This window comes from Equus przewalskii, chromosome 14, assembly GCF_037783145.1.
Source record: "Equus przewalskii isolate Varuska chromosome 14, EquPr2, whole genome shotgun sequence".
Lineage (NCBI taxonomy): Eukaryota > Metazoa > Chordata > Mammalia > Perissodactyla > Equidae > Equus > Equus przewalskii.
In genome coordinates, this window is record NC_091844.1 from 79,309,130 (window position 1) to 79,381,218 (window position 72,089).

The following is a 72,089-nucleotide window of genomic DNA, read 5'->3' on the forward strand; positions in this document are numbered from 1 at the left end:
GAACTTCAAGACCTCTGAGAACTTGTCCTTGGACTTCTTTTTATAAAAACAATCCTAAAATAACTATGATAGAGAGCCATTTCTCGCCCTACATAGTTTTATCCTCCTTCGGTTTGACTTTGGAGGGGGCAGCAAATAAGATCTGGGGGCTGGACATCAGGTACTCCTGTGAGAAGCTAGATCAGGATGACATGGGTGGACATGTGCCATGAAGTCTTAGCATCTGGGTAGCCAACAGAATCAAGTGGAACAAACCCTGAAGCAAAACTGTGTGTGGTGGCCCTATGTTTTCCTGAAAATAGCCTTTGGGATGCTATGCAAAAGCCAACGTTCTCCCAAAGGATAACACCTGGCATCATTTATAATTAGGGAGGTAGTATATCCTAGTCCATAAGAGCTCTATGTTTAGAGCTACACGACCTTGCTTACCTTGGATAAGCATCAGATTGCTCTGCTGTAAAATGGAAATAATAGTAGCAGTTACTTGATAAGACTGCAGTGAGGAATTAAATGGAATAAAGCAGGGAAAGTGCTTGACACAGCACCCAGGACAGAGCAAGTGTTCCGTAAATTGAGCCATTATTTGCATTAATACAAAATTCTGTGTTTTGATATAGGCATTGGAAAGGATGACTCTGGAACAATAATTCTCAAACTTTTCTGCTGAGTAGCTACAAGAAGTAACGATGCCTGGGTCCCGTCCCCAGGGATTCTCGGGTGTGTGGTTTAGCTAGGGCATTGGGATTTTAAAAAGTTCCTAGGCAGTTCTAATATGCAGCCAAGATTGAGAATCAACTTTTGCTCTAGAAGAGCTCACAGTAGTTGGAGGCTGGTGCCATGAATACTGGAGATTTGGATCCTTATCCCAATCTGCTGGTTGATCATTGGTGTCCTTGGGCAAGTCACCTTCCCATTCAGTTTCCCATTTATATACAATGAAGGCCAAATTTCACATAAGCCTCACAGATTTCAAATGCTATGGTCTACTGGCTAGAGCTGTGAAAAAACTTCAGTCTCCCAGGTTCTAGCTCTGTCTTCAAGCTGGTTTGAAAAAAAATTCAAATCAATGAAACAGTTTTTAAACTGTTCACTTCAAATGCAACAAACATAAAAAAATGCATTTCTCTTTTTTACTGGTTAATATTTATGAACACACCAAGAAGGTTAGTATTTGAGACACAAAACCCAGAATTTGAACTACATAGCAGCAGAAAGGTGGAAGGGTGTATTTTACTGGCATTTACCATCAGTCAGTTTCCTTCTACCACTTAACTAAGAAAACTGAGGGCTTGAGACTCTTGTCCACAGCACCCCTGCCTCCTGATACATACTGGCAGGAAGGTCTCTGTGTATTTTATGGGCAGGAAGTTTTGAAATAGGGCAGGTTGAAGGTCACATTTGCATTGGCATTTAATCCCAGTGTCAGCCCCAAATTTGTGAGGATACACCCCAGTTTCTTGGTTATCCATTCGCAACCAATTCTTAGCAACTATGTTTAGAAAGAAGTAGAGTGAAGGAAAACATCGATAAACATTATGTGATCTGCAAGTAGCATAATAATGGTCACGGCCCTGACAATTTGTGGTTTACAAAACACTTTCGTGTACATTACTTCTTGGTGTTCACAGTAAGACTGTGAATGCGATATTTTTATCTGAATTTTACAAAGAGAAACCTGACGCATAGAGAGATAAGGTGATCCACTCAATGGTATCCATCTAGTAAGTGGCTGAGCAAGCACTCCATCTCCCGTGGCGAATTCCACGTACCTGCACTGTACCAGGCTCACATCTGGAGTGAGAACTGTGAGTCCTACAGAACTGGGATGTCTTGTCATCTTCTACTGTCTGCTCTAAGAATATCTGAATTTCTAAGATCCATCCTTTCTCTTCTCTAATTTCTTCTTCCTCTCCCTCTTTCCTCCACTTTTTCATATTCTTCCTTTGGCTTTCTTTATATCCTACTCTCTCTTTCCCTCTTTTTGTAACAAATCTGGTAACTTCACCCAGGAGAGCCTCTTTTTCCCTCCTGAGTGCATCTGTAATTCTCCTTGAGCACCAACATATTTTTCCCAAGGGAAGACTTGCCTTGTCTCCGTTGAGGTAAGAATTTTATTCTGGTCCCTGTGCTGCTTGACTAGAGCCCAAACACCGTTCTGAGTTCATGCAGCCTTCTCCCGAAGCACCAGATCTGGATCCCCAGCCACCACTGAACTGGCGGGAAAGAGGAAACAGTTCACAATCTTAAGCCTCTCCTCATTTTCTACAGTTTTCTTTTGGCGCTTAGGTTCTCATGCGGCCAGGTACTGCCTACTAGAACATTGCTCTTGATTATCATTTGAATTTATGCTGGAAGATTTCATCTACTTTGCACACTCTGCTTTGGACTTCCTGCCAACCAAAGGTTGCCACTGTCTCTGGCTCCCAACACCCAGATCCCTGTTGCTGAGGCACAAACCTTTCCAAGGAAGCATTCGCTTTCCCTCCTCCTCAGGAATTCTGTATCCTAATCAAGGAAGCTTTCCTGAGGAATGGAAAATACCCAACTTCTTTTAAGGATTAGTTTTAAAATCTGGGGTACTTTAACTCATGCAACAAGTTTAATTATTTTAAGATTGAGGATTTTTTTATTGAAATGTTATGAAATTATGCTATCGATCTCACCTTTTAGATTAAGAAAGTAACTACTGTGTTTTTTACAGAAATCTCAATTTCATGCTAAATTTTATTTAGAGAAAATGGATTTCCAGATGGTAAGACTGTGATAATAATCATTTGAATTAGACCAGAATTTAATTCTGATATTATCTGCATAGAGGATCATTTTAGCTTCTGAATAATTTAAACCAATTTTTGGTTTGCTGTATTCAGTGAAAAAAACCAGTTGGGTTTAGATTTCTTTTCTTCCTCTGGTAGTCACTATGTGTGTTTTTATTTAAATCAGTGGATTATGTATTATTGGATGCATTTCATGGAAAATGCTTATACAGAAATTGAGGGTTAAAAAGGCTATGTAATTTGAGCTAGATAATATCAGACCTGGATTTGAAATTATGGCTATTCTATTGTTCCTGAGTTAAGGTATGTTCTCTGTCAGTCATCGCTGCATACCTAAAGACAGTCGCCTCCTCTGTCTGGCCTCATTTTCTCATCTGTAACAAACTGGATTTGAATTGGTTAATGGCCAATGGCCTTTTCAGGTCTAGCATTCTTTTTCATGTTAACCCTAAATTGCCAAGCTAAAATCTTCTTGTATAAAACACGCAAATCTTGATTTAGTGTACATATCTGTTATCTCTTATCTTTTTTGTGATTACTAAAAAGGACCATAATATAAAGCTATTTCCCTAATTAGGTAAATAATGGTTTCTATAGTCTAGACAAGGTCATAGTTTTCCATTTTGCTTTGTTATTTTATTTGATTTGTTTAAATGACTTATGTGATTAAAGTATATATATATATATATATATATATAGGCACAGGCCCCAGGAGATTTTAGATCAATTAATTCCTTTTAAAGCCAAGTTGCATTTTTAGGGTAGACGCTTAATCATTCAAATATATAAAGATGTTGCACTTCCGAATATAAGCCCAAGAAACCTTGGAACATGATTAAACCCACATTTCAAAGCTTCTTCAGAAATTGTTACTTTGTTTCTACCAGATGCCCCTGCAATTCCTCAGAGCCTATTGATTCCGTTAAGTGGAGGGTTCTCAATGGGAAATTCTTGCTGTGTGGTTGTATCTCTCTCACTACACGTTACCTTGAGTCCAAATACCTGCATTTCATTAAAGCAATCAGCCATGCCTTTATATATTCCTTGAGGTCTAATGTTCAGGGAGTTAGATGCCTGATCACTCAGTGAGAACATACAATCTTGTGAGTCATGAGGGTTTCTCAGAAGTCTTTTAATTCTCAACACTCCCTAATTTGAAGAGACAGTTCACTAATGCTTTAAACAGTTTCCCATGACCTCGCCATCTGCTTGCATTAAAACAAGGTAAATCACTCACTCTGCTTCCACCTTCTCGAAATGGGAAGTGGGCACGATTTCTGTCTCCATTACCCAGAAGACGCTTGATCTTGACCGCCCTCCACCTCTTCCTTCAGCATCCACAGCACACCACCTTTGAGGAATGGTGCAGGGGAAGTGGTGCACACCGACCGACATGCTACGCTGAGTTGAAAGAGCTTTTCCTACGCTTTTGCATTTCTCCTGAGGCAGATATTCAACCTATGGCAAGTGAACTCAGACTTCCATGTTTATCCAAACATTCCTTACTAGCAGGGGTGTAGATCTGTCTTCTTATTAAGATAAATATTTTTGCTGAAAATATCTGGCAGGCTATTCTGTTCCCCCAGAGCCTCGTATACCCAGGACTCAATGGTATTATTGTTAGTTTAGTTATCTGTTTCTGTTAGGAGATTCTGATCTCTTAAGGGCCAGTACACTTGTCACATTCATTTTTATTTCCTGCAGTTTCTAGTATAGTGTCTGGGGTTGATTGACTGATTGATATGGTTTGATGAGACCCAGTGAGGGATATCACTTAGCTTCATTCTCTATGAGGAAGGCCAAGGGTTTTGACCAAGGACTATAAACTAATGAACTGCCCCAATGAAATTAACTCCAGATATTCTGGTACCTAGTTATTATGCTACACCTTTTATTTATACTACACAATCCATAAAAGGGAAAAATACATGGGAAGAAATGAAATTGAAGCTGAGACTTAAAAAATTGGTAAAATTGATAGAATTTCCATCAGCATAGGAAAGATGGGAGAAAATCCCAGATAGTAAAACTGAGAGGTGGAAGGAAGGGGCAGGACTTGGGTAAGAACCTGGTATATGTGGGAGAGAATAATTGGTTTTAGAACCAAAGGAACAGAGTGGAAATAAAAATAGGTGGGCAGTTCTGGGTCTGATTTCAGAGGGTCTTGAGTGCTAGCTAGCAGTACTTAAAATTGGTGCAGGACAAATACAGTTTTAATCTTTCGTGACAATCTTTTATATTTGGATTGTACTCACTGAAGTTTAAAGTGCTCTTGTAGATATTACATGTTTTCATCTTTTTAATTATCTTACGAGGTAGAAAATGCTAGATAGTTTTACCTGTCTGAAGACTAAGCCTCAACTTGGTGTTGAGTTGTACCATCCTGAAGGGTCCCTCTCCTTTACCCGCTTGAACAAGGGACTGGAATCTCCTGGAACAGGATGTGTAGTTCGTAATGTTTGCCCGCTAAATTTTACATACCTTTTTCAAGATGTCCATGGTAGAAAAAGAAATTTACAATAAGAGGTAAACATTCAGACAATATTATATTGTGTTTGTGTTTACCCTTTAGTCCCAAAGCGTTAAACAAGGCTTTGTCTGTTATAATTCATCAACAACCCGTGGCTGGGTTTTGTGATCTTTGTCCTTTCAGATGCCAAGGGGGCTTTGCTGGTCTCACCTGCATTCATGCTTATTTGGTCAGCTGGGCTCTCAGCGTAGAGACTCTGCGCAGGTGATAGCCAAACATCAGACATAATCCCTGCACTCAAGAAACTGACAGTTTATGAGAGGAGACAACATTTTAGTGTAATTTCTGGTAAAAGGTGGTCAGTTACTCAAATTGCTAGTCTTGGACAGAGAAATTGTAAAAAAACAGTACAAGAGTTTGTTACTTTAGGTTTTATGCTCAAATATGTATGCTGTGTGTTTTAATATGTTTCTTTGATTCTAAAATTACACGCAAATACACACACCCCCACCCATACCACACAAATATGTGTTTCAATACATAGAAGAACTATGCAGAACATTCTTGAACTCAATGAACTCTACTCTTACCAGAGGGGGAAAAAATGTTTGCCTTAACAACTAATACACACACACACATAATACACACCTATACACGCAACTATTAATACTTCAGCTATGGAAATTCTCACCTTAAGTAATAAAAAATTGCTGATATACTTAGAAGCCTCTATCAACTGGGTAGATATTAGAACTGTAAATAAAAAACTCCTCTTTTAGGAAAGTGAGAGGAAAAATAAACAGTTACTTTTTCTCAATAGCTGCTCAAATAACTACTAAAATAATTGAAGTTGACATTTGCTTGACCTGACCTGAATTTGTTTGGGAGAAGTAACATATACTCAATTCTTCCTAAGCACTAGGGTCAATAAAACATTCATCTTCTGCTTTTCTCCTTCTTTTGGACAAGCAGCTGAATGATAGCTGAGAATTAGATAAGGGAAATAGGTTGGCTCAAATAATTAGTACCAGTCAATGTTATTGTAACTCAGCAATCATTAAATCATCCATTCAAAAAATATTTATTGAGGGCAAGTCCAGGCACATAGAACCAGTGTTAGGGAATAAGGATAAAAACTATGCATGAAACAGATTGCATATTCCAAAAATGACCACAAAATATGTCCTGACCGACATGTTCCTCCAGAACTTTCCCTCTCCCCTGTCAAGAGGTAGAATGTATACCCTCCCCCCTTGAATTTAGGTCTTTGTGACTGAATTAGCTAATAGAGTATAGTCACTCTGGCTTCTGAGGCTAGGTCATAAAAGCAATACAGCTTCTGGCTCTCTTAGGACACTTGCCTTGGCAGTGTTGCCCTGCCATTTAACAAGTCTGAGGCTTCCATCTTGTGAGGAAGCCCAAACTAACTCATGTGTAGAAAACACCTGTAGAGGTACTAAGAATACCTGAAGAGCAGAGATGCCCCATGAGCCCTCAGCTGCTTTAGCCTTCCGCTGCTCTAGCTCCAGCCATTTTCTGCCTATGACTACATGAGAAATTCCAAGCCAGAGCTGCCCAGCTGAGCAATTCCCAAATTCCTGACCCCTAGAAACCATGAAAGATAAATGATTGTTGTTGTTTTAAGCAACTTTTTGGGGGTCGTTTGTCATGCAGTAATAGATAATCAAAGCAGAGCACACAGAATACTGCCCTTACTAAGTTCTAATTTAGTGGGAGACATCAGTCTTAATAATTTACATAAATAATTACAATGTAAGGGTGATAGCTATAAGTGCCACAGGAGAAAAGCAATTAAAGTACCAAAAGGACCCAGAGAAAGGTAGGATGAGGTCCTCCTGAAGCTGACTTGGAAAACCTCACAGGGTGCTGGTAAATGAACTGGACCTTGACTTAAGGGTGACATTTGGACATGCAGAGGTGAGAAAATTCCAGATAGAAGGCACAAATTACCCACAAATATGTCATGAGTTTGATATATACCTTGCTCAATGATAGTGGCCATTTCAAGCCCTATAGGACAAAATTAGCATTTCTGTTGCATCTTTTGTCCTTTCATCTTATGTCAAAATCAATACTGTGTTTTCATGTCTAATTTGGGATTCATATCTGTTTTACTTGGTATGCATGATTTTGAGAGTTCCTGGGATTTGTGGCATCCCCTATGTTGATCAGAGCCACATCGTCAGAGCACCGGCCATGTTCCTGTCCCTCTGCCAGGCTTTGAGAAAAAAGGGAAGAATGCGACATTGTCCTTGTCCTAAAAGAGCTCATGGCCTGATGGTGGAGAGACATAGAACCCTCACAGTGGCAGCGCAGGGTACTGGAATTATAAGAAAGGTGAGTCAAGAGACAACCGGTGGCACAGAGGAGGGAGTGAGCAGCCATTCCTGAGGAGGTCTGGGAAAGGCTTGCAGAGGTGGCAACCTTCTAATGGAATCATTAAGGATTCAGCTCTGCCAGGCAGAACGGGAAAGAAAGAATTCCGGGCACAGGAGACAGGAAGATAAACGACCCCAGACATAAAACATGGTGTGTTTTGGGAACTGCAGACAGTTTGGTACAACCGAGACTGCAATATTTAAGTGAGGACCCTGAGAGATAAGGCTGGAGAAGGAGGCAGGAGCCAGCAGAGTGAAGGCCCTACATTCTCCATTAGGCTGAGGAGTTTGGGCTCCATCCCAAAGGTGACAAGGAAAATCTTTGAAAGGTCACGAGTTATTGAGTCTATATACTCAAATCGTATTTCTCACATAGCTGTTTTCTCTATGTATCGTTTCTGGGGCTAGAACTCACTCTTGGATGAAAAGCCATCTCACTTTTGCCTACTTTAAAATTCTGTCATCCATATCCCCAGTGGATAGTATTCACTGTAATGATTGGACCTAATGTAGCCTAAAAGAAATGCCACCTTAACAGGAATCATAGCAATCTATTCCACAGTGTTTTTCACTCACTGTTCTTTCTGGAAATGTGGTTTTTCATGCCATGAAACTTGCATGATGCCATAAAGACACTAATTGTAGTAATTTATGGACTGTGGCTCTGTCAGACCCATTCGATCTCCTAGAGATGGATTAATTACAATTTGAGGACCCCGCCCCCCCCATACAAAAACCACATTATTAACCTATTCCCACTGTCAGGAAATCTGGTGGTAAATAATTCAACATAAACACAATCTCAGTGGGGAATTGCAAGTGCCTATATTTCATGACCTGTGACATCTCCTGTGACATGTGATGCTGTGCCGATGGGACCATGGGCTCACTAATGAACCCTCACATATTGGTACTGCTCCCTTTGGTACAGGTTATCCGATCTGCCTGAAGCCTTGTCATTCATCATCCTCAGCAATGAAGGGCAATTCTTCCAGAAAACCCGTTCCCATATTTCTTCTCTTCTGTGAGGCTGATGGTGCTCTAAATGCTTTATGATTTTTTTTTTTCCATTCAGTTCTTTTAGAGTGCCAGGAAGAGACTTTAAATTCAGCCACCGTTGTCCACTGAAGATATTTGCTTTTTAGTTTTATTGAATTAAAAAATCCTTCCTGGGTAATTAACAGTTCTGGCTATTTCATGGTGAACAAAACAGATATAGCTCTATGTCTCAAGGAATTTACAATGTAGCCCTGTATTGTTTAGAAAGGAGCAGCATTAAAAATTACATATTTTAGAGTTGACAAAATGCTTTCCACACACATGTCCTTTGAGCACTTTGGGATGTTCCTGTTACTTGGGCACATCAGCTGTCTTGGGTTTTATACTGTTTTGAGGGCTGATAATTTGGTTTACCCAAATCTTTGTACCGTTCTCTAGAATAGTGCCTTCAATATATTTCGTTCTAATTAATTTACATTCTTATGTCATTTAACTCTCACAATAACCTTGTGATAGAAGTACTGGTAACCTAATTGTACCAATGAGGAACTAAAATTTAGAGAAGTTCAATAACTCGCCCCAGGTTACAGGATTAACCAGCGGAATTGCTCAGCTGCAATCCCAGACTCTCTGACTTCAAAGTTGCTTCTCTTATTCAGTGCTCTAAGTCAGTTTCTTTAGATACCTGCGTAAAATAATTTTTGGAAGTTTCTTTCTGCTTAGGATTTTAAGAATATGACAAAAAGATTGTTTGGATCTTATGACGTTTATCATGTAATTTAGCTATTTAGTGAAATTAATGTGGGGAACAGATCTTAGCTGTGGTCATCTGTCCTTTGAGATTTGGATGAAACTGATCCAAGTTTCTGCTTGCACTATACCCTCATGTCCCATGTTTGTTGTCTCCTCACCCCTCCAGGAGTGGGACACGATTTGTGCTGTATGATTTCTCTGAAGAGATGTTTGTGTGTATAAAACAGACTTGGGGCAGTGATTGGATTTTAATTTGCAGCATTGCAAACAACATAAAATTAAATATTAGGCATACCATAAAATTAAGTATATAAATTTAGTTAGTGGAAGAATATAGTAGCTAGAGTTCATTATAAACAATACAGAAGTAAAATAAAAATCAAAATTGTCTTACACTCTATATCATGTATTTTTCCTTAACATCGTGAGATGCCCCTCTTTCTGGCATCTCACCAGTTGAAAGTCCTTCTCTTTGCTGCCTTTCTCAGAGCACCAGGACCCAGCCATGCTCAGGCCCACCATGCCTCTTCAAAGCCTCCTTGCAGTTCAGTCCCCTTCATTGTTTTTACAGAGAGAATTTAGCTTTCCACCTTCTCTAAATGGCTCGTGTATGTGCTCTGCAAAGCAAAGGCTATCTATCTCTTTTCCCATCTTTTCGCCTGGCAAACCCACAAGTACTTAGGAAAATTTTGCCTTGTCTACTTCTCCCATATGTCCTTATCTATGCAAAGATATGAAACTGGCCATTGTATGTACTTACTGTCCCTACACTGACCCACGAAATATTCCAAGGGGGAAGCTTTTACAATCAGATCTGGTTTACGTATCTATTTTTTAAAATTTGTCTTTCTACATCTTCACGCACTACATAGATACACAAAATCTATTGTGAGGTAATAGTCTGTTACCAATTTCTAAACAGCTCCTCACTAAAGAATGGATGAAAATGATAAGAAAATTCTTTTTCACTTCATTTTTGGCATTGTCCAATTCTACTCACACTCTTGCATGTGTTTCATATTGTTGCTGCTCCTCATTGGTCTGTGTATACTTATTTTCACTTTTTGGATCGTTTGAAGAAACGTTTAGTCTTTTTAGCTTAGTCAAGAATATAGCTAAGGTTTTATATTACAAAATATGGTGACCAACACACTCTAGAGTTGGCCTGTAGAGCACCAACGCAACTCATATTAATACACTAGGTGTGCAACATGGGACAAGCACACAACCTCTTTAAGCTTCAGTTATCTGTAAAATGGAGAAACTAATAATGATTAAGTATTGTGAAGATTAAAATTGAAATCATTCTAGGAGGAGAATTTAGCATGGTGCCTGGCATACAGACAGCTCTCAACATGTGCAAATTGTCGCTAATCACACTATTATTTCTATTCTTTCCAAAAAGAATTATATATGCTTGTCTCTAATTATTCATTGCCTTGGGCATAAAGTCTCACCTTTGCAAAATCCCACAGCTGCTCCTTTCTTTTTTGAATGCTCCGTGCTACCACCTGCTGCTTGTGTGCTTTGTGTCTAAAGGGGGGTTTATTCCACTTTCAGACAGAAACGAACTCTGTTTGGGCAGAAAATTGATGCCTTGATCCTTCTTTACAATAATATTTAAATCAAACGTTCTCTCTAACCTTTCCCAGCCCAATGTCGTAGGTTCGGGTGTGCCACTACTTAATCATTTCTGCCTGACACTGTGCTTACTACATTAGTTCATATTATCCCCATTTTACAGAGAAGGAACTGAAGATCAGAGGCTGAGTCACATGTGTGGTTTAGCCGTGTAACTACTGACTCCCTCCCTAGAGTTTGACTCATGGAAGGGTCCAAAACATGTTTGTTCGTTGAATGAGTCACTCAGTAAATACTGATTGTGCAACTAGGTAGTGATTAAATAATTGCATGTTCAGAGAAATTGTAAAATGGTAGGTCTGCCCCATTGTTTAGCTGAAGGGCAAAGCTTGTCCTTTTGTTTTCAGTAAAATCTTTATCCATTTGTGAAGAGCTGTCAAGCCATTAGCAAGGAAATGTAAAAATGTACTTAGCTTGATCCTGTGTGCCACCCCCACCCCATTCCAAGGATGTTTTTCTCCTTGAACAAACAAACAAAAAACAAAGTGTGAAATGTGTGCAATCCAGTGAGAGAATGAGAGCATTACCCAGAGTTTCCATCATGGACCTGACGTAAAAACCAAAACAACCCTTAGTGAATTCAGTTGGAAAATATAATCTTCCTCTAGAAAGGCCGAGGACTGCTGCAAGGCTAAGACAGGCTCTAAATTACGCCTCTTCAGAGGAGGTTTGGCACTTCAGAGCAATTCAATTCAAGTCTCAGGAAAAAAGGGACCTGTGAGGTCACCTCAGTGTGCCTCACCGCAGGCACCAGCCTGCTCACAGAAGTTGCCACTTATCCCGGGAACAGAACAGCCCAACTGCCTCAGGAGGAGGCCAGCTTGATTCAGGGGCTGAGCTTCTAAAATTCCCTGAATGGTGCCCAGTTTCGTCCCTTCTCTCCACCACTGCCAACTCATCTTAGCTCAAGCTTTAATATTTCTTCTCTAGGCCCTGGCATCAGCCTAATAGGTCTCTTCATGGCATGTAACTCCCAATCTCCCTCGATCGCAATTGCCCGACATTTTTTTTACCTATCAATCTGGACATGTTAATTCTCTGTTCAGAACCTTCAAATGCAAGCACGATATTCAAAGACCTAAATGTTCTGGTCTCTGTCTACCCATCCTATTTCATTTCCTTTCTCACATTTGATTTTCCATTAGTACTAACATTGCAGTTTCTTGCATATTCTATGGAGGTTGACATCTCTGTGCCTTTCTGCATGCTGTTTTCTGTTTGGAACACGTATCTTTCTTCCTCCTGGTTGTTCAGTCATCAGCTCTTCCCAAATGCATACCTCTGCCCCTCGGCTGGGCTAAAAGCCCTGTTTTTCCCCCGTGAATATCCTATGCTTGCCTTTCCAAAAGAGAGTTTTCTCCTTAAAAGAAATTGTCATTGGAGGCCAAACAAAGCTTATGATATGGCTGAAATATGTTGTTTTAAATTTAAATTAAAATCCTTTCAAGCTTTAGTCTTCACTAGATGCCCTGTGGCCCAACATATCAGAGACAGTTTACCTAATGATCCAACACATATATTTTCAAGTAGGAAAACTGGGTTCAAATGATAATTCTGCCAATTATTAGGATATGTCATTGAACATATTTCCCTATTGAATTTTTTTCTTTCTTTAACACACAGATAATACTACCAATTAGTGTTTTGGTAAGAATTAATTAATATTATGCATAAATAAAAAGTATGCAGCGCAGGAAATGATAAATATATGTTGATCAATAAATATTAGAAGTAATATATCACACTTAAAATAGTACTTTTCAGGGCCTGCTCTGTGGCGAGTGGTTAAGTTCACGCACTCTGCTTCAGCAGCCCAGGGTTTGGCGGTTCTGATCCTGGGCGCCGACATGGCACCACTCATCAAACACACGCTGAGGCAGCATCCCACATAGCACAACCAGAAGCACCTACAACTAGAATATATAACTACGTACTGCGGGACTTTGGGGAGAAGAAGAAGGGAAAAAACCCAGAAGATTGGCAACAGATGCTAGCTCAGGTGCCAGCTTTTAAATAAATAAATTAATTAATTAATTAAATCAAAATAAAAAAATTAAAAAAGGTACTTTTCAACTTTCTCTATCACAGACTCTCTGCTTTCTGTTCTCTCACAGTTTTCTTTTTTTCTAGGGTCTCAGAATTTATGTGACACAATGAAGGTCTATGCTAGGGTTACAGAAATAGGGAGGTCTTTCTACTAACCCACCAGAGGGTGTTGTTCTGAGGTTTAAATGAGTGAACAAATGTAAAGTGACTGACATATGACAGCTGCTCAAGAAGTGTTTAGTTGCCTTCTCACTGATGGCAAAACCTGGTTCTTTGAGGTTGTTTCTTTTCTTGGAAAAAGATCTAAAGTCAAACTGTATTAGATAGAATAATGGCTGCCCCAAAGATGTGCATGTCCTGATCCTTGGAACCTATGAATATGTGAGGTTACACGGCAAAGGGAAGTCAAGGCAGTAGACACAATTAAGGTTGCTAATTAGCTGACCTTAAAGTAGAGAGATTATCCTGGAGTGTCCAAGTGGACTCAACGTTATCAGAAGAGTCCTGAAAAGTGGAAGAGGGAGGCAGAAGAGGAAGGTCAGAGAAAGAAATGTGACAACAGAAGACGGGTGAGAGAGATGTAGTGTTGCTGGTTTTGAAGCTGGAGGAAGGGGGCCATGAACCAAGGGATGTGAATGACTTCTACAGACTTTAAAAGGCAAGGAAATGGATTTACTCCTAGAACCTCTAGAAGGAACGCAACCCTACTGACAGCTTGTTTGTAGTCCACTGAGATCTGTGTCAGACTTCTGACTGACAGAACTGATATTTATGATGATAAATTTGTGTTGGATTAAGCCACTAAACCAGTGGCAATTTATTACAACAGCAATAGAAAATTAATATACAGTGAAGGAAAAGAATTTGCATTTCTCATGGCCAGAAGTCTGGAGTTTTGATTAGAGGGCATCATATTAATAGTTAAAACAAAATCGCTTGTAAAGTAAGGAACTGGATTTCTGGAGGAGCTCATGAGCTCTCATGGCACATAAATCCTAACAGCTTATATGTTTCTCGTCTTTTGTCTTTATCTTATCAGCAGACTTCAGGGAAAGCCCAAGTGTCTTCAGAAGTCACAAAAATGCTAGGGGGCCTGTCGCGATGCTGCTTTCCCTGTGTGTGAGGGAAATTTAATGCTGATGGGGAGACATAGTGGTAGCAGTTCTGTAAGATGTTGCACATTTGTTAACACTTTCATCAGATAATGACAATAATGACGCTTAATTGTTCAGTATATTTCAAGAGCGATCCATTATTTCTAATCTGCACCAAGAAAAGAAAGAAAAAAATTCATAGAAAGTAGGCATTCTTATGTCTATTTTAAAAGTTAGGAAACTGAAACACAGAGAAGCTAAGTGACTCATTCAAAGGTGCAGAACACAGAAATCATGGTGCCTCTATCGATGGTTAGGTCTTTGTGGCCCAAGCCTGTGTTTTGTACACCATATAGCACTGTCTCTCTAACAAGCTGCACCTCTCTTTTTTCATTTTGGAATAAGAAAGCAGCTGGCATTGCACTAAAATTTGTATCACACCTTAGTTTATGAAATCTACCCCCATCACCATGAGATCAATCCTCTACCCAGAGCCATTTGATGGATTAGATATTCAATGCTCACTGTTTCTAATAGATGGTGCCTATCAATCTCCTGCCTGTGATACTGAAGAACTACTATTTCGCTACAATATCATCATATAAATGTCATTGTATTTTCCGAGGCACAGTGCTGTGATATGCAGTAACAGTGAAATCAGAGGCTATTAGGACATTTTCCCAGAACAAAATGTGTCCCAGAAGAAACAATGTGATGTGGCTTATCCTGGTGTGTTATTTTCTCCAGAGTACTTGTCTCCTCCCCCTGCAAGCTCACATATTTTAAGCTTCACAAATAACACTTTCAAGAGGACTGTCAAATGAAAGGCCCACGCAGCGATGGAGAACTCTAGGGGGCATGTATGTGTGTTTGCTTTCCTTAGGTAGATTCTGAAAAGGCACAGAATGTGGGAGGTGTTATGGTAGGTTTCATGGGGCCTGGGAAGCATGAAAGAATTCCCCTATCAGCCTTATTTTTGCAGAACTTCAAAGTGAGGCCAGGAAAGAATAGGTTTATGAGCAGTCGGGCTAGAAATTCACCATCTACTCTGTTTGTTTCTATTGTGTTTCAAGTCCATTGCTCAGGTGACCTTACACTGTGTTGGGAACTGACAAGGGTGGTAAGCATACCAGTTTGTCAAAACTTTGCTAAAGTAAATTGCCGTGGGGAGTTTGCTTTCCTTCTGAGGCTATGTGCACTCATCTGGAAGGGAAGGTGGGGGACAAGGAACCAACAAGTAATAGAATCCTATCCTTTATGGTTGACCTATATATTTTATCCCCAAGAAGCTAGAAGTGAGAAGATTCATGCATTTATTTATTCATTCATATAAACCATTTTAATTAAATATAACCAGTGTACTCAAAACCCAAGTGCATGCTGTTTCGACGAGAATACTGTTTTTTTCTTCTCTCTAGACCACATCAATTCATACATCCTGTGGATGGTATTAAACACGTTTGATAACTGGCTCCTGCCCTTGAGAAACTTGTCATCTAATTGGGGAGAAGAGATTTTCACATGTGAAAGAATTCCGGGCTGTTTAAGGCACCTACCACGGTGGCTTAGCACATTAAGGAACTGAGAATTATTTGGCTATCAAAGAGAATCTGTTAAATTAATGGTATGGACAATACAAACCATAATCGAGTGTGCTACCACTGTGAGCCCAAATTACCTGGGAATGTTCTAAAAAGCAGTGAGTGTGTAAGCCGAACTTTAAAGAAATTGGTAGGCTATAAAGGGGTAGAGGAGAATAACAAGGGTATTTTAGGTGACAGGGCTGCTGCATGCCCATCCACATACATCGCCTAAGTAGGCATGGATGAAATTGAGGCCTTTTATGGGAAGAATGAGAAAGGAGTTGGAAAGACAGGGCCTTCAGTGCTCTTGCAAGGGGTTATGCCTGGTCCTACAGGTAAAGGCATCATTTGAAAAGTTCTCTTTTTTTGTTTTTTAAATCAGGGTAATGGCCGCCTGGCCCCATGGCAGAGTGGTTAAGTTCGTGTGCTCCATTTTGTGTGCCCAGGTTTTCACCGGTTCAGATCCTGCACATGGACCCAGCACCACACATCAAGCCATGCTGGGCGGCATCCCACATAGCATAGCTAGAAGGACCTGCAACTAGAATATACAACTATGTATTGGGGGGCTTTGTGGAGAAGAAAACAAACAAACAAACCTAACAACAACAACAAAAATTAAGGTAATGGCAGGTTCAAAGCATTGGCTGAGGGGCACCGGTTGTGGTGAACAGGAAGTGCTGGGGGACAGAGACAGGGAATAGGGTGTCCAGCTGGGAAGGTCGTTTTATTGATCCAGCAGTAAGAGAAGAGAGCATGAGAACCAGTGAGTGGGCCCACTAAGTGCCAAATGCTTTACAGACATGATCTTATTTTATCCTCTGGAGATCCTGTGCAGTGGATATCATCATCCTTACTGGAAAGATGAAAAAACTGAAGCTTGGACAAGTATGATAATGTGCTTCAAGTCAAAAGACTACTATTTTTATAGAACTTTCCTTGGCTCTAAATCTCCTGGTTCTTTCCACTTCATCAGGCTGCTGGGAGATTATGAGCACCAAGTTACTGCATGTCCTCATTCAACCCCCACATCACAAGTGCCAATAACAGAGCTGGCATCTCCTCACAAACACACAAATACAGCCGAAGCATCCACCTCCACTCTCCCGAGAAGGCTGGGAAAGGGAATCAGAACATGGAGGGTGATAAATTCTCTCAGCAGGTAGAGGAGAATTCTTCTCTTGTTTATTAATTGAAGTCAGCTCCTTAGTGAATTCCACGGCTGTGATGCCCATGATGTAATACACATGGGAACCTTGTCTCCTATTTGGGATACTCAAGGGGAAGATACGCTTCACAGCATTTTCCTTTTGGAATTTGAAAGGCAGGTTATAATTAAGTTCCTTTTTTTTTTTTTTAACCTGGTTGTCATCTATTCCCACTTGTACAACCGGAGCTATTCATGTCCTATGTCCTGTACATAAAACTCTCCCAGCAATGACGGCCTTATACTCGAATGATCTGTTTTGTGTCTTTCTTCCACACCACGTGAGAAGTCTTTGAGACCAGGGATCCAGGGATGGTTGCTTTTTTTTTTTTAAGCTGTTCCCTTAAATTCTAGATCCTTATGTAGCATCTTGATATACTTAACTCAGTTGAATTATAGGTTAAGAACTCTGCACATAAAGTACAATGAGCAACTAGTCATTTCAAAAATTTTCACAAGGAAAGCAAATCATGGGATTTCATTATTGGCAATGATTAAAAAATAGACATGTAGGTTTAATGTGGATGATTTCCTGTTGTGAAGGTTTAGTATTTACTTTCTGTGTAAGACGAACACCTACAAATACTAACAGGAAACTAATTTTTTTTACTGGGTAAACTCAGACCTTGGTATTTTACTATATCTATTCTTAATTATCTTTGCAGTGACTCTGTTATTTTTAATGAATTTACTCTTTTATTTATTTATTAACTATTTGTGTATAATTATATTTATTTTATATATTATATATATTTTATATATGATATGTATTTATATATTTTTATAATATTTATCATTATGTAATTAATTATTAAGTGATTAATTTTGGTTTCTTTATGATGGTGTTTTTAAAATTGCTATTTTGACCCATCATCATGTTGCATAAAAGAAACACTTGAGAAAACAAGTGACTTGAGTTTTAGTTTCTCTCTACCCCAAAATGTCTTTGTGACATTGAACAAATCATTTCTCCTTTCTATGCATTAAATTCTTCACCTGAAAAGTGGGTGAGTTGCTTTAAATAAATGTTACAGTTTCACCAACTCTCTAATTTCTGGGCAAGGAAAGTTGTAGTGGTTGTCTGAGAGTCAGTGTGTTGACCATCAGCCTTGGAAGTTTCCAGAAGTCATAAACCAGACAGGCGGGTTTGACCTGATTGATATCTTTCCTGGCCTAGAATCTCACCTTGGCTCCTGCCCAAACTTCCTGGCAGCCTTTCTAACGCTCATGCACTCTGCTGAGGTAGGTAGATAGATCTTTATACACGCAGGTCGTCCTGAATAAGTAAACATGGTGAAATTGAAGTTTCTGGTTCCCAAACGTTCACTACTAAGAACATTTTTTGTTAAGTTGTTCCCTTATGAATTTCTTTGTTTTTAAACTTTTGCCAAGCAAATTTTAATATTCATGTAATGGCTCATATTCCTGTATTTGTTTTAACAAGGAGATATTAAATCATTAATCTGAGCTTCTGGTAAAATTGTGATAACCACTGTGACTCTCCAGTTAAAAGCAAATAAACTTTGTTATTTCATGTGATCGGTTTGGAGGTGAATGTATGATTTCCAATTGGGGCAGAGCTTTACATAAGGATGAAGAAGAAACATCTGGAACAATATGGGTGGGGGAAGGACACTGACCTTTTGTTTTTTTTGTTAGAGCTATAGGGGAAGTGGAATCTCAGGGCTGAGGCAGATTGTGGTTAGCTCAGAGGAGATGCATAGCAAAGTAATTACCCATGTAGGCAAGCTTTTTCACCAGAAAAATGTAGATTCACATAAAGCAGCAGAAAGAACCCAAGAAGGATGTTTAGGAAAGTATAGAGCAAAGTGAAGAGAGAGTATTTGACTTTAAGGATCAACAACATGTGGAGGAACCTGGGATGACAGTCATGGGGCAGAGTAACTAATCCCAAGATGTGAAACAACATTTTGGTGTATAGTTGCTTTCATATCATGTTAATTCAGTGTGAGGTGAGGGAGTTCCACTTGGTCCAGCTTGTCTAGTCAGCTGGGGCCAAAGTATGGAAGCAGACTGAATAAATTGATATGGATTCTGTTGGTCCTGAGGACAGCATGAGGGCAAGTCTCAAGTCTTCAAAAGCCTGATACATAGCAGTTGAGACAAAAATGAATGTTGATTAAATTGTACTGATTATTTGATATTTCAAAAATATTAGATTGAACGAATGTATAAATGAATGATTCATCCTATTTTTAAAATCTATAAGAGTTCAGGAAAAGTCTGAACAGAGAACGGATGTGGGCTGAAGTGGACTAAAGAAGAGAGACATCATGGAATAGAGCCAAATATGACGATCTCCAGGTTTGGTGTGGGGGAGGCCAACTTGTTGAAGAAATACCACAGCACTGATGTGTAGATAGAATCCTTGATATGTAGTGACCAATACTTAGAGCTCAGACCTGGCCTGGGGCCAGAGAAATAGGATTCTGGACATGGTTTTGCTACTAGTTTTTTATGAGATCCTAGGATAGTCTCAGAACAGTACTGAATCCAAGCAACAAGGGACCTTTGAGTCCTTAGAGATTGTTAAATCATTCAACCCAACCCCAACACATCCCTCAATCTACGTTTAAGGAAACTGAGGCCCAAGGAAGTAAAGTGCTAAGTTCATGTTCACACAGATGGAGGCAGTGCTGGGTCTGGAGAACTTATCCTTCTTTCCGCTGCCTCACACTGGCTTACCCTGAAAGGACAAAGACCCCAGAAAATCCCTGGGTCTGTGGCAGTTTCAAAAGTTTCCACAGCACTCTGTTAGATTGCTTTCTCCTGAAATATCCTCCAAACTGTACCATCAAAGGATGTTCTTTTCCCTCTTGAAGTTGTTAGGAATCTTCTGGTCACATTTGACAAGTGGAGCAGAACTCATAGGCTTTGCAAAGGTCTTTCATTAGCCAAATACAGGAAAGCCTCATTAATTTGAGTGAATCAGTGAAGGCCTATCAAAATAAGATATTTGAGCCAAACAAAACCTTGACCCAAAAACCAGGACAGACCTCTTCAGTGTGAAGAAGCACAAACAGCAATCTGTTGAACTATAACGCCAATGTATTTCCAAGTATTTTATTAGGCTTGAATCCCTTGCTAAGTGATAAATTAGTCTGAATTATGCAATATCTAAATATAAATAAAATTCTTAATTTTTTCCATTCTACAAAGTCACTAGCTTTTGACTTCTTACAGTGTTACCCAATGAAGATTCTACTTGGACCAAACCAAAGACTCGGTTAGGTTGTACGTGGAAACATTCATATTTGTATAATGAATTATAATACTCTTTATTATCTCCCTTCTGTTTTCCAGTCTAAGATTCAGTGAAGTTTGTCTCAGGAAAATTCAACTTCAGACATTTCAATTCAGTGGCCTTTAATGTCATTCTTGAATTTCTGTTTACAAATTGTCTGATTATCAAGTTCAAACCATTTTGAGAAAAAATTATGTTAAATTTCACTTTATGTGCAAACTAAAGGATGGACATGAGGTTTGTTGAAATTCTTCTGCATGTTGGCATTGTTCTAATCACAGAGGTTGGCAAACTTTTTATGTAAAGGGTAAGAATAAATCTTTAGGTTTTGGAAGTCACATATGATCTCTCTCTCATCGTTTTCTTCCTTACCCTACCCTCCATAACTCTTTAAAAATGTAAAAACCATTCTTAGCTTATGGGCCATACAAAAATGTCTGTGAACCAGGTTTTGTTCCTGGGCCATAGTTTGTTTATCCCTCTATGAGTCTTTGAGTGACATGCCTATAGAATTGATATCAGATACATTTTGTCTTCTCTTAATATGTGAGTCTGTAGCTGATCTACTGGTGGTCCATCAATCTGGTCGGAGAGGTGTTCCCAAGTACTGGTTCTTGCCTTATTGAGTGGTCATAGATGTAGACATAGAATTTGCTATAAACCATGGATAGATACTACCCATATAAACATAGTTCAAAGAACTTCTCCATCTTTTCACAGATCGTAGGTTAAGTTTAACATGTTTTAGATATGTGTGTTTTTTGTCCTTCAAGAATTTGGCAATCATTCCTACATACTGATACAAATATCTTCTAAAAGAACTTTGTTTGACATGACCAAAATTCTTAGCATGTGGCATTTAAAAAGTCCGGCTACTATGACTTTTGTGGTATGTTTGCCAATTTATTTATTAATCTTGCTGTATTTAGATGTTTAGCTATTGAGTTTGGTTTCTATTATAAATAATATTATGTTGAGCATCTTTGTGTATAAAGCTTTTTCTTTTGTGGGTGTATTTATTTTATCTTGTAAGGGGAGCAACTAGATCAAAGGAAAAAAGCTTTTTAAGGATTTTGTTGCTAATTAACAGTGCTAAATCAATACTATACTCTTATTTTTGTCCATCATTGGAAATCTTCAAGTGTTGTATAGAGTGCAACATTATTTGTAGTGCTTACTTCAAACATCAATTTCAATTTAACTACTTTATAAAAGTTCTGAAGAATATGAATTCTAATCATCTTGCATCTTGAGTACCAAGAATCCTAATTTACTGAATGCTTAGCTTTGCCTCAGTGAGCAGTGAATCCTGAGATCTTTGTGGTTTGATATTACTTCGGTAAAAATTAATTAAATTTCTGGTAGAAATTACTTCGGTAGTATTTTCTTTAATCCATCCGTTCACTCAACAAATATCGTTTAGTACCTGTTTGGTGCAGTAGTGTTCTGGGCATTGAGAATACATCATAATCATCATCATTATCATTATAATTATAACGTCATTAGTAGCAATAGTAATAAAAAATAATAGCAAATATTTATGTAATATAATGCATACTATGTACAAGCCACTGTTTTAAGTGTTTTTACGTATATTATTTAATTCTATTCTATGAGACAAAAAGTTTTAGCATCCTATTTTACAGATGAGGAAACTGAGGGAAGACAAAGTTAGTTAATAAGCCCCAAATCATCTAACTAGCAAATATGAGAGCTGATTTTTGGATTCAGGTGATCAAAATTGAACTCAGGCTCCTGGTCTCATGAAGATCTCATGCTGGTATGGTGAGAGAATTCTACTTACGGGAAAAATTTTACAATTCAGTGTTTCAATTTGTCGATATAGATGAAATTTTGTTTGCTGGAGAGCTGAATGAGATGAGAAAGAGGTGGTACTGGATCGTGAGCTTATGTGTTTCTCTTTTCATGGGTTTAAGTCCAAGTCCAAACGTCCCCTCACCACGTGCATTAACCCTTCCCTGAACAGACTAACTCAGACCATATTAGCAGAAGACCCTGTGGTCTAGACTCAAGTCATCGCACTTTTGTTCAAAGCATTCTCAAGTAGAGTGCTAGTCTCCCTGTGTGTATTTCCAAGAAGGTTATTTTTTGTTTTGTTCCCTAGGCTCCCCTGGCGTTGGCTCTGCCTATTTTGCTTCTTATTCTCAGAATCTTGCACATGTTCCCAGGTCTTCATGCAACCTCACAAGGGGATTTGGAGGATGTGAATCTTCAGTGACTAACACTGTTGCTGTATTCCTGTTAACCTCTATTAAAGAAGCATTTTCCTTATCAAGAGAAACTCTGTTCCCTGCTCCCGGGTCATTCTCAGCTTCCAGACACTGCTTGATACAGCTGTAACTCTAACTGCATAGTCTGTTCTAGCAATACATAGAGCAGAAACACACATTTTAGAGTCACACAGATCTAAGTTAAATTCTCACCTTTATCCCTGCCTAACTTTATGACTTGGACACATATTTAATTACTGGTTTCCTTATCTGAAAACTGGTGGTTATAATTCCCACACTGAGAAAAGGTAGAATATATAATAGCATTTGTTAGGTAGTAAGTGCTCAATAAATAGTAGTCTTTCTCTTCTCCCCAGATTTTAAACAAAATGCATGTTTAGAGATTAGTTGATGGAAAGAACAGGAAATACCGACTACTGAGAATTTAACTCATGAGTATATATGCATTAAAACAGGCAACAGAGACATCAAAATTATTTTCAGGTTGTTAAAGGCAGATTTTGCTCCAAATTAACATCAGAACAATCTTCCTGAAACACAACCCCAAATTTTTCCTTCAAGTCCTCATAATCTCTCAGTGGCTTTTCACTGCCTGCAGGATCAAGCCCAAGCCTCTTGGCCGGATATTCAAGACCCTACATAATGTTGAACAAAATTAAAATAAAATTTATATGTCTCAGCCCTCCCCCTTGTGCAATCATGGTCCAGCAAACTCGAAATAGTCATTATTCCTAGAAATGCTTTACTGATTCTATACCTTTGTGCATCCTCTGTCTTCCTCTTGGCATGTTCTCTCTGTATTTCTGCCTGGTGATTATTCCATTCTTTAAAGGCCCTCTTTAAAAGCAATTACTCTTCGCCTCCACAGCGTCATGTTCCAACAAAACAAATTCCTCCTCTTTTAACTTCTCCATGATATTTTGTGCTCCCTCTATCAGAAATTCCTGTAATCCATGTTGAACTTCTTTAGGGGTGTGTTCAACTGCGTCCTCTTTAGTTTGCCTGCTTAAGAGCAAGGCTGAGAATTTATCACCTTTAATTCTTGCAAAATTTGGCACAATGGTCTGTTTTCAGTACCTATTTATTGAATGAATAAAATAAATTGAACATAAAGCTTTGACCCAAGAGCTGCACAACCAGATTCTAATCCTAGCTAGTGTCTATGTGATCCTGGGAAAAACTTTTGTCTACTCTAGTTCTAAACTACCTTATCTTATACAATAGAAAATATGGTTAGTAGCTTTCAAACTAGGCTTCTTGGAAACAAAGAAGTTCAGTGAATTTCTTCTGGCTCAGTCCTGAGGGGAGATGCAATTCCAGACTTCCTCTCCTGTTTCAACTGGCAAAGCTTATCTTTCATCTATTCATATCAGAATATCAAAGGAGCTTCCATATGAAGAAAATATTCTGTACATTAAACAAATTAAGCCACGAACTTAGCTAATCTATGAGGCTCCTTTCATTTCCCACTGTCTGAGTTTTTGACATAAATATACACACATTAGGAGACATATATAACACTGCTCTATTATAAATGGGACAGACTCGAAGTTTATTTAAATTCAGAAATGAAGGGGCAGAAAACTACCATTTACAGAACAATTAATATGTGTTCTGAGCACCTACTAAGTGTCAATTAAGTGCTAGAAATTTCACTTAGTTTATCTCTAATTTCAAAATCTACAGCATAGACATAAATTTTCCTGCTTTACATGTGACAAATTGGATAGATAAGAATGTCTCACATCAAACAGCCAATAGGAGGTCGAACCTCAATAGAAAGCAGGTACTCAAAGCTTGTGCTCTTTCCCTGGGATGGCACTCAATAAAATCAATAAAATGGATTCTGGGAATTAAAATGCACATACGCATACACAAAACAATGGAATGGTTTTGAGAATACCTCTCTTCTCCCCATCTGTAAGATGCATCGGCTATTTGGAGAGTAGCAATGACTTCGACAGCCTCGTTGCAATTTCCCATCAGAAGTTCAGCTCAGACCAATGAATGGAATGATTACAATGCCTATTCCTGTGCTATGCAACCCACATATGCTGAACCATGAGTGATTTCCACTGAGCCAGCTTACCTATATTGGAATTGTATTTACTGCCCAGAAAACACGCAGCAAGGCTTTAGCTAAAGTACCCATCAGGAAACAAAAGCCCATGTTGATAGTGCAGAGGGAGGTGGCACATGCTCGAAAGGGGGTCTCAGAAGCTCAGCTGCGGATGCAGGGCTGTGTGATGACTATGCTGAATTAAGTTTATTAAGGGAACATTGGATCCAAATCAGTAGATTTAGGCAGGTCATAAAGCAGAATTTTGTGGTTTTAGTTTGAAACTATTTGAAGAATACTGTTTAATGTCTTGTCCAAAACAGAGTTCCCTGAGCAGCATCCCTGAAGAACAGATCCACAGGAACTTAGACATCACTTAGTGCTGAGGTGTCAAACTGTTTTGATTGTATTTCACTTTGATGAGGAAAATTCTCTGGACATCACCTGTACCATCCTTTCCTCCAGTTGAAAAAGAAGATAGTTATCAAAATGAAGTCAAAATAAAAGCAAACCTTAGGAGGGATTGTCATATACTTGCTTTAACAATAGGGTCAGGATGACTCATGCAAGACCCATCAGGGCAGTGACCTCGGCTTGCTTTGCTCACTATTGCATTCCCATGCTCAGAATAGAGCCTGGCCCAAAAACGGTGCTCTGTGAAATATTTTGTGAATGAATGAACCACAGTGAAAACAGTGTTATAAAATCGAGTCATTAGGCAAATTGAAGCCCAAATTATTGTTGATTTAAATGTGTATCACCAGACCTTATAGAGTTAATCACACAACCCATAACGAACATTGGCAATGTCAGAGGATAATTAGCTGCAATTTTTAATTAAAAGCAAGAATAGTGGTAATTGAAAAGCACAACTACCTCATAACAGTCTTGCTGCTTTCTCTCTGATAGAGTAGCCCCCCCACAATGTGTACGAACTTCAGTCATTGACAAGCATACCTGTGCTGCAAGAACTGTCTGACTTCGCCAGCATGAGGGCCAAATTTCTTGGCAGAATACTGAATTTATGATACCGGCCTTGATATCAGTTTCCCTACATTAAACCCAGCATATATGGGGTTAAAACCAAAGCACTCATTCCCTGCTTACTCCTTGGCTTCCTGGCTTCAGAATCCACTATCCGCCATGGAGACAAATGGCCAAGATATGTTTTTAAACGTCATTTGGAAAATTATGTGGAGAAATCATGCTTAGGGATGCACAAATAAACCCAGTTCTTAGCACTCCCCATTTCCTAAACCCTAGTTGATGATATCTCAGTGGATTGCACGGTTTTTGGAACCTGTATCTGGAGTATAGCACCTCATCTTCAAACCCAGCCATGGTCTAATCTCTTATCAGGAGTATGAACCATGTTGTAGATAGGCGGTAGCTTAGCAGTAGGAGAACTGGTTTCTAGTCTTGACTCGGGAAATCTCTCGTTAGTGATTTATGAAATTCACCAAAATTTCTTAAGCCTCAGTTTCCTCATGATTCTTAAGGTTCATATATCTAAGGTCTCTATTGAGAGGGCATTATTTTTCACATGGCATCAATTCAACTTATTTAAGAATATTCAATTCCAGACCACGAGCATAAACTCATCTCCTTAAAATAACCATTAATCAGATTATAGAAAAAAATAATAAAAAAAACCCAAAATAAATAAATGCTAAAATTCCTTTCAGATTAGAATCCTTATTCTTTTATTTCTTTACCAGGTACCAACAATGTGCCGTTTACAAGGACAAGACTCAGTCGTTGCCTTTAGAGAGTTCACAGTGAGAAATGAGAAAGCAACATTTGAAGCACTTGATGAGCACTCTTTTTTGCATTCTTCTCCACTAATGGTCACTGGAGGGGCATGGAATCCAGACTGTGAGTTCCTCAAAGTCATGGACGACATCTTATCCTCAGAACCCAGCACCTGGATACCGGTTAAGTAAGAATCCCACATCCCTCCAGGTCTCTGAACATACTGTCCTGGGAAAGCTGTAGGACACTGCATCATTCATCTTCAACGAGGTCCTCAAGCAGAGTGTTCTTCACTGCCCCTCTAGGACACGTTGTGAATCTCCCACATTTGTGCCAGCTTCATCTGCGTGTTCTGCCCTCTTGGCTACCCTGAATTTGGCTGCTCAAATGAAAAAAATGCATTGTTAGGATTGAGAGGCGAGAATTCTGTCACCCACTTTCCCCAGAACAACATCTGATGTTCCTCCCCACTTCTTCCTTAAGAAAATAAATTCTTAGCAGCAAATACTATTTTCCAGAAATCATAGCCACAAAACCTGGCTCACTCTTTTATAAATAGGCCCCCAACAAGAAATTCCATCATATTTTTAAAAATCTTAACTGAACAGGTTTTAAAAATAGAGCAATTTTGCTGAGGCCCAAATCTCTTGCAGCTTCCCATTTGCTCTCCACTCCCCTAAGACACCTCCTGAGACTAATACACTAGCATGGCCATCATCACATTTTGGTTCTGAGCCCACCAATGGCTGAGAGGATCCTGCCCCAGTTTCTGAGTTCTGTGATCCAATCTCAAAACACATAAGCCCTTTCATGGGAAATTAAGAGTACCCATCAATGGCCATTCATTTTACCTAAAAATAAATAAATTACAAATCATCTATTAAGTGAGTGAAGATATGGTATTTCCAAATCAAAAGAAACATCTTTTAGAGTTTTATGAGGAGTCTAAATGATATCGAACCTGAAGTGAGTTTGCTCTTCCGTTGCACAGCAAGCCAATCTCTGACACCAGGTGTAGTGGAAGAAAGTAGGACTTTATTATTGCACAGCACTGAGCAAGGAGAAATGGCAGCTAACACTGAGATCCCAAACTCCTCGAAAAGCTAAAAGGAAGGGTTTTTATTTGGGGTTTTAGGTAGGAGAGGGGGAGCATATGGCCTTACTGGTCAGAGCTTTTCCACCAGCCTGTGTTTGGCCTTGAGACTACTTGCAGAGAGGAGGGAGCCCGTGACCTTGCTGGTCAGCAGCTTTCCCACCGGCCTGTAGGCCTTTGTGGAGAGGAGATAATGATATGTAATGCCCTCTCAATAGAGACCTCAGATATATGAACCTCAAGAATCATGAGGAAACTGAGGCTTAAGAAATTTTGGTGAATTTCATAAATCACACAATGAGAGATTTCCCGAGACAAGACTAGAAACCAGTTCTCCTACTGCTAAGCTACCGCCTATCTACAACATGGCTCATACTCCTGATAAGAGATTAGACCATGGCTGGGTTTGAAGATGAGGTGCTATACTCCAGATACAGGTTCCAAAAACCATGCAATCCATTGAGATATCATCAACTAGGGTTTAGGAAATGGGGAGTGCTAAGAACTGGGTTTATTTGTGCATCCCTAAGCATGATTTCTCCACATAATTTTCCAAATGATGTTTAAAAACATATCTTCAGGACAATACTAATGATCTTTAGGACAATACCACTGTAAGTGAACAGAGGAATTACCTAGTATGTTAATATCTGGATTATGTCCAGTTCGTAAATGCAGCTGTTCAGTTTACTGTTAATACACGTTTGTGAGAAAATATACTCTAAGTTATGAAGTAGTGACTTAAAGTAAGGTTTAGAAATAAGATCCACACTTATATCAGTTTGTTTGACAAATACTATGTGAAAGTTATCTTGGAAAGATTAGCATCCCTGAATTTTTTTTGATCTTGTGTCTAGAGATTTTGTTAAATTCAATTATTAATTCTCATGATTTTCTTTAAATTATTTTGAATTTTCTACAAATGCAATCATGTCATCTGTGAATATCTATTGCTGCGCTCTTTTTCCCTTTCAAATTCTTATAAATTACATTTATTTTTCTTGACTTATTGCACTGGCTGTGACCTCTGGTAGAATGTTTAATAGAAATGGTTACAGAAGTCATGATTGTCTCTTTGCCAATCTCTGGAAGAAAGCATTCAGTGTTTTACCAATAAGTCTAACGTTTGCTGTACATTTTTTGTAGATCGCCTTTGTCAGAATAAGGATAATCTCTTTTATTCCTAGTTTACTAAGAGCTGTTAACCATGGTGGGTATTGGAATTTATTGAATGCATTCTGTGTATCTATTGGTTAGTCATGTGATTTTTTCTTCCCTTTTTTTGTGTATATAGTGTAATAAATTGATTGACTCTCTCATTTTAAGCTAACCTTACATCTTTATAATATTGGCTGTGTATTGTTATTTTTGTATACTGCTGGATTTTGTTTGCTAATACACAGTGTAGGATTTTTTTTATCAATATTTATAGAAGAATTTGGGCTATAATTTTATATTTTTCTAAGGTCTTAGGTTTTAATCAAAATTATGCAAAATTCATAAATAATTGTGCACGAATTGTTTTCTTCTTTTCAGCTCTCTGGAAGAGTCTGTGAAAGATTTTGTTAATGTCTTTATTAAATGCTTGGTGAAATTCATCAGTGAATCCACTTAGACCTGGAGTTTTCTTTGTGTGTTTACATTCCATTTCTAATTGCTTAGAACATCAGTAAATACTACATAATGTTAACTATTATAAGCTGCCTTCCAAATATTACTGGGATTTTAGAGGAAAATTTTTAGCAATGGTTGCAAATTATTATATAGAATATTTAATATTATACCTTTCTTTTATTAGGAACCATTTCCTTAAAATCATATAAAAATTGTGTAGTAATTACTTCTGAACTTATTGATGTAATTTTGTCTTCTCATTTGTGGGAAATATAGGATTGATAAATTTTATGGCTTTAGAATTTCAAGTTGAAAATAATATTTTTTTCTCAGAAGTTTGAGATATCACTGCATATTCTTTTGGTATGCATTTTACAAAGGAAAAATCTGATGCCAGTATGATACTCTTTATTTTCTATGCATATGATGCTTTTCTCCAGAAACTTTTGGGATTAAAATGGTTTTTAGAAACATCCTTAGGCTTCAAAAAATCCTACTAGCATGTGTCAAACTCTGGTTATATTTTTACTATTTCCGCTTGACACCAGTTAGAATTTTTCAGTCTGATCACCTTACCCTTTTACAATTAATTTAATTCCTCCCTGCCAGTCTTTCTTTCTCCTTTTATGTTTCTTTTTAGATGGCTATTGAAATTCCTGGATTTTTCCTTTGTGTCCTTTATTTTTTTCTCTCTAATCATTTATCTTTGTCTTAGGGGAAAGTACTTCTCTTCAATTTTTTCACTCAGAAATTTAATATGTAGGCATGACTACTTTACTACTGATCAGTTAATTAGTGAGATCCTATTTTTTAAATAGCCACAAAAAATTATCTTCTACTTCTTATATTTACTCTGTTACTTCTGTTGTCCGTGGGTTTTTTCCTTTCAGTCCTGTGTTGTATGTAAACATCTATGTTCAGTCACTTACCTTGAACTAGACATCCAGTACTTACAGATGGATAAACTGTGAATGGGAGGATAAAGAACAAGTAGGAATAGAGAAGTCAAATGGGTGATGGGGTGATCATAACACACCCTTAGACAATGAAAAGTCCCTTGCAACCGAGGGCTGGGGCTACACCCGAGAAGCCCTTTCTCTCCCACTCTTGTCTTCATCTCTCTGTTTCTCTTCTGTCTTCCTACCTCCTTTCCTCTTCCCCTTACTTCCTCACATTGTATCTTTAGTCCCACCCTAAGTGAGCTATCGCTGGATGGGGAAATGGACAGGGCGGTAGAGTTTATAGCACAGTTCGTCTTCCTAAATGTCTTTGTTTTTTTCTCTCCACATTTGATAACCTATATTAGATCTTATCTGTCTTCTAGATAATGCCTTTTATGTGGCATTAAAGTTATCATTTTATTAAATGCTGTTTATATGTCAAGTAGTTTAAATCTACTTTCTCATTTAACTTTTATAACATTCCAGTAAAGTAAGTTTATCTCGATTTTAAAAAGAAAAATCTTGAGAACAGAGGAGTTAAGAAAGTTGCCAAAGATCACACAGTTTAAAAAAAGGCAGAGCCAAAATTTGTACCTGGGTCTGTCTGATTCCAAAGACCATCTTTATCCCCCTCAAGATAATGATTACACCCACATTTTCATCTTGTACATTTAGCACGCAAATATTCATTGTATGCGTGCTATAGATTAGGCACTGTGCTATGTGCTAGGTATACGAAGGTAGACAAAGTAGACCGGGTGGTCCTTGTCCTGATGAATTTACAGTCTCACAGGAGGATGTGGAAAGAGATTTTGAAAGGTAGAGAGATGTCAATTGTAATCAATGCAGAGAAGTGAAAGTTCAGGGTGGAAAGAATGAGATTAAAAGGGGAATCTATTTACTTTTGGTTAGCCAGAGTAGGCTTCCCACAGGAAGTGACGATGTTCAGGAGGTGTGGATGAAAGAGAACATCAGGTAGAAAGTGAAGAGATTGAATTGGCCTCTCCTAATCTCGATACTTTGTGCTAACCACCTTTGCTCCCTACTTATTCCTGTCCTGGCTCCCCTCAGCATGGCTCTGCTGGGGTCCTCTTGATCATATAAGATCATGCTAAAATCACACCTTTGACAGAAAGCCATTCTATATTGCTCCTAGTTAGAACTATTTATTCGGTCCTATATTTAAAAACTATTATGTTCTCCTGTTTGAGTATTTATCACAGCCTATCTTGTCTGAAAGTTAATTATGTGTTTGTTTGTTTCCTTCGCTAGATTTTAAGTTGTTGAAAACTAGAGACTTATTTACTGTTGCATCTGTTGGACTCTATCACAATGCCTAGCATACAATGGGCTTTTAAAGATTATCGTGATGGCCCTGGATAAGTAAACTATGTCACATTTTGCAGTTTGGAGGCAGAATTGTAGGATTGGACACAAGAGGTGCCTTAAATGGTGCCCCCCAAAAAGATATAATATAAGGCCTTGGGGTCTTGGTATACCCCAGTGAAATTGGAACCAGTGTAATACTACTCAGTAAATCTCAGCAGCTTCCACATCACGTCTCACCTTTTTATTTCCCTGCTGTATTCATTTCAGTTCTTTCAGCTTCTATCCCATAGAATTTTTTTTATTCTGTGATTTATGTCTTCTTTCTTTCTTTCTTTTCTGCCTCCCTCTCTTCCTCCTTTCCTTCATTTCCTTCCTTTTCTTCTTTCTTTCTTTTTTAAAAAATTTGCCTTACACTTATCCATGGGATTGTTTATATTCTTTGGGCTCATTACTGGTGAATGCTAAACAAATTTAAGTAATTATATAATAATTGGAAGAAATCCTCTAACAGATTATCAGAAAAGAACCATATGTCCCAATTTCCTAAACTACTGGTGATTAAGTAGTAGGTGTTTTGAGTAGGCTTGAAAATTCTAGATCATTAAAAGGCTGACTGAGAAGTATTGTAATAGCTGCCTATTTCCTTTCTATGTTTCTCAGAATTGTTTCTATTTTCTTCTCTGATTTAAAAGCTTGTGAATCTGTCTGATGCCTCATGGGGTGCATCTCAAAGGATTTTTAGGTTAGAAGTATGTGCTTATTCTTTTGAATTCCATGTGATTATTGCATCAGTGAACATGGGGTGCATATCAGTGGAGCCCAGAGAGGACATTTTCTAGAGAAAAACTAAAATAAGTTCTAGGAGTGACCTTGTCTCATAGAATATGAAATCTGAAATGATTCTAAGATGTTGCCGTCTCCAATCCCTAGTTTATTTAGACTGAGAAATCAAAGCTTAGATAGAGATCATAAATTACACAAGGTCATATAAATTTAGGTTTCTACTGTGTTCAGTTTATTAATGAGGGCTCTTTGCAACTGACAGAAACACAACTTCAACAATCCTAAGCCAAATGTCTCTATTGGCTTATGGACTCCAAGGAAAGATTGAGCAATAGCTACATGGCGGGTAGAGATGGAGCTGTCCTCAGGATCAGTGATGCACCTGCTGCTAAGATTCTGTCCCCATCTCTCATTCCTGTGTCTGTGAGTGCAACCTCCATGGTGCTCTCCATGGTCACCAACTGCTTTGAAGTGTTAACATGCTATGATTTTAGCCCTGAAAGAGGCTACTTGATGTTCTGGACCCAACATTTGAAAGAACAGCTTTGGTCAAGTGCCAAGTCTTGGATCATTCAACCGTGGCTAGTGTGGGATTCTGTAACAACACAACAGCTTTTAATGGATATGACAGAGGGAGGGACCATTCCCAGAAGAACCACACTGTCCCTGGAGAAGGGAAGAGGGATTGGGCACAGAAAACAATAAATGATGTTTCTGGTTAGTGATAAGCTTTGGCAAACATGATTTCCTTAGTTGGCACCAGATGGCAGTGATTAAAAGCTTACATTCCCTTGATTACCCTGTGAATTCTTGGTTAAACTCATTGAGTGATTTGTACATTATTACTTAGCTTGGGCTGTGAAAGTAAGAGAATTCAGCATTCTTTCACTTTAGCAGAACCTCAGAAGATTTTGTTCTTTAACCTTAAAGACCAAATAACACTAGAACTAGCATTGTGTAATGAGTGATATACATACACACATGTCTATATCTATGTGTATATCTATATGAAATTATATTAATAGGACCATTTTGAGGTAAATACTTCTGTACACTATCGCACAAGGTCCCCATAAGCTTTATCTTTTCATTTCTCTTTGAAGATTTGAAAAATAGACCTAGATATATTCTTTTAATTAAAGAGTCTAGAAGGACAATAAAAAATGTATTTTGAAAATCAGCGCCCAAATTACTGTACAAACTAAATGTAGTTTATTAAATTGTCTGTATGCGTATAGACATGCACAGACATAGAGGTACAAACAGATAGAACTATATGCCTGCAATGTTTAATTACCGATTTCATCTCTAGAGAGTACTTCTAAAGCCACCGGCCGGTATTAATTGGGTTCGTGACTCTGTGGTCTTGATGTTTTTCTTTGCTTGCTTGCTTGTTTGGTTTGGCTGTTTCTACATCATCTTTCTATTTGTTTCAGATTCCCTCTGGTCCACAATGAACTCTTCTTTTAATTCTGTAGTTCATGTGATAATTGTAGACAATGTACAGTTTCTCTTTAAATGCATGAAGTTGAATTTTCTCCTTCACTCAAGACCACTGTCAGCTATATGTAAATACTGAAGGTGGGGTGGCTCCTGACTCTGATCATGGTGTATTGGGCACCTACACATGAGAGTGCAGTTGAGGTGTCAGAAAATGTTCTGGGGGTAAATGACTTCCAAGCTGAGTGATGGGTACTATTCAGCAGGTAAAGAGAGTAAGGAGTAGTGTCCCAGACAGCAGGAATAACACACACAAAGGTCTTGGGCAAGAAGAAGCATATCTGGTAAGTAGGAGGTGCTCAAGCATATGAGTCCAAAGGAATCTTGGTTGCATATAGATACTTTAGATCCATCAGTATTCAGAGGCTAATCTCAGTTAAGAAGACTTAGAGCAGAATTCTGAGAACACCAGAATTTAAAAGATAGTCAAAGAGAAAATAGAAATTCATAGAACTCTGATCTGAGGAAGTCTAATGGAAGACCTATTTCCAAAAGAAGGGAGTTGTCAACAGGGTCACATGTTACCAAGAGGTAAAAGGTCAGGATTGAGAAACTTCTTCAAATTTAGCTTTGTATTTCACATCTCCTCCTGTTCTCATTCTCCTGGCTCAGCAGGAATATTTTAAAATGGACTGCTCTTGCCAGATTGGGGTTTCATAATCTGATCCCCTCCAAATGTAGATTACACTGTCAAGGGACCCTTTGGAAACCACTTTTATATATTATATATTAATATTTATTATGTATCAATTATATATAATTTTATAATATATATTATATAGTGATGATGATAATAATAATAAACAGTTACAACTTAATAAGCATTTGCTGTGAGACAGACATTGTACTTGATGTCTGAAGAGTATGGACACAAATCCTTACAAAACTACATACTACAGATCAAGAAACTGGAATGAATTTCTGAAATCCGTATAGCTGCAGAGCCAGGGTCTGGGATTTGAATCCAGATCTCTTTGATTCTCAGGGGCTCAGTCCTTGGAGCTTTTCACATTCTCTATCTTTTTCATCTATGCTCATCCCTGGGTGATTCTTAACTGTCTCATTTTTTCACCCTTTTATCTCTACACGGTGTTCTTAATCAGCCACCATAGACTCTTTAAAAAATATATGTTTAAATGTGCCATTCCTCTATTCAAAACCTTCCAGGGGCTCTCCATATCTTTTAGAATAAAAGCAAAAGAAAGTTCAGGGGCGGCTCCGTGGCTGAGTGGTTAATTCCCGTGCTCCGCTGCAGTGGCCCAGGGTTTGGATCCTGTGCGCGGACATGGCACCGCTTGAGGCGGCGTCCCACATCCCACAACTAGAAGGACCTGCAACTAAGATATACAACTATGTACAGGGCGGGGAGGGGGGTGGGGGGAGCGGTTTGGGAAGTAAAGCATAAAAAAAAAAAAAGTTCCTACAATCATCTACAAGGCCTTATATGATTTGAGTCCTGATTGATATGCATAGCTAACTTCCTCAATATCTTTAAGTTTTTTGTCAAGTTTCTCCTTTTAAATTTCCAGTTTGAGCAAGAAGATAAAAAAGCAATTAAAGAAACCATCACTTTTATCTTCCCTTCCATTTTCATTGCATTGTGGACTTAGCCTGAAGTTTGAAGCAATCCATAAATAGATGAGTCAGATAGAGTCCAGTATGCATTTAACTTGGTCTCATTTAACCTATGTGACAATGAAAGAAACATAGAATGCTCAGTGCTGCAAGTGAGAATGGGTGTGATTTGAGAGGGTATGTAGAGTTAAATTCTTTTGTTCTTACAATTGAAGAGAATACACTGTCAGTTTGGAACGGAATACATAACGAGGGCCTAAGAACCATCAGGCAATAGGCTCAGTGGAGAATGGGGACATCATCAGCATCTCTGTTATTTGTCAATTTGTTGGGCCAAAACTCTGTGCTAGACACTGAGGTTGATTACAGAGGGGTAAAGTAATCTACATATTGAAGTTGCTTAGAGTGCAGAGAGGGATTCAGACAAGAAAACAAGTAAAGTCCAGGGTAGAGAGAGGCACAAAGAAAGGCATGATCCATTTTACCTGGGAGTGAGTTGGGAGGGAGGGAAAGTAAATGAGGGTAGGAAGGAGTTCATGGAGGAAGTAACATAATTTGACTCTTGAAAGATATTTAAGAATTTGCTAAGCAGACAAGAGGAGGGAGAGCTTTCCAGGGAAAGGGGAATCATGAACAAAGATATGGAGACTTGAAAATGTCAGTCATGTGTTGTGATAACATAATTAAATTCCCAAATTATCCCTGTCCCTCCTCCGTAATAAAGTATAATTGAATAAATAATAATAACAAAAGAAAATTTAAGCAAACTTCCATTTTGGCTGCTTAGAAATTTCACAAATTTCTAATGATTAAAGGCTGTCTCAAGTCATTTATAAAACTCTCAAGAGGAATTCAGATACAGACATGTTCTTTACCACGAAGCATTACTGCCCTACATTGTGTCATTATAGTACACTACATCACTATGATAGTTTCTCTAATCATGAACATTTCTTAAGTCTTAATTAGATCAAAATTTAATCCCTTCATTTTGGTTGCTGCACATGGGATGGCAAGGAATGATCAACATAGCTGCTCAAAGAGTGGGGAAGCATATACTGATGTAAAAACTGGTGCGTTTCCTGGTCTACTTTCCAGTGGCCTTCCCAAGGGACCTTGGAAGTGAAGTAATTTGTGTTTCGCAGTGCTCTTTATTTATTTATCTGGATGAACTCTATTTTGTGTATTTTGAATGCTATATTCTCCCATTTGGACAGCAGAATACCGAGGCTATTATTCACATGAGAGAAAATGATCTGTGCATTTTCTTTGACTTTCATCATTCCGTTGGTCACACAGAGCAAGCCCATATTGACTGGGGATTTGTGAGCCTAACCTGAATCTGTTTGAAGGTGTATGGTCTATGTCTCCAAATCCCTAGGCCTCAAGATGAAAGTTCATTTTGCTTTTTCTCCCCTTCTTTGCTTTTCTAAATAAAACTTAAGAGTTTTTTCCCTTCCTGAATTGTCTTTACTCAGACTACTCAATACTTGAAATATTATTTAAGGCTGAGCAGGTATGGCAGCCAAAGTAGAAAATGACAAACTTCTCTTTGGCCTGTCTATCATCTGGATTGCCAATAACTACCTAAATGTTAATTGAAATGCACCACCACCTACCTCACCCCCTCAAAAAAGCCTGTTGAAATTCAAGGAAGATAAGGACCAAAAGTAGTGAAGGTAACTATGGAGAAGTAGAAACAGCTTCAAAAGACTGTCACCGTGATCAGAAAATGTGGTTGGCCTCGTGGGATTCTTGCCTTTTTTGGGAGCACAGCATGTACGTCTTTGAACCTCAGTTTTCTCAAATGAAAATATATGTGATTATCTCTCAACTATTTCTTGTCCCCATGAAGTAAAGTATATGAAAAAAACCAATGGACTTTGAAGCCATAGTGGGAACTGGATATATTTTGCTTTTCTTTTTTCAATAATCTCACCTTTAAGATCTCTAGAGGGGAAAGGGTAAATTCTTGTTTGAATTCTCATATCTCTCTTTCAGTAATTTTGTCCTCTAGTCTATTCTTAGGGTAATTAAATCTCTTTCTCATATATATTTGACCTTTATGATGTCCATTGGTCCTATTAGTGCCTAGTTTTCCAGATAGTGGTTACTAAATTGTTTTTCTTCCTAATTTATCCTGTGCTTTAAGCTTTAAAAAAGCAGAATTATTTCAATACCAAATGACCAGTCAGGAGCCAAACCACAGAAAAAGTTAATAATGATTATGAAAAGCAACATCCAAAGTTATTGGAAGTGGGTAGTAAATAAAAGAGTAAGCTTAGTAATAGTGGAGTTAATTTTCACTCAAGTATGAAAAATAATGAAGAGTGAGTTGAGTGTAAACTACTAGGCCATAGGCAAATGTTTTCTTTAATTGACTTGGGTGTGTCCTCTGTCCTTAGAACAATGCCTGTGACAAAGTAAACTCTTGATAAATATTTGTTGACTAATAATAAATGAACGACATTTGAAGTGAAAAATTATAAATGCAAAAAATATATTTTTATAGTTATAAACAATATTCGCATTATAAAATGTTTGCATGTACAGCAAGTATAAGTAAATGAATAAAATCATCATTGGTCTTGTAAGTATTTGAGTTTCATTTCAGTAGATGAAAGGATATATCCATATTATCAATGAGTAATAAACAAGTGGATCATAAATAAAGCCATTACTAGTATAAGATTATAACATTTTACATGATTATTTTATTAATTATAATGATTATTGCTAATTATAATGATTGTATTTTCTTGAAAGTTGAGATTTTTGTGTTAAAAAATGTAATAAATGATGTGAGTGACATCAGCATTGTGGTGGAATGAACTTGCCCAGAACTCTCTCCTCTCCAACATACAATGAAAAAGGGCATCCATACTCCAACAGAGGACATCCTAACACAGCACAAAAACATTTGAGAGACACACAGCCATATGATGGAGGGCAGAGAGGCTGGAGCCTCCCTTTAAGGAGCTGGAACAGGGTATGAGAGAACTCTGTTCCCTCCCCTAAAGACTGCAATCCATGACCATGTGAGGGTCCGTGAGGGAAGGAACTGGGGAGGGGATGCTCATTCATGGGAACATCAAGGACTCCCTAGGGCCCTTGCAACCTAGAGGGAAGCCCTCTAATGGGGCAAAAGTTTCAACGGGGGTGACCTTATCAAGCCAACACCACAGGAGAGCAGATAGCAAGAGCAGAGCAAGAAAGCCAGGAGAGCAGGCAGGAGATAGTGCCCCACCCCCCACCCGCCCCATGTCTGCTTCATTGCATGGGATCTCAGCTGCAGGCAGAGGGCTCAGAATACACAGCTCTCAACCCCCACTCAGTGGCAATAGGTGGTAACTGCAACCAAATAATATCAGAATGCATAAGACCCAACTCACCTCCTCTAGCAATATCAGACAATACATCAAATCTCCAGACCAGAGAGAAAATGACAAGTACCCAGAATTCAGTCCTGAGGACACAGAAATATGTAATCTAAATGACAATGAATTCAAAATAGCTATCATCAAAAAACTTGACGAGGTAAAAGAGAATGTGGAGAAACAATTCAATGAGTTCAGGAGCTACTTCACAAAAGAGATTGAAACTATAAAGAAGAATCAATCAGAAATATTAGAGATGAAAGACACAAAGGAAGAGATAAGACAAAATATGGATTCCCTGAATGCTTGAGTGGACATCATAGAGGAGCATATCAGCATAACTGAAGATAGACATGTTGAAATGCTCCAGACAGAGGAAGATAGAGAATTAAGACTAAAAATAAATGAAGAACCTCTCTGAGAAATATCCTACTCAATGAGGAAATGCAACATAAGAATTATAGGTATTCAAGAAGGAGAAGAGAAAGAGAATGGAGTAGAAAACATGTTCAAAGAAATAATAGCAGAGAACTTCTCAAACCTAGGGAAAGAGAGGGAAATATGTGTGGAAGAAGCTTCCAGATCTCCTAGACTTGTCAATGGAAAAAGACCTACTGCAAGGCATATGGTAGTAAAACTGGCAAAAATGAATGACAAAGAAGGAATACTAAGGGCCACAAGGCAGAAGAAAATAACCTACAAAGTATCCCCATCAGACTTTCTATGGATTTCTCTGCAGAAACCTTACAAGTTAGGATAGATTGGAACAATATAGTCAAATCTTTAAGAAACAAAAATCTTCAGCCAAGAATACTCTATCCAGCAAAAATATCCTTCAGATATGAGGGAGAAAAAACTTCCCCAGACAAACATAAGCTAAGGGACTTTTTAGCCATGAGACCCCCCCATACAAGAAATCCTCAAGAAAGCCCTCATAACTCAGAAAAAAAAAGATGGAGAAAGGGGTTACATAGCACAGAGTAAGGAGTTAAACAGATAGACAGAATCAAAGCAGGATGGCAAATAGTCAAGTACAGCATTAAAGACAAAGGGAAAGAAAACAACAAAAACAAAGATAATCTTGTCATTTGAACCACAAACTCATAACACAAGATGGAAGAAGGTGTGAGAAAATCATCTTAGGAGGAGAAGAGGAAAGGGACTGAGTAGGTTTAGTCTAAGAAAATTATAGGTAATTAGAATGGGGACTATCTTATCCACGAGATCTTGAATACAAACCTCAGGGTAATCACTAAACAAAGAACCAGAACAGAGACACAAATAACAAATAAAGAGAAAATAAAGAAGCACAACATAAAAAACTGCATAACTCGATTGGTAGACAAAAATACACAGGACTAGAAACAAAGGAAATGCAGGAGAACCAGAAAACGAGTGATAAAATGGAAGCATTAAGCCCTCATATATTAATAATCACCCTAAACACAAATGGGTTGAATTATCCAATAAAAAGATACAGAGTGGTGAGATGGATTAAAGAAAAAGACCCAACAATATGTTATCTCCAGGAAACACATCTCAGCTCCAATGACAAACACAGGCTCAGAGTGAAGGGGTGGAAGACAATACTCCAAGCTAACGGCAAACAAAAGAAACCAGATGTCACAATACTTATATTAGACAAAGTAGACTTCAAGATAAGACAGGTAAAGAGAGACAAAGAGGGGCAATATATAATGATCAAAGCGACACTCCATGAAGAAGAAATAACAATTATAAATATCTGTGCACCCAACACAGGAGCACCAAAATTTATAAAGCAATTATCAACAAACCTAAAAGAAGATACTAATTACAACACAATAATATTAGGGGACCCCAACACTTCACTCACATCAATGGATAGATAATCCAGACAGAAAATCAACAAGGAAACAGTGGAATTAACTGAAAAGCTAAACCAGTTGGACTTAAAAGACATATATAGAATACGCCATCCAAAAACAGCAGAATACACATTCTTCTCAAGTGCACGTGGAATATTCTCAAGGATAGACCATATCTTGGGAAACAAGGCAAGCCTCTATAAATTTAAGAAAATTGAAATAATAACAAGCATCTTTTCCAATCATAGTTCTATAAAGCTAGAAATTAATTACAAGAAAAAAGCTGAGAAAGGGACAAAGATGTGGAGACTAAACAACATGCTATTGAACAAGCAATAGATCATTGAAGAAATTAAAGGAGAAATCAAAAAATATTTGGAGACAAATGAAAATGATAACATACCACAGCAACTTATATCAGATGCAGCAAAAGCTTTATTAAGAGGGAAATTCATCGTAATACAGGCATACCTGAACAAACAAGAAAAATCACAAATAAGCAATCTCAAATTACACCTAACTGAATTAGAAAAAGAAGAACAAACAAAGCCCAAAGTCAGCAGGAGAGAAATAATAAAAATAAGAGCAGAAATAAATGCTATTGAAACAAAAAAGACAGTAGAAAGGATCAATGAAATAAAGAGCTGGTTCTTTGAGAAGATAAATAAAATTTACAAACCTCTAGCCAGACTTACAATGAAAAAGAAGAGAGAAACCTCAGATAAACAAAATTAGAAATCAAAGAGGAGAAATAACAACAGACACCACAGAAATACAATGGATTATACAAGACTACTACAAAAAACTATATGCCAACAAAATGGATAATCTAGAGGAAATATCTAGAAGGATAAATTCTTAGACTCTTACAACCTCTCAAGGCTGAATCAAGAAGAAACAGGCAATCTGAATAGACTAATCACAAGGAAAGAGATTGAGACAGTAATCAAAAACATCCCAAAGAATAAAAGCCCAGGACCAGTTGACTTCCCTGGGGAATTCTACCAAACTTTCAGAGAGGGTTTAATACCTATCCTTCTCAAGCTATCCCAAAAAATTAGGGAAGATGGAACACTTCCTAACACATTCGATGAGGCAAACATCACTCTGATATCAAAGCCTGACCAGGACAACACAAAAAGGGAAAACTACAGGCCAATATTGTGGATGAACATAGATGCAAAAATCCTCAACAAAATGTTGGCAACTTGAATTCAGCAATACATCAAAAAGATCATACATTATGATCAAGTGAGATTTATACCAGGGACACAGGGATGGTTCAACCTCTGCAAATCAATGTGGTACACCACATCAATAAATTGAGGAATAAAAACCACATGATTATCTCAATAGATGCAGAGAAAGCATTTGACAAGATCCAATAGCCATTTATGATAAAAACTCTTAACAAAATAGGGATAGAAGGAAATTACCTCAACATAATAAAGGCCATATATGACAAACCCACAGCCAACATCATACTCAATTGGCAAAAACTGAACACCATCCCCCTGAGAACAGGAACAAGACAAGTATGCCCACTATCACCACTCTTATTCAGCTTGGTACTGGAGGTTTTGGCCAGAACAATTAGGCAAGAAAAAGGAATAAAAGGAATCCAAATAGGGAGTGAAGAAGTAAAACTCTTGCTATTTGCAGACAACATGATCTTTTATATACAAAACCCCGAAGAATGCATTGGAAAATTAATAGAAATACTTAAGAACTACAGTAAAGCTGCAAGGTACAAAATCAACTTACAAAAATCAGTTGCTTTTCTATACTCCAATAATGAGCTTACAGAAAGAGAACTCAAGAATACAATTCCATTTACAATTGCAACTAAAAGAATAAAGTACCTAGGAATAAATTTAACCAAGGAGGTGAAGGACTTATACAATGAAAACTATAAGACATTACTGAAAGAAATTGATAATGACATAAAGAAATGGAAAGACATTCCGTGCAGATGGATTGGAAGAATGAACATAGTTAAAAGGTCCATACTACCCAAAGCATCTACAGATTCAGTGCAATCCCAATCAGAATCCCAGTGACATTCTTCACAGAAATAGAACAAAGAATCCTAAAATTCATATGAGGCAACCCAAGACCCTGAATTGCTAAGGTAATCCTGAGAAAAAAGAACAAAGCTGGAGGCATCACAATCCCTGACTTCAAAATGTACTACAAAGCCATAGTAATCAAAACAGCATGGTACTGGTACAAAAACAGGCACACAGATCAGTGGAACAGAACTGAAAGCCCAGAAATAAAACCGCACATCTACGGACAGTTAATCTTCAACATAGGTGCCAAGAACATACAATAGAGAAAAGACACTCTCTTCAATAAATGGTGTTGGGAAAACTGGACAGCCACGTGCAAAAGAATGAAAGTAGATCATTATCTCATGCCATACACAAAAATAAACTCAAAACGGATCAAAGACTTGAAGATAAGTCCTGAAACGATAAAACTCCTGCAAGATAATATAGGTAGTACACTCTTCAACATTGCACTAAAAAGGATCTTTTCAAATACCATGTTTTCTCAGAGCGAGGGAAACAAAAGGACAAATAAACAACTGGGAGTTCATCAGACTACAGAGCTTCTGCAAGGCAAAAGAAACTAGAATCAAAACAAAGAGACAACCCACCAACTGGGTGAAAATATTTGCAAATCATGTATCTGACAAGGGGTTAATCTCCATAATATATAAGGAACACACACAACTGAACAATAAAAAAAACAAACAACCTGATCAAAAAATGGGCAGAGGATATGAACAAACATTTTTCCAAAGAAGATATACAGATGGCCAATAAACACGTAAAAAGATGTTCAACATCACTAATCATCAGGGAATTGCAAATCAAAACTACACTAAGTGTGGCCAGCTCTGTGGCCAAGTGGTTAAGTTCACACATCCGCTTTGGTGGCCCAGGGTTCGGATCCTGGGAGCGGACATGGCACTGCTCATCAGGCCACGATTGAGGCAGTGTCCCACATCCCACAACTAGAAGGACCTGCAACTATGTACAGCGGGGGTTTGGGGAGATAAAGCAGAAAAAAAAAAAAAAAAGACTGGCAATAGTTGTTAGCCCAGGTGCCAATCTTAAAAAAAAAAAAAAAAAACTACACTAAGATACCAACTTACACCTGTTAAAATGGCTATAATCACTAAGACTAAAAATAACAAATGTTTAAGAGAGTGTGGAGAAAAGGGGATCCTCATACACTGCTGGTGGGAATGTAAACTGGTGCAGCCACTATGGAAAATACTATGGAGATTCCTCAAAAAAGTAAAAATAGAACTACCATACGAAATAGCTATCCCACTACTCATATCTACTCAAACAATTTGAAATCAATAATACAAAGTAACATATAGTCCCCAATGTTCATTGCACCACTATTCACAATAGCCAAGACATGGAAACAATTCAAGAACCCATTGACTGATGATTGGATAAAGAAGATGTGGTATATATACACAATGGAATACTACGCAGCCAGAAAAAACACAAATTCATCCAATTTGCAACAACATGGAAGGACCTGGAGGGAATTATGCTGAGCAAAATAAGCCGAACTGAGAAAGACAAACACCAGATGATTTCACTCATGTGTGTAATATGAACAAGCTCATAGACAAAGAAAACAGTTCAGGGGTTACCAGGGGAAAGGGGGTGGGGGGTGGGCACAGCGGGTGAAGGGGAGCACTTATGTGGTGACAGTCAAGAAATAATGTACAACTGAAATCTCACATTGATGTAAACTATTATGAGCTCAATAAAAACATAAAAATTAAAAACTCCAAAAATTTAGTTGCAATACAACATATACTATATGAGTCCATTCACATCTTTTAAATGCAATTAAAATATTTAAAAACTTCTGGAAGAACACAATCCAAAGAGTTAATCATAGTTTCCAGTAGGGAGAGGAGGGGGACTGGGAAGTGCATAGAATGAAATGATTGTTCACTTTATATTCTCTGGTGAAAGATTAATTCTTATACTCTTGCAATTACAGTTCCATATAAAAGATAGGCTTATAAATAAAAACCAAGGGCTGGTTATTTGAAAAGAGTCATTAAATAGACAATTCTCTTGTAAGTCTGATGAAAGGGAAGAAAAGAAACGAGAGTGAAAATTATTAGCAAAAATAATGAATGTAATCACAGGAACATAATGTATTTTAAAAATTTGTGACAGAACACTTTGTGTCATGCATATAAATAATTTTTAAAATCATAATAAAATGTAAGATGGCCATGAAAAATACACATTATAAAATTTGACTCAAGAAGAGGTAGAAAAACTAAATAGACCAATAACCGTTAGGAAATGAAAAAACAAAAGCAGTCAAAGGCTTGACACATGAAAGGAAACTAGGTTCAAATCAGTTCATTAGCAAGTTTTGTCAACCTATTTATTCATGGTAACTTCTAACTTATTTGAGTTATTAATCTGCACAGGAGACATGAATCTACTTTACAATGGAACTTTCCCATTCATTCTATGAACTTGGCAAGATCATTATTCTTAAAAAGCAAATCAATCACATAGAGAGAAATGAAAACCATAGACAAATTTTATTCAAGAATATAGAGGCAAAGATGCAAAAATATTATTGAGTTACATAGTTAAATTTTGTCAGGATTAAGTAGATTTGCTCAAGATGATATGAATTAGGCAAATTGTTGATATAACTCTCTACTTCAAATGTAAAAGGAGAAAATATAGTCACGTGTAAGAAGTCATTTGATAAAATTCAACACTGATTTATAATATAAAAATCCTTGACAAACCGCGAATAAGAAAACCTGCCTCACCTGGTAAGAACATCTATAGTAATACTGTAGGAATTCCTACTTAACAATAAAACTTGACTCTCACGTCTGCTACTGTTTACTCAGTATCGCACTGGAGGACCTGATTAAAGCATGGGTAGGAAAGATAAATATGAAGAAATATAAATAATGGAAGGGACTTGTGAACTCGCTATGAATTGCAAACAGTGTGATTTTCTACACCTAAAATTCAAAAGAACTATTAGAACTAATAATCTAGTTTACTAATTTGGTAGAATATAAATTACTATACACAAATCAATAGTCTTCCTTTAACACAGTAACATCCAATTCAAAAATGTAAATGAAAGATGGTTATAGGCATAGTAACAGCAAAAGCTGTCAATTGCCTAGGAATCAACCTAATAAGAAATAGAAGGTTTTAAATTACCTATAAATCTTTGCTTTAAGAGATACAAGAACAATAAATAAAAGGAGAAACATACTGTGTTCCTGGATGAGAATACAGAGTATATTAAATGTCTTCCTGAATTATCCTACAAATCTTAATATAATCCCAATTAAAATAAAATAGATTTCTCATAAAGTTTGATAAGCTGATTTTAACATTACCTGAAAATTAATATATCATAAATGCAAAGGAAATTTTGAAATAAAAAGAAAAGGAATTTGCCTTACTAGTGTTTTAAATGTACCAAAAATTAGGTTAATTAAAATGGAATATATATATACAAACATATGTGTGGGTTTGTGTATAGTTTCCTTTTATATATGTGTACATATATATATGTATAATATCGTGTATGTAAGGATGGATAATAACCAATTATGTAAGATGAAGTTGGCATTTCGAATTTGTGGGGAGAAGATGACCTGTTTGATAAATTGCTTCTAGATATTTGCTGTCGTTTGGAAAACCATAAATATGTATTCTTACCTCACACCAATAACTAGTATCAGATAGATTGAAGAGCTGTATATGAAAATAAACAAGCAAAGAGTTTCCTTGGAATTGTAAAAAGAAAATGCACAATATTATTTTTAAAATTTTGGGATGGAAAAAGTCTTCCTGTGCAGGACATAGTCCAGAATCTCTAAAGGAAAATACTGACATGTTATTATGAAAGCTTTTATACAAACAAAAGACGTGATAATGAAACTTAACAGACGAGTGAAAAACTGGACAAAAATATTTTCTGTATATTTAACAAAGCAAGGATTAATATCTGGAATAAAAAGCTTAAACAAAGTGATATGTTAAAGAAAAACTAAAATAAAAATGGTCAAAAGATATGTACAGGCAATTCCAGGAAGAAAGAACAAACACAACCTTGAAAAATAGTCAATTTCTGTGGTAAATACAAAAAAAATCCAAGTTAAATAACAATGAAATATTCATGGGATATCACGTTTTATGCATCTGGTCCCTAAGAAAAAACATTAAAAATATTGTATTGACAAAGACGAGAAAAATGTGACATTACCAACTGTTAAAAATAGTTTCAATGAGTGAATCCTATTTGGAAGTTCAATTTGTCATTATGTACCATGATTTAAAATATATATCTTTAAAAAATATTGTCACATAAATTTTTGGTTTTTACTGCAGCATCATTTATAATAGCAAATATTGGAAATCATCCACATGTCCTTCAACAGAAGTTGTTTAAATTAATTATAATATATCCTCATTAGGGAACACCCTGCAGGGACTGAGAAAAATAAAGTAGACCTCTGTGTACTGAAATAGAAAGCTCACCAAACGCATTGATCTGTACAAATTATTCTGTTTTAAATCCTACTACTAGTTAACTTTTGTTTTCAACAGCATTTTAATTAAGCTTATTGGGCTCTGATGAGCTACAATGATGTTGAGATAACATCAGTTGGCATTCATATGTTGGTTGAGGAATTAACTATCATCTTCTTTCATTCTTCATCCGTATAAGTCTTCCATCCTTACTAGAATTTTGTTGATGCAGTCTAAGATTTGAGATGCAGTTAATTAATATTATGTACCAATACTTTTAAACCATATTTCTAGTAATTATTTATAATTAACTCTTCTCAGTAGATTTCAATATCCACCAGACCTATTTCTTGTGTTTTAGCCATGATTTTTCCATTCTTTAATGTTTTTTAATTCAACATCCAGTTAGCCAACTTTATTTTCATTTAATATTTCGTGAACTGATTCTTGGAGACATAGTGACTGAGTATTTGCATATCTGTGGTATTTTGTTCTGCTGCTTTTTCACAGTATGAATTTTCAGTGTACAAACTTTTTTTTTCTTAAAAAGCTCTGTAGATGTTCTTTTCCTTGTTTTGTGTTTAGGAAGAGAAGTCTGGAACTAACTTAATTTTTGTTAATTTTTTGTCTTTTGGATTTTCTCTTCATTTGATTTTTAAGTCACCAGAATATTTATATCTTGATCACTTTTCATTAATTTATTAATATTTCATATTTATGAAATGGAGTTTTACTCAGCAATTTAAAAAAATGAACTATTGTGATATTTACCAGCAAAGATGGATCGCATAGGCCTAATGTCAAGTTAAAGAAGTCAAATAGGATTCCATTTAAATGAAATTCAAAACAGGCCATACTGATCAATGTTGATGATATTTGATTGAGGGCACCTTCGAGGGAGATGCAAATATTATATATATATTGATCCAGATGGTATTTACATGGGTGTACACAGGTGTAAAAAATTATCAACCTGTATACTTAAGATTTAGGAAATTTATTGCATATTCTACATCTGCTTTTCCAGATGCCATATTTTTACTGAGTGAATTAATAGAGTTAATAGGATCTGGGTCATGACTATGGTAAATAGGTTTTCATCTCTTTTCTTTTTTGGGTGGTACTCTTTTTTTTTGGTCCCTTACAAAAGAGGTGCAGCACTTGGAAGCCCTCTTAGATTTTGGACACAAGGCAGAGCAAAGTTAGGTGTGATTTGCCCACCAATTTACTGGGAGACCTAGAAGACTGCCAGTTTTTTCAGGGGAGCTCATATCAGGTAATGACCCTCCAGCAGATTCCAGCTGCAGCAAAGCCGCTCATCCACTGTTGCTCTTATGAACTTGCATATCCCATATTGCTCAGTGTTAGTGGCAGACTAGGAAGCTGTATGTACCCTGTGGCAAGCCTTTGAAGGTCCAATCACTGCAAAGTCTTTAGGGTTTTGAAGAAAATTTACAGCCCCTTGGGTAAGCAATTATTCTCCGTTTCAAAGTAGTTTTTGGATACTTATTGGGCCTTAGTAGATTCTAGACTGGATTCAGACAAATTATGTACCTTAAACCAATCTGGCCTGTTTTTGTATAGCCCATGAGCTAGAAATGGTTTTTACATTTTTAAAGGATTGGAAAAAATAAGCAGCAGAATAATATTTGATGACACGTTAAAATTACGTGAAATTCAAATCTCAGTGTTTATAAAGTTTTATTAGAACACAGTCATTTGTTCACCTATTGTCTACGGCTGCTTTCACACTACTGCAGCAAAGCTGAGTTGAAGTTACAGACTTTATGACCCACAAAACCTAAAATATATACTATGTTGCTCTTACAGAAGTTTGCCAACCTCTTGACGAGATGCTTCGTTATAGGTCACCGGGTAACTGTGCTAACTAGGCTTGCTGTCATGTCTTGAGTGTTATCTGATTCACTTTGGCATGAAATTGAGAGTTCCTAGCAGCACTCCGTTGTCAATTGGAAGTATGTTTACAGAATTGGGATTATGCAGGTTCTGATTTTTCAGGTAAATTGCATGAGCTGTTGCACATTTCCAGCGTCCTATTTATCTGCAGTGTCACTCTCTATTACTCTCATCTAAGGTCACCTGGAAAGTTAACCATAAATCGCTAATTCAGGAGGAAAATTAATCAAGTCTAGTTTATACATAGCTCTGCATAAAAGATTGGTATAACCGGAAGTGGACAATGGGAGTGTTACAGCCTCCCTCAGAGAAGACATAAGAGAAGAGTGGGGAGGGAACTTTTCCTCCCATTGGAAATATATCTCAATATTCATTTTTCTTGAAGAAGAGATTGCTTGAAGTAATAACCTACAGCCATTCATTGGCAATGTCTAATCATCTGACCAGAAGGTGTATGGGTAAATCTCTCAGAATAGCCCTGAAAAGGAAGAATACTTCTGTCCTATATGAATGCTGACCAAAAATGAAATAAAACAAATGAATGTCAAAACATAAAAACCATTCTGGAAAGGGAATTCACTATCCAAATAGAATAGATACGGATGAGCCCTATTTTCCAGCCACTCAAGTGGTTCCCCAATGGGTTCAACTAAGTAGCAATAGTTTCAGGGATGGAGGCTGTTTATGTGTCCACAATTTCCCTCATAATAACTGTCCTATCTTCTTCCACTGCTGAGTGCCTAATCTTTCATTAGCAGCAACCAATTCTGAGCCCCAGGTGATCTGTTATATTCTTGCAGAACCAATCAGTTGCCTGGTAGCAGACTGATTACATTTGACCACAATCTTGGAAGAGGTAGTTCTCACTGGAATAAATACGTAACTGTCTTTCAATTTGCATTCTCTATTTCTCATGTTTCTAACAGTACTGTAATTCAAGGACCTACTGGATGCCTTTTATACCATTGCGGTCTTCCACACATAGTAAATTATACAATATTTTTTTTTCAACAAATTCACTTTATAGGAAAAAAAGGATATTGAGTGAATTCATTATATAACCCATTATCCTGAAGGAGCTGGCACTGTAAAACGGTGGAATGGTATCTTAAAGGTTAGTTATGGTGCTAGCTGGAAAAACACTTCTTTCCTTTGAGATACAGGGTATGTTCTGAACAGATCATCAATATGTCTTGATGATTCCCCCGTAGCTATAAATCATCGAAGAGGTACCTCAGAGGCAGAATTGGGAATGGCATCTCTTGTAATTCCTTCTTATTAACTACTTACATACTTTTTGCTCTCCATCCTTGCTACCCTTGCCTCTACTGGTTTACAGATTTCAGCACTAAAGGAAGAATGCATCTAGCAGGGACTCCAATAACAGTTACACTGGTCCTGACAGATCATGTAAGGCTCCTCCTATCACTTAGAAAACAAGCTAAAACAGAGATTATGGTATTGGCTTACCAGGGAAGAGAGGGCTGTTGTTAACTAATGGAGATGACAAAGCGTGTGAATGGCATGCAGAGAACACCTGTTCCCCTGGAACAAAGAACACCTCCTAGTACTACTGGTGTTGAAAGTTAGGGGTAAACAACTCAGCACTATGTTGTCAGGACCTCAAGTATTCAGACCCATTGGGCATAAAGGATTTGAGTCACTTGCTGCACGTTGCCTCTGAAGAACCAAAGTACTGGCTGAACTTGAAGAACGTAAGGGGAACGCATATGAAGAGAAAAGTCACAAACATGGATTACAATGTGTATAGCAAACAGTTGCACATTTAAACACTGTAGCATTTACCTACATTTCCTTCCTTTATAATTATGTGGCTATATAATTTAACTAATGTCTTTTCCTTCAACTGCCCCCAACTACTTGATAAAGGGTGTAAGTGTGATTGTTACAGAATATGTAAAATCACAAAGAACTACCTATAGGAGAAATAAATATTCCCAGGATGTATTGAACTTGTAGCTAGGTAGAATAATGAATGACATTTTTGAAATGTCTTTCTTTGTGGAGCAATTTTTTGTCAGGGGTAAGGGTTTCTTTAAATTGTACTTTGTAATGACACGTGTGTTTGGATGCTGTTCGCCAAAAGAGTGAGCACAATTGACATTTGTCAATTTAACTGTTCAGCATCAAATACCCTCTCTGTCTTGGTTGAAGTTCTAAATAGATGTGAGTCAGAAGTTGAAGGGGAAAGACACTTACTCTCCCTGCCTCCTGACAGTGCATAGGTCCATGACTAAACCACAGTCAATAACTTGCTTCCACTCAGGAAGCCGAATCTTGCGAGAATGGCACAGAGGTGTAGAATCTGTCAGAGGTTACCTTCAGCAGCTACAGTGGAATCGAGAATTCAGTGATGCGAGGGTGTGTCCAGGGGCAGCAGGGGCATTCCAAATGCCCTTGTCTGGGGCATGAGCTTGTCTCTGCTTTTCCACCCTTGGTTCATGCCAGGCTTCTAGTAAGTTTTGTGAGCTACCTGGTTCCTTTTCAATAAATTCCTTTTTTGCTTATATTAGCCATTATCTTCTGTTATTTGACATCAAGATTTCTGCTTCGTTCAGTGGATCTATGTGATAAGAGTCTGAGAGTGACAAACATATGGAAAACCAGGGCCACTCTCAGTAGCCTGCAAGAAGCCTGGGTCTAAGTGCAAGAGGAGATGATTTGTCCTTAGAACTAAGAACAGAGAACAACTTCTTAAACCCAGGATGGGGCCACTGGTTTCTAAGGTAAAGACTTACGCAGTAAGGTAGGAGAGAGCAAGACATTAATAAGTAGAATGTGTCCAGCATTTCACATTACATGAAGTATCCTCACATTGATTATATTTGAGCATTCCTTTAATTCAGTGGTGTTCAAAGTATGGTCCATGGGGGGTCTTTTTTTCAATGGGTCTGTAAGGTCAAAACTATTTTCATAACAACACAGAGAAATTGTTTGCCTATTTCATCGTGTTGACATTTACCGGTGGAGCTAAAACACTGGTGGGTAAAATTATGGGCACCTTAGCATGAATCAAGGCAGAGGCAAGGAACTATTCTAGTAGTTATTGTAGTTTTCGCCACCATGCACTCTCAGGAGAAAAAAAAGAGGTAATTTTGCTTAAGATTGTCTTTGATGAAATGGTAAAAAATATTACTTTTGTTAAATATCTAACCTTTGAGTATGTAGCTGTTTAATATTCTGTGTGATCAAGTGGGAAGTGCACATAAAGCTCAGGTTCCTAAGCTTTCTCCATTAGCGTCTTGGTGATTTTTTCTGTGTTAGCTCATAGATCAAAACACACAAACAAAATTGTCAGTTCCATTTATTTAGCAATTAGAGACAAACAATTTAGTAGCCATTTGAAAGCATTGTATAGATATATAAGTTGAAAGAAATAATAATATTATGTCATTCATAGAAATCAAATACTTACTAATGGGGTGTGCCTGTTGGTCACTGCACCAATTTTTCAAATCTTGGAATCAGATTGGATGGCACTCTCCTTTCCTGTAGCATGTTGAGTTTTGCCGGATGTCCAATAGATGTTGCTGTGTCTCCCTTGAAAACATAAAATATCTGCGGAGCTCTTGTGAGTCCTTGGTGGTGCCTTAGGGGTGCTTCAGCATGCAGTTTGGGAAATGTGGGCATAAAGCATTTCTGCTGCATAGTAAGGTAGAGTGGTTGTCTCAAGGAAAAACACTTGTATAATTTCATGAGCTGCAAGTTGAACTAGCTGCTTTTATCATGGAACACCATTTTTACTTGAAAGAACAACTGACAGACAGACAATGGCTGTTCAGGTTTGGGTATTTAGCAGATATTTTCTCCAAAATGAATGAAGTGAACTTACTACATCCAATACAATTGATGGCATTCTTGGCCAATGATAAAATTCAAGTGTTCAGATAAATATTAGAATTTGCAAAACTTGTATCTACCACCATGAGTTTGACAGCTTTTCAATATTTAAAGACTTTGTTAATGAGATCCATAGTGATATTAACAAGTATGATTTTTAAATATTGTATATTGAAATATGTCAACATTTTGAAAATCTGCATAACTCAGGGAACCTATATTTTCCACATGACCAATGTAACAAAAAGATGTGTGAGTAAAAAATCCATTCAAAGTGCAAATAGAGAAATAGACGTTAATTCACCAGATTATAAAAAGTTCTTTGATGTGGCTTCAGATTCCATATTGCAACAAATCTTTTAAGAAGCTGCCACTTCTCCAGTTTTCATGTAGTATCAAAGCAGAACGTCCATGATTGTCTGCAAAGGCTGTTCAAATACCCCACCCTTTCTCAGCTTATGTCTGGAGAGAGCGAGTTTTCTGCCTGTACTTCAACCAAAGAAACATATTGCAACAGACTGAAGGCAGAAGCAGAAGTAAGAATGAGTTGTCTTCTATTAGGCCAGGCATTAAAAAGACGCTTTAAAACATAAAACAATGACAGTCTTCTCATTAGTTTTTTTAAAAAAATAGTTATTTTCATAAAAATATTTGTGTTAACATGTAATGAAATTTTTATTTTTGAATGAATGGATAAATATTTTTAAAAATTTATGTTTTGATTTCTAATTAAATATTGATAGATAAAATCCACATTTACAGAATAAAAAGCTTTTTGAGGTCATCAACAGTTGTTAAGATTTTTACAGGCTTCCTGAGAACAAATATTTGGGAACTGTGGCTTCAGCTTTTTGGGTTAGACAGAGAAGGGTTTACTACAGAGAAGGAAATCATGCTCATCAAGGTTAAAAGGTCCTACCCATGGTCACAGACCGTAGCCAAAAGTAGTGTCAGAATGAGAATTTATGTTGTTTCCCTGTGTTTTATGGGTTTTTAAAAATGTTATAGGAAAAAGTAAAAGTTTCCTCGTACAAAAATAGGACAAGGGCCCATTTAGAGAAACACAAATCAAGGCCAGCATGGATGTAGCAGCAAGAACTACTTATTACAGAGTCATTGACCTAGAGCTCTTAATATATTATTTATCTAAATAGTCTAAGGTAGAAGCCAAAAAGCTTGAGTTGTGTGATTAAAGTGCTCTGGGAGAATGGAGCTAATCAAGCCTTTCAAGGATAGGTAAAATCCTTTCAGAACAAGGAAATGACCTGGGACCCTGAAATGGCAGCAATAAGGCATACTGTTGAAGAACTCAGTGGAAATAGCGAGGTTCAGGAGGTACGTGTTTGTCTGAAAGGCTGCCACTTAGCAAGATTTAACCTGTCATAAAGCCACGGTCTGTCTTCATGGTTTCTGAGGCATTGGCAGTTGCTGGGTCCCCTCAGCAAGGTCCTGGGCACGTGTCAAAGGTGATGGGTCATTTCAGGACATCATTCCCAGTCGGAGGAGTCAGTGGCGGTGGGCTGTTGCTTTTTGGAGCTTCCTCTCTGGCAGCTGCTAAATAATGGAAGCCTTCTTCTTAACACTGCTTTTTAACTTTTTTAATGTTTGAGGAGTTGGAGAAAAAGAAGTATGCAGGAACCCCTTTAGAAAGTGAGTTCAAAAGCCGAGAGTCCTTGCAGCTTTCAGAATAGAAGACATCTCTCTAGGCTGGGATCCTGTAGAAGAGACATGTTTTTGTTCTTTACTGGGTGCTGGCAGGGAGAACTTAACCCTGAAAGGTTTTCTGGGGCCGTCCTATTATTAAAAGATCAATAGCTACACAAGATAGGGCATTAGGCCATATTATGGGGCCTAAATTACAAATACCCTTTAATGTCTATGGAATCTTGGCTGTTACTAGGCAATCGATCTCGGCTTTATTACCTCTCTCATTCCCTGTTATACGTAAACGTAGCAGCTCTGGATGCATTCAGAAAGATGGGTTTCAAAACAAATGCCAACATTCAGAAAGAATCGGAATAGCCCAGAACATAAGATTTTTATTACCAGGTCCATATTCTAGTGGGGAAGAATCAGTTGTGCAGGGGCACCAAAGCTAACACCATTCATGCTGTTAAACGAGGGCATGCTGCTTCTCTAGTTTTCAGAGAAGACTCGCTGCATGTAAATAGCTAAATGTGCTAAGAATAACTAATGAAAATCAAGGTATTCTGACACAAAAGTTCCCTTTTCTGACCATTCTGTCTCTAATGATTTCTTACAGCAGCTTTCCATGGTTCCTAAAATTGCACCATTGTTTATTCCTAATGTAGGCTAAAAATGAAAGGTTCTTGTTAAATACTAGCATGTTCCTATTAAAATGTTAACATGTTAACTGGGAGGGAGACTATTAAAGCAAGATGAGGGAGGAGTTAGGGAGACTGGTGTCATGGGAAGATCAATCTTACTATCTGTTAGACGTATTGGGAGTAAGAGAGAGATGGAAACTGCATTAATGAACTACTGTACAGCTTCTCCATAGCTATGGTCTCAAATCAATTGAGGAGGACATTTCCTCCCTGGGAGTTATGTTTATGTGGGGAAAAGGCATATTTGTCTCTGTCCAGATGTAGATATGAACAAAGGGAAACTTAAGCAACAGACTTAGCCTCAAGGTTTTTCTATTATGCAAGCTTTTCTGAAGCCAACGTCTGCATGCAAACTTACATATCAGCAAAATAATCTTTTGTTTCCAACCATGTGAATGCTGAATAGTGAGCACACATCTAGTCAGAGGGACTCCTTGTTCTCTAAATCCTTTGCTGCAAACTAACTGATTCAAAACATTGAATATTCAACTGGCCTTGCATCAATGACTTTTACTGCATCAATACGTTTACTTGTTCGTTAGTTGTTCATTTATGCACCAAACATTTACAGAGTACTTGCCTACTTAATATTAGGCTCTGATTAGCGAGTAAAGTCTCCATATGGACTTACGGCCCACAGGGCTGGAAAGGGTCAGATCATAGAGGGCCTTTCATGGCTGAAGAGCTTGTATGTCAGCCTATAAACAATGGGAAGCCATCATAGGATGTTAATAAGAAGAGTAACGTGGTTATATTTTCATATTAGACAGATCAACATGACCACCACATTGAATATGGGTTGGGGAAAAAAGCCTGGGAAGAGGGAAAATTAGGATGCTGTTTCAATATTCCAGGTAAGAGATGATGAGGTTCTAAACAAAGGCAGAAACAGAAGGGGAAAGAGAGTGGGTACTGAGCTGAGAGATAGGGACAATAGAATTTGGTGCTAGTTTGCCAGTTAGGGACCTGATAACCGTTTGCAAGCCCTTGCCCTGTTGCACCTATGCAAAAGGACTTTATTTGTAATAATGCCTCATGATTAATTCTAAACCAGAATTTGGCAATCTAAGGTATGTAATCCAAAAATAGAAGGGAGACTTTAGAACACGGAGACATTCCTTACTGCCACCCACTCTAAGACGCTAAGTACTGCTACGCATTCCTGTTCACACTCTTGCCCGTGTCAACTCGACTTTTAGTAACCATCCACAACTCAGCAGTTATTTCCCATTAGCAAGTACACAGGTGAGTGGGTTTTTCTCTCTCTCCTCTTTCTCTTTCTCTCTCTCTTCTCCTACAGCTTATAACAGAATAAATAACAGTTAGAGAACATTAACCTCAAGCATAAGAAGCTGTTGAATGCTATTCTAGAACTTACTGTAAAATCCCCAAGGCTACAGGTCATCTGAGAATAAATATTCTGCTGTTATGAGCGTATCATTCTCTCTAGGATTCCTTCCATTCTAACAAGGTTTTTGTCATTTTGCTATCTAAACATCTGGCCTAGCCAAATAGTTGGTGCAAGGGATTCTGAGAGAGAATTGATGGTCTTCCCAGGTGTTTTTGATGTTTTGTGTACAATTGATGTAACTGGAGTGGACACTGCTGCAAGGAACACTAAGATGTCAATTAATAATGTGATGATGAACAGGAAGAAGCTATGTCTGGGTGGAGTGGGCTTTAGAAAAATGATTTGCCTATAGAATCTATCCTCAAAAGCTATGTCCTGACAATGTTCTAATACATGTTATCCAGTGGTGTGAGACTTTTTTAGGACAGGGTTATTGTCCAAGGAGGTCCAACCCATTGTGTGATCAGAGCAGCAGTGCAAGGAGCACAGAGCTTATTAGATGTGTAAGGGCAGAGGAAAGGTCGTTGTTTTGGGGGATAATATGTCAATTTAAAATATGACATTAGTATCCAGGAAGATGAGGAATGGGATTTTTTTCCCAAGGGGAGAGATTGGCAGGTGCTGGTCAAGTTTCAGGGCTCCAGTGAAGCAGACGCTCATCCTAGATGAGAACCTGGTATAATCTCGGTTGGTTGCACTGGGCCAGGAGGTACATAGGACATCTAGGTTTCATCCCAAGGCCTCCAGATGCCAGGTTCAGGGCAGAACAGCTAACTCTTGGCCCAAATGTTGCTGGAGGCTCTTGAAGTATACCTTGTTTGGGGCAGAATTAAGTAGAGATATTAGCAGGAAAGAACTTTCAGGTAAAGGACATCTTGAATTCTCCATCTCTTGAGCTGTTAATTTGTACAGAAGTCCAGGCTTTATTAGGGCTCAAGTCAGCTTTGTTTTTGCTACCTTTTTAAATAGACACATTCTGACTCTGGGATTAGCAATATGTAGCCCATTTTCATTTTCTTTATTGCCATGCACGACACATATAAATGTAGATTATCCAACACAGATGATATATAATGCCAACCAGATGTGACTGAATTTTCAATCTTTTATGAGGATTTGATTTTATTCATATGACCTTTTGAGGAAGTGTATAGATACATAGAGGAAATGAAATACGGTCAAACCAAAGCAGATAATTTTTCTAAGCTCAGAAAAGTTTCCAGTTAACCAGTAGCCTTTAAAATAGATGGTCCTATGGTGATATATTATTTTTATTGAGGTATTTTAACTTTCAGTGTAAAAGTCAATGAATTTTTGTAAATGTAATTACTCTTGTTACCACCATCCAGATCAAGATCTATACATTTTCATTGCCTCAGAAGGTTACCTCATGCCTTTTCCAACTTAAGTTCCCTCTGAAGGTAACAAACATTCTGACTTCTATCACTACGTATTAATTTTGTTTATTCTGGAACTTCGTATAATGGAGTAACACAGTGTGTACTCTTTTGTGTGTGGTTTCTTTCACTCAGTGTGGTGTCTTTGTGTTTAATCTATGCTTCTGTATATATCAGTAATTCGTTTTGTGTTTTATTTTTAATAATTATACTACAATTTATTTATTTTTCATATTGTTGGACATTTGGATTGTTTATGGTTTTTGGATAACATTAATAAAGCCACTACAAATATTCTCATATGTCTCTTTTGGTCGACATGTGGGCTCACTTATCTTGGGTATATACCTAAAAATAGAATTGCCAGGTCATAGGAGAGATGCAAGTTTACAGTTTTAGTAGATAATCCAAATGTATTTTTCAAAGTAGTGGACAAATTTATACTCTCACTAGCAATTTGTGCAAGTTTCAGTGCTTTACATTTTCACAAACATTTGTTATTGTCAGTCTTTGGTATTTATCCATCCTTGTGGGTGTGTAGTGATATTTATAGTTGTGCTTTTAATTTGCATTTCCCTGATTACTAATGAGCTCTGCAATTTGGATATTCTATTTTGTGAAGTGTTTGTTCAAATTATTCTCAATTATTTTTAATTGGACCATCTACCTATTTTGTTATTGATTTGTAGGGAGTTCTTTATATATTCTAGATACAAATTTTATGTCAAATATATATTGTGACTGTCTTCCCCTTATCAATAGATTGGCTATTCACTTTCTTAATTTTTGATGAATAATTCTTAATACTAAATTAGTCTAGGCCAAGTAAGTAAGAGACCACCAGAGAACAGACTATATTATACAAGAGATTCTAAATACAAACTTCATGGTAGACACTAAACTAAACAACAGAACAGAGACACAAAACATAAATAAGGAAAAATCTAAGAAACCCAGCATAAGAAATTGCAGTATCAAATGGGTAGGATAAAGCACACAGGAAGAGAAAAGCAGGAAAGCCAGACAATGAGCAATAGATTGACAGCTTTAAGTCCACATGCATCAATAATCACTCTCAATGTAAACGGGTTGAACTCTCCAATAAAAAGACACAGAGTGGCAAAATGGATTAAAGAACAAGATCCAACAATTTGTTGCCTCCAGGAAACACACCTCAGCTCCAAGGACAAACACAGGCTCAGAGTGAAGGGGTGGAGGACAATACTTCAAGCTAATAGCAAGGAAAAAAAAGCAGGTGTGGCAATTCTTATATCAGACAAAGTGGATTTCAAAAGACGACAGGTAAAGAGAGACACACAGGGACAATATATAATGATCAAAGGGACACTTCATCAAGAAGAAATAATGCTTATAAATATCTATGCACCCAACATAGGAGCACCAAGGTTCATAAAGCAACTATTAACAGACCTAAAGGAGGATGTTAAAAACAACACAGTAATAGTAGGGGACCTCAACACCCCACTCACATCAATGGACAGATCATCCAGACAGAAAATCAACAAGGAAATAGTGGAGCTAAATGAAAAACTAAAACAATTGGACTCAATAGTCATATATAGATCACTTCATCCTAAAAAAGCGGAATACACATTCTTCTCAAGTGCACATGGAACATTCTCAAGGATAGACCATATGTTGGGAAATAAGGCAAGCCTCTACAAATTTAAAAAAATTGAAATAATAACAAGCATCGTCTCTGATCATAATGTTATAAGGCTAGAAATTAATTACAAGAAAAAAGCTGAGAAAGGCACAAAGATGTGGAGACTAAACAATACACTACTGAACAAGCAATGGATCATTGAAGAAATTAAAGAAGAAATCAAAAAATACCTGGAAACTAATGAAAATGATAACATGTCGTACCAACTCATATGGGATACAGCAAAAGCTGTATTGAGAGGAAAATTCATCGCAATACAGGCACATCTTAACAAACAAGAAAAATCCCAAATAAGCAATCTTAAACTATAGCTAACTGAACTAGAGAAAGAAGAACAAATAAAGCCCAAAGGCAGCAGAAGGAGAGAAATAATAAAAATCAGAGCAGAAATAAATACTATTGAAATGAAAAAGGCGGTAGAAAGGATCAATGAAACAAAGAGCTGGTTCGCTGAGAAGATAAGTAAAATTGACAAACCCCTAGCCAGACTTACAAAGAAAAAAGGGAGAAAGCTCAAATAAACAAAATCAGAAATGAAAGAGGAGAAATAACAATAGACTCTGCAGAAATACAATGATTATAAGAGAATACTATGAAAAACTCTATGCTAACAGAATGGATAACCTAGAGGAAATGGATACATTCTTGGACTCCTACGATCTCCCAAAGCTCACTCAAGAAGAAGCAGACAATTTGAACAGATCAATCACAAGGAAAGAGATTGAAACAGCAATCAAAAACATCCCAAAGAATAAAACCCCAGGACCAGATGGCTTCCCTGGGGAATTCTAACAAACTTTCAGAGAGGATTTAATACCTATCCTTTTCAAGCTATTCCAAAAAATTAGGGAGGATGGAACACTTCCTAACACATTCTATGAGGTCAACATCACGCTGATACCAAAGCCAGACAAGGACGCCACGAAAAAAGAGAACTACAGGCCAATATCACTGATGAACATAGATGTAAAAATTCTAAACTAAATTTTGGCCACCAGAATTCAGCAATTCATCAAAAGGATCATACATCATGATCAAGTGGGATTCATACCAGGGACACAGGGATGGTTCAACATTCACAAATCAATCAATGTGATACACCACATCAACAAACTGAGGGATAAAAACCATATGATCATCTCAATAGATGCAGAGAAAGCATTTGACAAGATCCAACAGCCATTTATGATAAAAACTCTGAACAAAATGGGCATAGAGGGGAACTACCTCAACATAATAAAGGCCATATATGACAAACCCACAGCCAACATCATACTCAATGGGCAAAAACTGAGTGCCATCCCCCGAAAACAGAAATGAGACAAGGATGCCCTCTATCACCACTCTTATTTAACATAGTACTAGAGGTCCTGGCCAGAGCAATCAGGCAAGAAAAAGGAATAAAAGGAATCCAAATAGGGAGGGAAGAAGTGAAACTCTCGCTGTTTGCAGACGACATGATCTTATATATAGAAAACCCCAAAGAATCCATTGGAAAACTGTTAGAAGTAATCAAAAACTACAACAAAGTTGCAGGGTATAAAATCAATTTGCATAAATCAGTAGCATTTCTATATTCTAATAACAAACTAACAGAAAAAGAACTCAAGAACACAATACCATTCACAATCGCAACAAAAAGAATAAAATACCTTGGGGTAAATTTAGCTAAGGAAGTGAAGGACCTATATAATGAAAATTACAAGGCCTTTCTGAGAGAATTGGATGACGACATAAGGAGATGGAAAGACATTCCATGTACATGGATTGGAAGAATAAGCATAGTTAAAATGTCCATTCTACCTAAAGCAATCTACACATTCAACACTATCCCAATCAGAATCCCAATGACATTCTTTACAGAATTAGAACAAAGAATCCTAAAATTTATATGGGGCAACAAAAGACCCCGAATTGCTAAGGCAATCCTGAGAAAAAAGAACAAAACGGGAGGCATCACAATCCCTGACTTCAAAACTTACTACAAAGCTACAGTAATCAAAACAGCATAGTACTGGTACAAAAATGGGTGCACAGATCAATGGAACAGAATTGAAAGCCCAGAAATAAAACCACACATCTATGGACAGCTTATCTTCGACAAAGGAGCTGAGGGCATACAATGGAGAAAAGAAAGTCTTTTCAACAAATGGTGCTGGGAAAACTGGAAAGCCATATGTAAAAGAATGAAAATTGACCATTCTTTTTCACCACTCACCAAAATAAACTCAAAATGGATCAAAGACCTAAAGGTGAGACCTGAAACCATAAGGCTTCTGGAAGAAAACGTAGGCAGTACACTCTGATATCAGTATTAAAAGGATCTTTTGGACACCATGTCTTCTCAGAGAAGGGAAACAATAGAAAGAATAAACAAATGGGACTTCATCAGACTAAAGAGCTTCTTCAAGGCAAATGAAAACAGGATTGAAACAAAAAAACAACCCACTAACTGGGAAAAAATATTTGCAAGTCATATATCTGACAAAGGCTTAATCTCCATAATATATAAAGAACTCTCACAACTCAACAACAAAAAATCAAACAACCCGATCAAAAAATGGGCTGGAGACATGAACAGACATTTCTCCAAAGAAGATATACGGATGGCCAAAAGGCACATGAAAAGATGCTCATCATCGCTGATCATCAGGGAAATGCAAATCAAAACTACACTAAGATATCACCTTACACCCATTAGAATGACAAAAATATATAAATCTAATAGTAACAAATGATGGAGAGGTTGTGGAGAGAATGGAACCCTCATACACTGTTGGTGGGAATGCAAACTAGTGCAAGCACTATGGAAAACAGTATGGAGATTCCTCAAAAAATTAAAAATAGAACTACCATACGATCCAGCCATTCCACTACTGGGTATCTATCCAAAGAGCTTGAAGTCAGCAATTCCAAAAGTACTATGCACCCCAATGTTCATTGCAGCATTATTTATAATAGCCAAGACGTGGAAGCAACCTAAGTGCCCATCAACAGATGAATGGATAAAGAAGTTGTGGTATATATATACAACGGAATACTACTCAGCTGCAAAACAGAGCAAAATCATCCCATTTGCAACAACACGGATGGACCTTGAGGGAATTATGTTAAGTGAAATAAGCCAGTTAGAGAAGGACAATCTCGGTATGACTCCACTCATATGAGGAATTTAAAAACGTGGACAAAGAGAACAGATTAGTGGCTACCAGGGGAAAGGTGGGGTGGGGGGTGGGCACAAAGGGTGAAATGGTGCACCTACAACACGAATGACAAACATTAATGTACAAGTGAAATTTCACAAGATTGTAACCTATCATTAACTCAATAATAAAAAATAATAAAAAAATAAAGTTATATTCATCATTTTTTCATTTTATGGGGTGCTACTCAAGAATATTTGCTTAACATGGTCTTCTTATAGACAGCTTAATTAAGATATATTTCCTGGGAATTAGGAATTCAGATGAATTTAAATATCTATTCAATAGAGATTAAGCTTTCACATTTGAAATAAGTATAATTTATAGAAAAAATGTAAGAATAGTAAAAAAAAAAAAAAGCTCTTAAAACCCTTACCTAGTTTCTGATTGTTAACATTCTACCATTTTTTGTACTATGTGTGTGTGTGTGTTTCTACTTCAATGTGTACTTCAATGCGTGTTTTCTAAAGGACATGGGTACTTTTCTACATAATCGCAGTAAAACCATCTAAATCAAGAATTTGATACATTACTACCTAATACATAGATTCCATTAAAATTTTATCAGTTGTGCCACTGATGGGGCAATTCTAGCCAAACAAGCAAAACCTACTTTTCCTCTAGTCCAAGATACAATTTGCAGGCCACATTTATTTATATCTTTAGTCCCCTTCAATCTGGAATAATTCTTCAATCTTTTCTTGTCTTTCATGATAATATTTTGAAGAAGAGAGACAAATTATTTTATAGAATATCCTCTTTGAGTTTATCTGATATTTCCTGATGATTAGATGAAGGTATGCATTTTTGGCAAGAATATCACAGAAATGATATTGTGTCCTTCTCTGTGCATCATATCAGGAGGCACATGATGTTGATTTGCCCCATTGCTGATGAGGTTAAATTAGATCTCTCGGTTAAGGGGGTGTCTGCCAAATTTCCCCACTATAAGTGCCATGACGCAAGGGCAGAGGCAGGATGGAATCCCACTCCAAATCTGGTTCAGATGTCAAGACTGATGATGTCACATACACATCAAGAGGGTGTGAAATGACTGACTTATATAACTGAGGACTCTGGACAGATCAGGGCAGACCTATCTAGCATGTTCCATCCCTTACATTGTCAACAAATAGCTCTCAGCACCCACAACAGTAAAGCAAGCCCAATGTCTTTTAGGCCTTTTGGGGCCCTATTAGCAACGTATTCCTCATTTACAAATTTTATTTAAGTCCATTTATGCTGTTACTTGCAAGTTGGCCCATCTTGAATGGAGATCCCTCCAACAAAAGACTCTAGAATCTTTCCAAATCACAATGCATCAGGTGTTTCTGTTAAAGCAAATTTGTGAAAGAAATCAAGTCTTATGGCCCTGAAGGCCCTAAGTTTCCTAAGGACTTCTGGTACAGAAAAACTGCCTTCCTCTGACTCATGTAATGCGCCATTAGAGAGGCAGTTAGTGATCACATACTGGGATGTCCTGGAAATAGAAGCTCTCATAGGACCTGAACTTGTGACTCTCTGTTTTCAGCTACTCATTATGCCTCAGAGCATATAAGCAGCACCCTGCAAGCTTGGCATAGCTGCCGAGGCTTCCCTGCTGCAGGATTGAACCAAATCTGACTCGTATATCCCACCTACAGGAGGGCGTGGCCTCCCCTGTCCTCAGTCTTTTGTCAGATCCCATGCTTCTAGATGAGGTCACCACTCTCCCAGACCTGTTTGCTCTCTGGGGAGTCCCTTGGTATGAACTGATTGAATAGCAATGGGAGCTGGTACACTTTCTAGACAGTATCACTGTCATCACATCTGATGGAGCTCAGTGGAATGCTGCTGCTTTTTATTGCTTAATCAGAACATCCTTGATAATGAATGGGACCCAAGGGTCAGCACAATTGGCCAAACTTCAGACAATAATATCAGCACAGGGTTCTCTGTCCAATAATTGGCCCCATCTGCACTTTTTGTTTTTGTTATATACAGACTCTTAGGCTATTGTCTAAGAGTTTCCATCATTAGGGTAAATAATTCTAGGAGTCTCTTGCCTCAGTGATACAAATTCAAGGTCACATATTTCCATGCACATATGCAAGCTATACCACAAGGCCTCACCAAACACGCTTACCCCCTTCAGTGTTCCAAACATCACTGATAACAACTCAGGCACTCATTTCACTTCTCAGAATATGCAATGATAGGCTCTTGAGCAAGGTATTCCACAGAATTTTCCTCTCATTAGCAGGCACTCAGGCCTCATAGAGTGCCATAATGGCTTTCATAAACAAGTTCAAATTCAATTACATCAAACATGGTTCAGTTTAGTCATCAACCAAACATCAGGGGTGAACTGTAATAAAGACTCCGATTCCATATTTTGACAGGAAGCCTCATTCTTCTCTCTTCCTGTTCTGTTCCGCATGTGGGCAAAGTGATAAGAAAGCAGGGTGTCTCTCCTTTGGTGCTAGCAAGAGATCTCTTTGACAGGAAACCTCACGGCAAGCCAACTTTGAGATGATTCAATTAATATTTGAAAAATTATTCTGTTTTGATTAGAATTAGGATAGAGATCTGGCTCATCACAAACTCTATTTAGATTCTAAGGCAGCCCACCCCACCTTGGTTTTCAATGCACCTATCATTAAAACTGATTGTGAAGTGGAACTGCCTAGTTATATAGTCTGTTGTGAACAAAGGACACCTTTACATTTCTCAATATCTGAATTCAACTTAGTTTATGAGCCACATATTTTTTTCTGATGCAAGAAAATAAATCTTGCAAACTAAGGTAAATGATTTTTATTTAAAAATCCAATCTCATTTAGGTAACTACTACATCTTCTTGTTTCCATGTGCAGCTGGTAGACAGCTCTTAGGTCAGCATTTCCTTTTCCCTACTCCGTGGTGGATAGCAGAACTCTGTATTCTGAGTACTAAAGAAGTTCTTAAAAAGCTAAAATCAACAACAACAATGACAATGACAAAAGTCCTTTTCAATTTTCAGAGTTGTTAAAATAGGAATATATGAATGAGGCTTTTCCTATTGTCTTGGAATTTTGGCTGAAGCTCCAAACCTGGAACAGTCAGTACTGTGACATTCTAAATAGAGCACCAAGTTGCTGCCAGTTTGCTCTCCCAGTGCTTGTGAAGACATTGCCAGACCCATCTTGTGATCGCCCATCCTCCCCTCCCCAAACAACCCATGCAAATAGAAGATTAGGAATTCCAAGGGAATTGGTTAGAGGACAAGAAAACTTTTAAGCAGTAGTCATATCTAAGGCTTTTCCTTTTTCTTGCCTAGGGAGAGAGGAGACGTTCTCCAACAGAATCACCCAGAGAGTTCTAGGGGGTCAGCAAGAAAGAGACTGAGACCACTCTCCCCAGGCAGATGTTGCTGAGCTGCAAAACTCACAAGTCAGGGCAGTGCAACCCATCAGAGTAGAGTGCTCTGAGATTGTTCTTAGGGAGCTTAACACAGGTGGCCTGGTAACCATAGAAATGGGTGTCTGCTTCTAGTCCAGAAGCAGCACGTGGTTGGAGCCACCATGATAGCAGGACAAGGGAACAGGGCAGCCAAGGGCAGGCTTCTCTCCTGCTGTTTGGTGCAGAGGGATGTTTGAGAATGGCCCAAACAGATGTAATGGAAAGCAGCTGGACTTGAGCCATCTTTATATATCCAATAGAATATCTTTCATGGACAAGGGGAAGCCAGCAGAGTCTGTGGGATGTGTTTCTATGGCAGAAGTTGAGGAGAGAGGGATGGACTAATGGTCCAATTGTCAATGACAGGAATTTGTTCAGTGACAAGCTTCTCATAAGGGATCTGGAAAACCCACATATTGGTTGGGTTTGGAAGAACAAGCATGTGATACCTGCCACATGGAGGACATCACTGGCTAGTCCACACTAGCCAAAGAGGACCATGAGGGCAGGACATAAGAAATGATAAAGATGAATTTTTGCCCCTTTGCTATATCTCTAACCTCTTCCAGTAAGAGCCTCAAGGGAGAGGAAGGTGCTCCTTGCTCTCTCTACCCACTGTAAGTCCCTGAGCTGAGTTAGGGATGGGCAGGGAACAAACCTTTCATTGGGATGAGAGAAAGGATTTTTTGATTTATTCTCAGGTGGACATTTGTAGTACCAAAAAGGGAGTCATAATTACTAAAACAGGACTTGCTCTTAAAACCAAGAGTGGCCATAAAGTCATGGATATGCTTGAATTGTCATTAAAGAGCTGGAAATATATATGGAAAAGAATAAAACATTCTCCTACAGACCGGGCAACAGTGGGTTCGTTACTCCCTCTGCGCCAGAGGGTTTCAAGACCTATTTAGGAAGTCAAGTCAAGGATTTAACCGGTGGTTCTCACTGGCATCTTTTGTGACTTCCCTTTTTTTGCAACCACATCTCAGCTTCACAAACAATATAATGGTAGAATGATGGCAAGTAAGGAAAATTACCAAGCAGGAAAGAGTAACAATTAATATTTAAAACTGTTTTTCCTCTACATGGGAAAATTGGTTTGGATGCTATCCAAGATTTTTTTTTTTTTAATTCTAGCCTTCTATTCATGCGAGTGTTGTCACTTGCTTAGGCGGGAGTGAGGGTTGAGAAAAGCAGTCATTTTTCTCAGGATATCTTTGTTTCTTTTCTTTTTTTAAGTCCAACTAGCAGATCTATCCTACATCAGTTAGTCTTATACAGTGTTCGCAGAGAGCCAGGCTTAAAGTCACTGCCTCTTCAGACCACTCTGCCCTATCCCCCAGACATGTATCCTCTGCTCCTTGGATAATTGCAACAGTGTTTAAACAAATCTCCCCAGCCCACTTCCCCGTTTGCTCCCTCTAAAACATTCCCCATATTGCTACCAGAGAAACTGTGCAAACTTCATCTGATCCTTCACTCCTGTGTTGACAGCCCATCCACGGCTTTCCGCTGCAGGTTAAAAGTTACCCTTGCTGTTCTAAAGTAGTCTTCACATTCGAGCGCTTGTCTTTCCTCATTCACATTGAACTTTTTATTATTTTCTGAAAATGCCATTGGTTTTGCTCCTTCTTTTGACTAAGAACCAACCTCTCCCTTGTCTTTCCCGACCTTCACCCCACACCCCAGCACACATCTCTCCTCTTTCCTCCTCTTAAGTGTCAATACCTGGCAAACTCTCAATCCTCTTTCAGGCCCACCCACTTGTGAATCTTTAAGCAGAGTGGCTTCTCCTCCCGCCTCTGCGCTCTCTCCCTCACTTCCATCCTAGTGCTCTCTCTGAGAGCCTTTTCTCTCTGTGTGTTTCTCCTCCACCAATATTTGCACATTCAGGGCAAATGCAGGGTCTTTTTCACGACTTTATTCCCATAGACTGGCACAGTGCCTGGAAGATACTCTGATTGGAGAATAGCAGAATGAAAATAGTTTCTGTCCTTTACAGTTCCTACCTTTTTGCAGATATATTCAATAAAGTAAGATAGAGACTACCATAATTACTTGAAAGAATGAGGATGTTATCTATCCTTCTACAGCGAATGTACTTAATTTTGGAGGTTCTTAAAGATTTTGAGCCAGTGTTGTTTGCTTAGTGAGTTCTGTCAGAGTTTTAAAGTGAAGGAAAGCACTAGATGAAGTGAGGCCAGATCCGAAGAAATCTGTCTTAGAACTAGAAAGAATTTAAATAAAGTCATTTTAAAGATACAAATCAGTGCTCCTGTCTACTGGCTATTTAGCGTCTGTCGTTCATTACCAGAAATACTCAAGGAGGGTGGGAGAACTCTTGAAAGAGAAAGGCAACAGAGCTAACATTTCTTGCCAGAAAATTCTTTTGTCCCACATCTGGTGACCGATACAGACGGGATGTGCAGCAGTGCCTCCCTTCCTCCAAAGCCTGTTTTTAATCCATCATCCTACTGAAGGAGATTTAGGAAAAGATGTTACAGCCCCCACCTTCCAGGGGCTCTGTTGGAGAGTCACCTCACCTCTGCAGGCAAGGACCCAGGCAGTAGGCAAGACATAATGGGCTGCAGCTTCCGAGACTATGGAGTGAGGGGTTGACCGCCATGTGGATGAGCCAGGAGGCTGGCTGAAGGAGGAGCTATGGCTGAGAGAAAACGGAAGGTCGTTGGTGAAGTGGAAGCAGACTGCAGCCGGGGAAACCAGCGTAAGACAGGGTTTTGATCCTGATCTCGTAGTTGGAAGTTGCTCACAGAACTTTGCAAAGTGAGCGAATACTTTTCCTGCTGCTTACTCCAGCTTCCCTTCTGTTCACATCCTCTGCACCTTGCTGTTTTTGGTCTCTGGCAGGTCTAAATCTGGTTTCATGTCTCTTCATTTCCTTTCCCACAGCATGGCCTTACCAAAATTGAGTTTTGCTGACTGACAATTCTCTAAGGCCTGATTTCACTATTATCCAAACAAGAACACTTGGTCTGATTCATCCCAGGATGCAGGCTGTAAATTTGCCTTTGGAAGAACTGACATTTATTCTGAGCTGAGGAAGTGGGAGTCTGGCCTAGCCTTTCCTCCTGCGATCAGTATTAGCTTCAATCTCTGATTTAGAAATGTTTAGGTCCCATCAGGCAACACAAACACTTCAACAAAAGGCTTCTGACCTTGAGATTTGGCCCTTCCAACTGGCGGCAACTACTCAGAGGCAGTGTTTTTAAAATGTAAGATATATATACATTTTTTTTTTTTTCTGTAGAAGACTGATAACCTTTCCTGAACCAGAAACTGCTGGTTTTGCTGCAATTTGGTATGTGGGCTGCAGCACCCTTGGAGGAGGAATACAGCAGGGGTGCATGTCTCTTGGAACTTCTGTTCACTGTGAAGTTAGCAGGAAAGAGACAGATCATCCCCCAAAGAGATACGTAAGTTGACAGCGGAGGGGGAGGCCCAAGGATTCAAGGAGCGCTCATCAACACTCTCTGAAGACAGACACCATTCTGATTTGATAGCAGGTGTTCAGTCCCAAAGACTTCAAACCCAGGCTCTCTTTATCAAGAAATAAGAATGGCTTAAGCTCCAGAGAAGAAGGAAAGGAAGCACTAAATTTCCCCATCATTAGCTGTTATATTAATTTCCTAGGGCTGCTGTAAGAAATTACCGCAAACTGGGTAGCTCAAAACAGCAAAAATTCATTCTCTCACAGTTCTGGAGGCCAGAAGTCCAAAATTAAGGAGCCAGCGGGACCATGCTCCCTCAGAGACTCTGGGTAGAATCCTTCCTCGCTTCTCCCCAGCCTCTGATGGGGGCCAGCAATCCTTGATCCTCCTTGACTTGCAACTGCATCTCTCCAATCTCCACTTCTGCCCTCAGGTGTTCTCCCCGTGCATCTGCCTTCATATTGTCTCCCCTCTTCCTATAAGGACAGGAGTCCTCTGCTCCTGCATGACCTCATCTTAACTAATTACTCCCACAGTGATCTTATTTCCGGATAAGGTCTTATTCTGACGTTCTGAGGGTTAGAACCCAATATATCTTTTTAGGACGCACAATTCAACCCATAATAGCTCTCCAGTACCTTTGAGACGTTTGGCTTATAAAATCACAGAATCGTCTGGCAGGGCCTTAAGAGGTCATCGAATCAAGTACCTCCTCCTGCCCATCTCTCCTGCGGGAGTCCATTCCCAGACATCTGTGGACTGTGGTCATCCATCTCCAGCTGGACTGCATCTTCTCAAAGGTGCACATGCTTCTGTCACTCCCAGTTTTGTTGTGAGACTTAGAGAAGCGACATGGAACAGATGAGTGGTCCTCAGAATATAGCATTCATAACGCAGTGTCGCTCAGAGAGCTTGCTACAAGCTCGGATTTCTGGGGCTCAAGGTCTAGAGACGCTGTAGGTCATTCAGCTGCAAGTACTCAAGTGCCTGCATTTTGAGGAACACTTGCACAGGGAAAAGACTCCAAATAAATTTAATTTGAATTTTGGATTAAGTGCTCACTAGCTATGTGGCTGTGGGCAGGAATACAACCGTCTAAGCCTTCACTTTTTTTTTCTTAATCTGGAATAGTGGTTAGGATTACAGTATACTTGAGTGAAGTCCGGGTAATCCCTCAGCCTCACAGAGTCTTACCCTTCCTCATTCAGAGGTGCCCTTGTTCCTCCTTGAGGCCCTCTGGGGGAGTCCGGATTTAGTTTTCATATAACTTGCTGATCGGGGGCTCCCCCACAGTACCTCTACTATAGTTCAATATCAGTAGGCTTCCACATCGTTTGCTGTCAATCAGCTTGGGCAGAAATCCCTACTGATGCCATCAGGCCAGCTGCTGGGATCAGGCCCTGGCCCAGTTGGTGACCCCAGGTCATATAAAATCCTGATGCCCCTTGGGCATCTATTCTCATCAATATCATGAGGACCTTCTTTTGAGACTGAAAAGATTCTTATAAATTTCTGCACCCAAAATGTAATATAGATCATATTGTTTGCAAACTCTTCTGTTCATATAAATCTAGTTTTTTAAAAACTCAATACCAATGTCTGACACTTCTTAAAATTATAGGCAAATTCATGCCTTTCTTTGATCCAGCTAAGGGCACTGATGTCTGTGTGTTACCTGCTTAAGTGCTTGGCTCATAGAAGGTGCTCGCTGAATGATAGATAGCTGCTATGATTTTACTACAAATAGTCGCTTCAAATAGTTGCTTCGATTTTTAAAAAGTCTTTCTTATGTAAAGCCTAAGTTTTATCCCCTAGCCTTCCCTCTGTTCTCTAAGCTATACAAAGTTTATTCCTTCCTACTAATAAAGTTTAGGCTCTTAAATCTGACTGAATCCTATAACAATTTTGTTATGGAGGAAGTCCAGAAATTCATAAATATTGAGTATACCCAGTGCTACTGTGACATCTCCTTTACTCTATGTCCCTCCCTTCCCATATTAGGTCAAGGTCAGATTTTCTTCTTCCAAGGGGCTACATGAGCAGAAAATCATGTGATCCCCAGAGGGAGGGGAAGTCTGAGAGAACCTAGTACAGGATCCTGTAGTGCAGTGTGTCTCCAACTTTACAGTGATCCAAATCCCCTTGAGGGCATGAGGAAACAGTTGGCTGGGCCCTGCTCCCAAAGTTTCAGATTCAGCATATCTGAGTGGGGCCTGAGAAGATGGATTTCTCAGATATTCCCAGTGTGGTGCACCTTGAAAACCACCGTTATAGTAGAAGTTCTCAACGCCCATCCAGATCCTTTACCAGCTACCCACCCATCTCCTAGCTGCTGAGAACAACTCATAGCTGACCCTTCTCTAAATTGCCTTCAGCCAAACACAAACACTTGCCTCCAGGAAGGTGGAGTACACTGTTACAATTTGTACTCTGGCAATTCCACATGGGGCCAGACTGAAGCCCATCTCCAGTTGGAACCACATCCTTATTTAGCTGCTTCTCAACCCTGCTTCCCTCACTCCCCTTCT

At 38.2% G+C, this 72,089-nt stretch overlaps 1 long non-coding RNA gene across 1 annotated transcript; it reads left to right on the forward strand.

The window, feature by feature from the left end:
- The first annotated feature begins 16,737 nt into the window (after positions 1 to 16,737).
- Positions 16,738 to 28,996, forward strand: LOC139075827 (uncharacterized). The gene is made up of 2 exons (XR_011526707.1): positions 16,738 to 16,924; positions 26,264 to 28,996. It is a non-coding gene; the product is annotated as an uncharacterized lncRNA (long non-coding RNA).
- Positions 28,997 to 72,089: the final 43,093 nt, after the last annotated feature.